The sequence below is a fragment of the Megascapheus bottae genome, unplaced genomic scaffold (assembly GCF_031878675.1).
Source record: "Megascapheus bottae isolate mThoBot1 unplaced genomic scaffold, mThoBot2.hap1 HAP1_SCAFFOLD_138, whole genome shotgun sequence".
In the NCBI taxonomy this organism is placed as follows: domain Eukaryota; kingdom Metazoa; phylum Chordata; class Mammalia; order Rodentia; family Geomyidae; genus Megascapheus; species Megascapheus bottae.
Genome location: NW_028327680.1, coordinates 133,723 through 205,067, shown reverse-complemented (window position 1 = coordinate 205,067; position 71,345 = coordinate 133,723). Strand labels below are relative to the sequence as shown.

Genomic DNA, 71,345 nt, shown 5'->3' with positions numbered 1-71,345 from the left:
ATTTTGTTGACTCTTTCAAAGAACCAACTTTTTCATTGATCAGTTTTGATCTGATATTTCTGATTTTATTTTTGTTATTTCTGTCCTTCTAGTTGTTTTAGAATTAACTTTTTCTTGCTCCTTTAGGTGTTTCAGGGTTTTTTTAGGTTATTTACATGATCTTCTTCTGTCTTTTTAATATGTGCTCCTAGTGTGATAAATTTGCCTCTTAGAACTGCCTTTGCTGTGGCCCATAACTTCCTTTGTGATATCTCTTGATTGTCATTACATCCAAGGTAGTTTTTAATTTCTTTTCTGATCTGACCTGTAACCTAGGAGTTATTCAGAAGTGTGTTGTTCAGCTTCAAGTGATTGAATGTTTTTTGACTTTGACTGCATTGTTCAGAATTAGTCTGACTCCACTGTGGTCTGATAGAATGCATGAGATTATATCAGTCCTCTTTTATCTGCTTAAGTTTTCTGTATGAACTATTATATGATCTATTTTGGAGTGTGTTCCATGTGCTGCTGAGAAAAATGTAAAAGTTTCGCCATTGGGTGGAAGACTCTGTGTATATCTGTTAAGGCCAGCTGGGCTATGGTGACTTTTAAGTTGATGGTGTCTTTGCTTAACTTTTGTTGAGTTGACCTGTCACTTGTTGAGAGTGCTTTACTGAGATCTCCCACTATGATTGTGTTTGAATCTATCTTGTTCTGTAATTCTAAGAGAGTTTGTTTGACGAATTTGGGTGCTCCCGTGTTGGGGGAGTCAATGTTTATAACTGTAATATTGGACCCTTTACTAATATGTAATGGCCATCTCTATCTTTATGTATTGATTTTACTGAGAAGTTAATTTTGTTGGAGTTTAAGATTGTTACTCCTGCTTTTTTGCATGGTGCATTGGAGTGGAAAGTTCGTTTCCATCCTTTCACTTGGAATTTGTTTGGCAGTGAGTTGGGTCTCTTGGAGGCAACATATATATGGGTGGTGTTTCTTAATCCAATCTGCTGCTCTGTGTCTTTTGATTGGATTGTTTAGCCCATTCACATTTAGGGAAATTATGGAGAAGTTGTCAGTGTCCATTGTCATTATTTATTTTTACTTCTAAGTTTCTCTCTTTTTTTCCCTTTTGTGTTTAGTGAATTATAGATATTTGCTTCTTGATGGGGGTTCCTGATTTCTTCAATTTGTTCTCAATTAATTAATATTTTTAATGCTGGTTTAATGTGCACATATTCATAAATCTTCTCTTTGGAGTGAAATATTGTTTCACCCTCAAATGTAAATGTTAGTCCTGCTGGATGTATCAGTCTGGGTTTGCAGTTGTTGGTCTTCAAGACAGGAATGATGTTTTTCCAAGCTTTTCTTGCATTTAGGGTTTGTGTGGGGAGATCTGAGGTAATTCTAATTTTTTTCTCCAATGTAGTATAGCTCTTTCTTTTTTGCAGCATTCAAGATCAATTCCTTGTTATTCGGGTCTAGTGTCTTTACTATGATATGTCTAGATGAGTTCCTTCTAGGAGCTTGCCTGTTTGGAGTCCTGAAACCTTCAATAATGTGAGTATTTTCACTTTTGAGGTTGGGGAAGTTCTCTGCTATGATTTTGAAGAATAAGGGTTGCATTCCTTTGTCCTGGAATTTGGCGCCCTCGTCAATCCCTATTATACAAATATTTAATTTCTTGGCTGCATCTGCCAAATCCTGGAATTCTCTCTGGTGGATTCTGACTAATCTTTCCAGGGTGGTGATTCTCTGTTGCATCTCTTGTGTTTTATCTTCCATTGCTGATGTTCTATTCTCGGTCTCAGTCAATCTACTGCTTAATGCCTGCATTTTTGCTTGAATTGTGGCCACTGAGCTGATCATGTCTGCTGAGAGGGTACTGAACTTTTCTTCCATTTCTCTTTTGAATTCAAAGAGTTCCTTGGAAATTTCTTTTGTTTTTGGAATTCTGCCTTACTTGCATTAGTCATGTCCAAAATCATTTCCTTGATTAGAGTCATATTTCGTGTCTCTTTAGGTGTTATTACCTGGGATGGTGAATCTCTCTTGTCCCTTCGCTCGTGTTTCCTTTTGGGCTTTGTGTGGGATTTTGATTATTTATGAATGTCGTAATTTTTCTTTGCCCTCTCCTAGGCCTCGGAGCTGTTGTTGTAGGTTCGCTTTGTGGTTGGTAGTTGGTGATTTTTACTTGCATTGGGACCGGTGGTTCTGGGAATCTCTGTATACCTGTGATTCTCAGCCAAATTGATTCCGCTACTGACTAGGTCAGAGTTTGCATTTTTTGCATGTGTTCGGCCTGTTCCCAGAGGCTGTGTGCCACTGCACAACTAGCTCTCAGCCCAACCAGTGGCCTCACAGTGGACCATGGGATGGATCGGTGTGCTTCAGTCTCAGTGCACTGGGCAGATGGTTGATTTTCCTACCCTGCTTCCAGGAATATGCGCTGGGCCTCCACGGTGTTAGAGAATCATTCACTCCCCTCTGATCTCAGCCGCCGCCTGTGCTCCGCATCTGGGTTTCACTGTTTGCTGGCCTGGTCTGTGTTGTTTCCTGCGTCTGGATTCTACCACTCCCTAGCCCTGTTATGCTGGTTTTTGTGGGGCTTGAGGCTTCCCAGCCTGGCGCCCTCTGCTGCAGCTTACATGGTTTGGAGCCAGCGGTGAGGGATGGGGTGTGTCCTTGCGCTTGGAATTCTATGAGATACTTGGATGTAAGCTTTATCTGGATATATTTTCCAGTTTGAGTCCTTCTCCATTGCTTCTTGAATTTGTTTTGTAGATTTCTTCAGGTAGTTGGCTCCTGGGATTCCATGGTTCTCTCTTTTTATAGGAGAGAGCTAGGCTGGGTCCCTATTGTTTCAGTGCCATTTTGGAACCTCTCGATATTTTAAATACTTAGAAGTAATTCATATTAGACCACTCTTGTGGTCTTTTCCTTGAAATAGTATCAATGTCTTTCTTAAGCTCTGATCCAAGAATTCTGTGAGAAGTCTGTCTTTATGGCATTAAAATGATCAATTACTTCTGTTTATGACTGAGTTAATAAAAACCAAATACCAATTTAATGAGATCAGTTATTTTTTGTTACTAAGGATTAGGTCTCAAACTAGTACAAATTAGCTTTTGATGTAAAATGGCTTCTTTGGCATGTATTGTGTTCTTTTCCATTGTGAGAGAAACAGCTCTATAGCTGCTACTTTATAATTATGCTATGGTCTACCTCAATATTTTGAGATAGGATCTTGCAACTAAATAACCGATACTGGACTAAACTCTGCAAAAGATATCATTGGGGAAAAGGGGATGATTGGGAGGGGGAAAGAGAGAGAGGGCCAAGAGTTTGGCCTAATGGTAGAGTGCTTGCCTAGGATGCACAAAGACCCAGGTTCGATTCCTCTGTACCACATGCATAGAAAAAAGAAAAAGCCAAAAGTTCTGCTGAGGCTCAAGTGGTGGAGTTCTAGTCTTGAGAAAAAAAACCCAAGGACAGTGCTCAGGCCCTGACATCAAGACCAGGACTGGCAAAAAATTAAATATATATATACACATATATATATATACATACATATGTAGATATCATAAAGTTCAATAGGCCCTGCATATACCAAGCAGTAGTATGGAAAACTGATTTCATACAGTTGCATTAAATCCTTAATATTTATTAACTAATGACAGTTTAAAAAGTCATCAAACTCTGAATTGAAAACAAATTACCTTAATTTAGACTATTTCTCAGAGACTTTTTTTAAGTCAATTCAACCTTGCTAAAAAAGAGCTGTACACACTACAGTTCTCTGCACAGAAATATGAAAAAGAAATATACATCTTAAGCAGCACTAAGACAGAGTCAGAGGAGCAATCTGGTAAACTGATGAATTTTTTGTTTGTAGTCAGGAATTTTCAGATATTAAATTAAAATTTTCCCCCCGGAAGTAACCCAATTAAAAAATCTATATAAATATTACCAATGGCTTAAAGAATTTGATTCAAAATCACTAATTTCTCACCCTTATTAATGTTTCTTCCAGATTTACCACTCTCCAGACAAAATTTTAGAAACGATTGTAAAGAATAATTTTAGTAAAATTTTCACTGCCTAATGATTTTGATAAGACTTGTCTTTCCTCTTAGTGATACAACTATAGAATACTCACTTTGAAAAATACTAATGTTACAATGCAACTCTAACCCCCCTTTACATCACCCTAAGAATAAAATACAATCTAAAAAACGCTAATACTGCAACTTGAGCTCAGGGTCTGGCACTCTCCTTTCGCATTTCTCTCAAGGCAGGCACTGTACCACTAAGTCAGCTCTACTTCCAGATATTTGCTAGTGAATGGACATAAGAATCACACAGGCTGTATTTGAAGCTCAAGCCTCCAATTTTACACCCCAGAGTAGCCAGGACTATAAGCATTAGCTATTGCATCTGGCTTTAATTTATATTTTCAGGATAACTTGGCAGAATAGAAGACGCCTATAGAACTGGAATCTTTTTCTAGATTTGTCATTATGTAAAAATATCATTTTCTAAGCTTCCTCATCTATCACAGAATTCTTGGTTGTTACTGTCATTAGCATAAAATTAAGTACAATGAATTTAGAAAGTGAAGAATTATAAAGTACAAGTTAAGGGTAAAAATCTTGAAAATTTGCACAATTTGTTTATGGTTTTCTCTAAATCACATAAAACTTATGATATGGAAGAGGAAAAACTTAGGTCCAAGCTCTCAATATAAAGTTTTATATTTTAAATACTTAGAACTAGTTCATATCAGACCACTCTTTCTGATCTTTTCCCTCAAATAGTATCAATGTATTTCTTAAACTCTGATCCAAGAATTCTGTGAGAATTCTGTCTTTAAAATGATCAATTACTTCTGTTTATTATTGAGTTAATTGAAAACCCAATTTAATAAGATGAGTTATTTTTTGTTACAAATGATTAGGTCTCAAATTAGTGCAAATTAGCTGTTGATGTAAAATGGCTTCTTTGGCCTGTATTGTTTTCTTTTCCATTGTGAGGAAAACAGTTCTGTAGCTACCACTTTATATTTATGATTTATTCTACCTCAATAATTTGAGTTAGGGTCTTGCAACTAAATAACCCATACTGGTCTAAAAACTGGAAAAGGTATCTGTGGGGAAAATGAGATATTGTGTGGGAGCTATAGAGAGGGAGTAAGAGGGAGAGAGAGGTTCATTGGGACAGGTAGGGTGCAAGAGGCAAGGTGAAATGGCAAGGAAGTGCACAAGAGGCAAGGGGCAATGGGAAAGGCAGGGCTCAAGAGTACATGTGCAAGGGGGAAGGTGGGTTGCAAGAGGCAAGACTAAGGGGCAAGGCGGGGTATAAGACACAAGGTGCAACTAGCAATGCAGATCTCAAGAGGCTAGCCATCAGGGGCATGAGAAGGCACAAGAGGCAAGGCACATGGGGCAAGGCAAGGCTCTAGAAGCAAGGCACAAGGGGCAAGGCAGGGCACAAATGGGAAGGCACAAGGGTCAAGGGTCAAAGGGCAATGCAAGTCGAAAGAGGCGAGGCGAATAGAGCAATGAAGGGTATAAGAGGCATAGGGCAATTGGAAATGCAGGGCACAAGAGGCAAAGTGCAAGGGCAAGGCAAGGTGCAGGAGGCAGGGAACAAGGGGCAAGGCAGGGAGCAAGAGGTATGACACATGGTTCAAGGCCAGGCACAAGAGGCAAGGCGCAAGGGGCCAGGCAAGGCTGAAGAGGAAAGGTACAAGGGCATGGCAGGGCACAAGGGGAAAGGCACAAGGGGAAAGGCAAGGCACAGGAGGCAAGGCACAAGGGGCAAGGCAGGACACAAGAGTCAAGGCGCAAGTCCATGGAGCGAGGCAAGGAACAAGAGACAAGGTGTAAGAGGGGAGGCAGGGCATAAGAGGCAATGCATAAGGGGCAAGGCAGGGTGCAAGAAGCATTACACATGGTTCAAGGCCAGACACAAGAGGCAAGGCGCAAGGGGCCAGGCAAGGCCCAAGAGGCAAGGTGCAAGGGCATGGCAGGGCGCAAGAGGCAAGGCACAAAGGACACAGCAAGTTACAATAGACAAGGTGCAAGGGGCAAGGCAGGGCACAAGAGGCAAGTCGCAAGTGACAAAGCAAGTCACAGGAGGCAAGGCAAAAGTGCAAGGCAGGGCACAAATGGGAAGGCACAAGGGGCAAGGCAGGGCACATTAGGCAAGGGGCAAAGGGCAATGCAAGTTGAAGGAGGCAAGGCGAATGGGGCAATGCAGGGCACAAGAGGTATGGCTCAAGGGGCAATGCGGGGCACAAGAGGCAATGTGCAAGGGCAAGGCAAGGCGCAGGAGACAGGGAACAAGGGGCAAGGCAGGTCACAAGAGGTAAGGCACAAGGGGCAAGGCAGGACTCAAGAGACAAGGCTCAAGTCCATTGTGCGAGGCAAGGAACAAGAGACAAGGCGCAAGAGGGGAGGCAGGCATAAGAGGCAAGGCACAAGGGGCAAGGCAGGGTGCAAGAAGCATGATGCATGGTTCAAGGCCAGGCACAAGAGGAAAGGGGCAAGGGGCAAGGCAGGGCCCAAGAAGCAAGGTGCCAGGGGCAAGGCAAGTTGAAAGTGGCAAAGCTCAAGGGGAAGGTAGGGTGGAAGAGGCAAGGCACAAGGGCCAAGGTGCATGGACAAGGCAGGACACAAGAGGCAAGTCTCAAAGGGAAGGCAGGGTGGAAGATACCAGTTGCAAAGGGCCAGGCAGTGGGCCATAGGCAAGGAGCAAGGGGCAAGGCAGGGAGAGGGAGGCAAGGCACAAGGAGTAAGGCAGGTCACAAGAGGCAAGGCACAAGGGGCAAGGCAGAGTGCAAGAGGTAAGGCACAAGTGGCAAGGCAAGGCACTAGAGCCAAGGCACACTGGCAAGGCAAGACCAAGGATGCTAAGAGCAAAGGGACAGGGCAGGGCACATAAGGCAAGGAGCAAGGGGCCTGGCTTGGCACAAGATTCCAAGTGCAAGGGTCAAGGTCAGGTGCAAGATGCAAGGGACAAGGGGCAAAGCAGGGCATAAGAGACATTGCACAAGGGGCAAGGCATGGAGAAGAGTCAAGGCACAACAAGCAAGGAATGGCAGAAGTGGCAAAGCACAAGGGGCTAAGGTCGGCAAAAGAAGTAAGACGCAAGGGGCCACTTGGTGTGCAATAGACCAGGGGAAAAGGGCAAGGCTAGGCAGGAGAGGCAAGGGGCAAGGGGCAACACAGTGTGCAAGAGTCAAGGCATAAGGGCACAAACGGCAAGGCACAAGGAGCAAGGCAAGGCACAAGAGGCAAAAAGCAAGGAGCAAGGCAGAGCACAAGAAGCAAGGCGAATGAATCAGAGACCTTGAGGTAAAAGCTGACACTGAAAACATTACAAGAAGGAATAGGAGACACACTAGGCCTCCTTGGCACAAGTCGAAACTTTCTCAATAAGGACCAAGAAATACAACAAATCAGAGAAAGGCTGGTAAGTGGGACTGCATTAAACTTCAGAGCTTCTGTAGGGCAAAGGACATAGCTAGTAAATTAATCAGGAAGCCTACAGAATGGGAGAAAATCTTCACTAACCATACAACAGACAAAGGCCTCATATCTAAAATATATCAACAGCTCAAAAAATTGAATCACTCCAAAACTAATCTCCAAACAACCGTCCCATTAAAAGATGGGCCAAAGACTTAGAGTCTTCTCTGAAGAAGAAACAAAAATGGCCTATGGACACATGAAGAAATGCTCGACATCTCTGGTCATAAAAGAAATGCAAATCAAAACAACTCTAAGATTCCACCTCACTCCAGTTAGAATGGCCAGGATCACTTTATGTTACTTGAGCAAGTTACTTGTCTGATCTAAAGCCTCAGTCAAGGTGTTGTTCATGCTTGTTCTCTGTGTTGATGTGCCAGTACACTTGCCAATCTTGTTCCTGGAGGACTGGGTCTGACTTTCTGGAACTCTACCACCTTACTGAGCTGTTGAGGAAACACAGGGAGCCAGAGGATGGTGGACAGCTATCAATCACCCTGTCTTAATTCCTACCACTGCTTTCTGCTGGCTTTTCCCCCTCTCTCCTGAATTGGACCAATCGAAAAATGTCTCATCCCTCCTTTGTTTTTTTTTTTTTGTAGATCTCCAACCTCTACCTATATGACAGCATTCTCATGCTGGCCAACACCTTCCACAGGAAGTTAGAGGACCAGAAGTGGTATAGCATGGCGAGCCTCAATTGCATATGGAAATCCACTGAGCCATGGAATGGAGGGAGGTCCAGGCTAGACACCATCAAAAATGTGTGTACAAAGGAGTATATTTCCAGGGTGGGCCAAGACTGGAGACAGGTCCCTCCTCAAATTCTCACTCTGCCCATGCAGCAACTGGCGTGAAACTGAGCTCTTTATATGCCTCCTTGGTCCTCTCCTCAGGTTCCTATTTTGTCACTCTTCCTGTCCCCACATTTAAAAGCTGGCTGAGCTGTAGCCCATGCATGTGTGTTATTATTGCCTCCATTTTAATTCAAGAAGATCTGGCTTTAGAAAGGTTGGGACCACTACCAATTCTATGTCCTTTCCTATGTGTATCGTCTGTCTGCCAGTTACACCACCGGGAAGACTGCCATTCTTCACGTCAGAGGTAATTTCGGTGGACACTGCTATGTGCCAAACATCTTGAATCTCAGCATGTATATGTGTGTGTACGTGTATGCTCCTGTGCACATACATTGCCCATGTGCCATGTCCCACTTGAAGCCATGGTAGAAGACTGGGTTTGAAACAAGTTGAGTAACAAGTTGTTAGTGTGAATTAGTTTTTAGAGGCTTTCAAAAGAGCATTTAGAGAAATCTATAGTGTTAAAGATTCTTAGTTACCATAAATTGCACATGGCTTAGATAGTAATAAATATGATCCTGTGGTGGCTTGAATTTACTTCAGCCTAGGATAAAGCTGGGCTTCTTCTGGGCTCAGTCTCTGTGTTCTTTTTTTTCTTTTCATGGGGTATGTTTGGAGATTATCAAAAATCTCCAGGATTTTGCTGTAAAATACATTTAAAAAGCATGTGTACTTACACATGCCTTTGTCACTGGTTTTCTTACGGCTCATTTAAATTCTATAGTATTATGTTTTAGTTTATAGAAATATAGGCATATAGTCACTTTTCTTGACTTGAGGCAGAATTCTTCACTTGGTGGGTTGCAGGGGGTGGAGGAGTGGAGGTGGGAGCAGAAAGGCCAGAACTGGGTGAATTAACAGCTTGTTATGTATATGGAAAGCCAGTCCACTAGGCCCCAAGTGAGACCTCCAAAAGGCTCTTTGCAAAATGGAGGCAGGAGTTTCATATTGATGCTGGAGCCCTGGGCTGCTCTGGTCCACATTGTGCACCCTCTGTGTCAGGACAATAGAACCAAGGCACAGAGGGAGGTAGCAAGGCAGAAGGAGCTTGGCAGGCAGGTGTAACAGGGCAGCAGAGTGAAGAGGAGCAAAACCAGCATTCCTAAGGTGGCTGTGTGTGTGTGTGTGTGTGTGTGTGTGTGTGTGTGTGTGTGTGTGTATGTGACTTGAACTCAGGGACTGGGTACTATCCCTGAGCTTTTTTTCCTCAAGATTAGAGCTCTACCACTTTGAGCCACAGTTCCATTTCTGGCTTATTAGGGTAGCTAATTGGAGAAAAGACTCTCACGGACTTTCCTGCCTGGGCTGGCTTTGAACCACAACCCTCAGATCTCAGTCTCTTGAGTAGCTACGATAACAGACTTGAGCCATCAGGATCTGGCTCCTGAGATAGCTTTTCATAAGACTAATTCCTCATTTTTATGAGCAATCTTTGCATGAGTGAACACATTCAATAGACATCTCCCAAGTGGTTTCTGCAGACACCACATGCAGTTTGGTAAAGTTATTCCAGTTAACTATAGAAACAAACAGAAATTGGAACAGGAGAGTATCTCGGTCATTGGAATGACTTTACCCTTGCTTCCCTCCAGCACAGAGCTGCAAGGGCCCTTCTGTGAGAGGAGAAGAGAGGCTGGGGCTCTCATCTGAGGACTTAAGGCTCATTTGTAGAGTCACGTTTGCCACAAAAGGAACCAGCCACTGGTGGCTCACACTGTAATCCTAGTTACTCAGGAGCCTGAGATCTGAGGATTACAGTTCAAAGCCTGCCTTTCATCAATATCTGAAACTCTGTTATCTCTAACTACCAGAAAATGAAATAGCAAGTACACACCATGAGTCACATGTGCAGAATTCACTGTGCTTTCCCTGTTTGTGAAAGTATCCCATTTCACTTAGCTGACTTCCTTTCTCAAGAGCAACTAGGGAATAGACTGTGTAAGCATTGGGTGAAACAGAATTCCTTTGTTCAAGGAAGAACAGAAATCTCATGCTCAGAGCTATCTGGGCTGTCTGGGCGTCACCTAGCATTGTTCCCTGGGGCTGTTACTTTGGGGTGGTATCCTGAACTGAGCAAGCCCAGTGTCAGCTTCCTGGACCCTTTTGCACTGTCCACAGACCTGTGGCTCTCCAGTAACTTGCCACCATATCAGCTCGTGCCTTGATTTTCACTCAGAGGTCCAGGAGCTGATGGTAAAAGCAGGCCAAGATCCGTAAATCTCTGCAGATCAGAAAAGAGATATAGTAGCCTGATACCACCCCCTGTGGAGTCAAAAGGATTGAATCCAGGCACTGGCTTACACCTGTAAGCCTAGCTACTCAAGAGGCTGAGATCTGAGGATTGTGGTTGGAGGCCAGCCGAGTCAGTAAAGTCCCTGAGATTCTGATTTTCTTTACATCTCATTTCAACCCTCTATGAAGTCATTTATCATTTGGCAAAAAGAGGAAGGGATGTCACAAGGCCATGTCACCTCTCTTTTCATTCCCAATAAGCCAATTCTATCATTTTCCCCCAGACATATAAAATGAGAGGCCTTACCAAATGAATCTCTAGTTTCTGAGATTGAAGAATCAAGCTGGCATTTCCTGGTTATCAGTTGGCATTCTTCACACACCTCCATGTCTACCCCCGCCTTTCAGGTGATACATTGAGGCCATTCCTTTCTGTGTTTTGTTTTTCATTTGTTTTGTTATTGTCTTTTTGCAGTACTGAGTTTGAAGGTAGGATCTGTGTGCTTGCTATGCAGGTACTCTACCAGTGAGTCACATCCCTAGCTCTTTTTCACACTGGTTATTTTTGAGATAGCATCTCACTTCTTGGTTACATCCATTATCCATGCTCCCTCTACTAGGGGTTTTCTGTGGTAGTTGGGATGACAGCTGCATGCTTCTATGCTCAGCTTCTTTCCACTGAGATGGAGTCTCATGGACTTTTCCACTCAGGGTTGCTCTGGGTCAACAGTCAGAAGGACTGTGCCAGCTTTGGAGAAAAAAAGTCTTTCCTGTATTAGCCAGGCTGGCCTCCAAGCTGGATCCTCCAGATTTTAGCCTCCCAAAGAGCTCAGCTCCCATACTTAACCTACTGATGTCCCACTGAAGGCATCCTAGAAGGTGCTTTCATAGAAGGAATGTAGTGACCAAAACAAAGGTAAAACTCAGCTACATACTTGAGTGTATTACTCAGGCTGATGAAAGTGAGGCTGATAATGAGTGGGGGGAGTGTTCTGCTGTCACAGAGTCACAGATGGCCACTATGGAGGAGAGGCAGCTGTGTAATGGGGTGTATGGAGACAAGCAAGTGTCTGTAGCATGTCTGTCCAGTGGCACACCAGCACAGCTGGCTCCAATTCTTTCCCATTTCCCTTTCCAGGGAGCTGGTGTGTGTGTGTGTGTGTGTGTGTGTGTGTGTGTGTGTGTGTGTGTGTGTGTGTGTGTGTGTGTGAAAACAACCCAAGCAGGGAAGAATGTCCCTGTAGCTATGGCAGAGATGTTAAATGACCACAATAAGGCTATTAAATGTGAACTGTGCTTTCCAAGGTCGTTGCTAAAAGAAGGGATATTAAGCCTTTCTCCTCTTCCTCCTTCTCTTCCTCTCCTCCTCTCTTCTACCTCTCCTTGTTTCTCCTCCCTCTTTTTTTTTATCAGTGACAGTACTGGGATATGAATCCAGTGGTTTATGTTCTTGCTTGTTTTGTTTCATTTGTTTCACTTAACAATTCAAGTCATAGCTCCACTTACGCCATTTTGGTGATTAATTGGAGAAAGAGTCTCATGGACTTTCCTGTCCTGATTGGCTTCAAACTGCCATCCTCACATGTCAGCCACTTGATCAGTTGGGATTGCAGATACCTGGTGTAAATCGTTTTTTGTTTTTTGGTTTTTTTAAAGAATTTATTAATGTTGATTTTTACATCATACAAGTGTTCAAGGAGGGAATCACTGGGACTTAGTATTTAGGACTTAATCACAATTAGGCTAAGGGTTTGTATGTCATAGAAACATATTAACTTATGAAATAAAACATTATGTTTATAGAGTCATAGGGTTTTCAAGCCTTAGGATCGGCACAAACAGACAAACATACAAAACACTTTTCAATAGACTTAGGAAGGAAACAGATTGCAGAAAATAAGAGGAAAATTCTGTTTTTCCTCTCTTGTATCATTCAGTTGTCTATGAAAATACTTTTATGTTTCATGTGCATGAAACAAATATTGATGTCTTCCACATGGATGTTGAGACCTTGCTCAATTCTGTCTTGGAGCTGCAACTGCAAGAGTCCTTCCTTCCCGTGAACTGGTCTTGGGGCATGGTCTTGCGGTGTGGCTTAGTGGGCATGGCCTTCGGAGCTGCTCTCAGGTAGACTCCAGGCCAGATGGGGAACTGGGCTCGATGCTAATGGGGAGATGGGCAGATCTCTTGCATTTCCCTGATAAGAGGTCCAAGACACCATTTTTGTGTTGTTTTTGCTTGAAAGTGGAGACAACGTCAAGAGAATGTTGCTTCCACACACACAAATCTGCAAATAAGCACAGATGCAGGTGGGGATGGAGTGTGCACAGACTGGCCTCCTAGGGCCGGGAACATGTGTGCTTCTCTCTGAGCCACAGAGAAGGGGCTGGCGGCCTTGACTGGCAGAGCCTGCCTGTCACCTCTCCCACTGTTCCAGCAGTACCTTTAGCTCCCCTCCCTGCAGAGCCTGCCGGCTCCTCTGCCATCAGACATAAATTTTCTCTTGTTAATTCTCACACAAGTACAACTTTGCTTTGTTCAGCTCTGGACTTGTATTCTTACACTGTTCTCGTGTGTGTGTGTGTGTGTGTGTGTGTGTGTGTGTGTGTGTGTGTGTGTGTGCAGGCCAGTATTGGAGCTTGAACTCAAGGCCTGGGCACTGTTCCTTAGCGTTTTCTCTCATAGCTGGCCTTCTACCAACTGAGCTACAGATCCACTGCCAGCATTTTGATGGTTAATTGAACTTTTCTTGCCCTGGCTGGCCTTGAACCATGATCCTCAGATCTCAACCTCCTGAGTAGCATGAGCCACCAGCGCCTGGCTGACAAATGTCTTTGTCACCTGCAGGAGCCCTGCATGGGTCAATAGTGACCCATTGACTGTCTCCTTAAGTCTGGGGTACACTGGTAAAGCAGCCAGGCCTATTTCACCAGCTCTCATTATTCCTTCACTGGGAACTTGACTGGCAGTTCTTAGGGGTAGCACTTATTTATAAAGTGATATATACCTCTCACTGTGAGTGCATTTGGAATGGTAGAGAGCAGGGAAGCTGGGTCAAAACACTTCTGGAAAAAAATCCCAAATTAACTTTTCTCAACCTTCCCAGAAAGGAATATGAGTACAATAAAGGCTTTATGATGAATGGCCCCTAATCTCCTAATTAAACAAATGACTGAAAGGAGGGGACAATGCATTGAGTTTTAATTGAAACTCAAGCACCAAAATAAACACCAAAATCCCATGTCTGTCTGGTGACTAGCCCTTCATGTTACACGCTACCCTCCATGTTACAAGGCCACCTAGTGGCTTTGCTGGCCAAAGCCCAGGGCTGTGGGTCCTGGCTGGGGATGCAGGGTGCTGGGCTGAGCTAGGAAGAGCTGGTATTTGCATATATACTACATAATTGAGATCAAAGTCCTTCTGTCAGTCTTTCCAGAAGATGCCCAATTATGACCACTGTGAATACATGGATAATTGAGTTCAAGGTTTAAGCTTATCTACAAGAGAATAAATCAATTCCACCAGAAGGGGACCTCCCCCCCCCCCCCGCCACTAAAGTGTGGAGAGAGTCTAAGAGGGATTGGAATCCTGAGCACTCCATTCCCACAGAAGAAAAGGAGGATCGACTGCTGTCAACTGATGGAGAGCTGTGCACAGCCTATGTAGAGGCTTAACTTGTCTTAGACCATCCAGCTTATCCTGTGTGAATCACCTCTGGAGCTGTGGAGGCTTCTTCAGGTTCAAGAGAAAGGTGCCCTCCAGGACTGTCCATTAACAGACCAAGGAGCAGGACCCTGAGATGCACCAAAGCCATGTGCAAAAGAATCTGGGTATTTGCTCTGAAATTGCATCCTAGAGGTGAACTGTTCATTTCCTCTGTCTCTGTCCCTGTTTTCCCCTCATCCTCCTCTTTCTTTTTCTTGATAATACTGGTGCTTGAACTTGGGGCCTTGTGCTTTGGTTTTATTGCTCAAGACTGGCATTCTGCCACTTGAAACACAAGTCCATTTTTGGACTTTGGGTGGTTTACTGAAAATATGCATCTCACAGTCTTTTCTGCCCAGGGTTGGCAGGAAACCAGATCCTCTGATCGCAGCCTCCTGAGAAGCTAGGATTACAGGTGTGAGGCACTAGCCTCCAGCCCTTTCTCTGCCTTCTTTTGAACTGGAAATCAAATAATTCCTTTGGCTAACAAGGCTGTTTCTAACACTCCTCGTCCTGATCAGCTCCCAGCCTGAATAAGAATTTGAGTCTCCATTTTCTTTTTTGTGTCAGTACTGAGGCTTAAACTCAAGGCCTGAGTGTCATCCCGTAGCTTTTTGTTATCAAGCCTGGCATTCTACCACTTAATACAAAATTCTACTTCTAGCTTTTTGCTGGTTAATCGAATAGAAGAGTCTCATTAACTTTCCTGTATGGGCTGCATTCAAACTATGAGCTCAGATCTCGGCCTGCTGAGTCACTAGGATTATAGTCAAGAGCCATTGGTACCTGGTACCATTTATTTGAGAGTTTTAATATTCTAACTGGGAGGCTTCATTTTAGCACCATGAGATAGGATCTGAGCAGAACATGACACTGGGGCTCTGTAGGCTCAATAAGAGGTACAAGTAGCATTTTAGGCTTTTTACCTATAAAGCTTGGACAGACATCCCTTCACCTACATTCCTCACAGCCATTGTAATCCAGATGGGCGAGGCACACAGGTGTGTTTTCTAAAGACCCTCCATCTGCCAAGACCTTAGGCCCAAGGGTACACCTGTTTAGGAGTGTTCCTGTGCTGGGGGTCTGAGGATCTTCCTCTCAGTTGCCTTTCTCATGTCCTGTGACTCTAACCAATCTCTAGGACAGGGACAGACTGGGTACTCACCATCCCTGGGTCACCTCACATATCCAAGTCTAACCTTTATCAAGACCCTTTTGTAAGCTGATGCTTTATTTTCCTTCCTTCTGCCATTTAACATGCATCATAACAGACTGCTTATTACATGCTTTCCTTTTTCTCTCTCAGCCCCACTGAACAATAATGCCAGCAAAACTGTCTCGTAGGGATTGGCAGTTGTCACAGGCACACTACTCTGCTGTGGCACCTCCTGGGGTGACAGACCCTCAGGAGAAGCCTTACAGAATCTACTTCTCAGTAAGACCTACTGTTAATGGCTAACCTGCTCTGCTTAATGATCCAGCTTCATGCTGGTCATGGAGATGGAGAGTCTCCCCTGGTATTCTTCACCCCCGGAAACAAGACCAAGTGTGATAGGGTTCCTGTTCTAAGAAAGGCCTGGCTGTGCAACATGTCCATAGGGGAAAACAAAACAATGGAGGGGTTTGAGTCTGAACCTGGCATCTGCACCATAGGGACTGGGGGCCACAGGGCTGGAGCTCCACAGCTGAGTGGGAATGGAATTCAGAGTAGGCCAGGAGAGGGCAGGAAAGCCCAGAACCTCCTCCAGTCCAGTGAATTTGATTCAAAAGACTTGCTTTGCCTTTAAAATAGACATTTAAAAATCATGAGAAGTGTTTATAATCCTAACAAGGAATGCAGTTCAAAGCCAGCCTAGGCAGGTAAGTCCATGAGCCCTCTATCTCTAAGTAACCACCAAAAATATAAAAACAAAAACCCTTGAGGCCTGGGTCAGGCTCAGTCCTAGCGGGGCCTGTGACAGCTGGGCCACTGTTCCATGAAAAGCCATCTCTGCCTTGCCTTGGCAGCCAGGAGGAAACATTGGCTCCAGCTGAGTTCCATGGCCTTGGCCAAGTCATCTCTCTGGAGCTGATCGCACTCTGAGCCACCTTTTGTGTGGTTCCACAATCAATTCTGATCAACTCCAACACAGATCAACCCTGATCAATACCAATCAACACCCATCAACCCATCAACTCTCATCAGTGCTAATCAGACACCAAGGCCTGGTCCTGAGCCATGTCTTAGGAAGCAGAGGCATTGGGTCCATGCAGACAGCCACACAGCAGGTGTTCTGAAGCAGAGGCAAGTTCAAGGGGGAGCCACATTTCCCGCTGAGAGGGTGAGGTCCTGCTGCTGCTGCTGCTGCTGCTGCTGCTGCTGCTGCTGCTGCTGCTGCTGCTGAGAACCAGCCCTGGCCTGTCTCCCCTATCGCCTCCTCTTGCCCTCCCCACCCCATGGCTGCAGAAAGACAAACAGCAAGTCACAGAGAGTATCTGAGAGCCACACATCAGCCAAAACACTGGGGTCTAGAAGATGGAAAGAACTCATGAAACTTAACAGCCAAGAATAAAATCAAATTAGGAAAGGAATCAAAACCATGATTCTCCATTTCACCAAAGATAGATATGTAAGCAGCAAATAAGCCCATGATAAAATACTCGTCATCCATAGTCCATTTGAAGAAATGCTTATACAAGCTAAAATCAACACCAGGAGCCGGTGGCTTATGCCTGTAATCCTAGCTACTTGGGAAACTAAGTTCCGGAGGCTGAAGATTTGAGGCCAGCTCAGATCAGAAATATTCTTGAAACCCACTGTCAATGAGGTACTGGGAGAGACCGTGTGTTCCTGCTGTCCTGTCAAGAATCTAACAGGCGAATCATACCCATAGCTGGAGAAGAAACAGAAATTGTCTTTAAAATGCCCAGCAAAACAACAAGGCTGAAGTGTGATTCTGTGAAATAGCACAGCTGCCTAGCAAGCATAAGACCCAGAGTTCAAGCCCCAGTAATGTCCAAACAGGGAAACCTAAAATGAGAATGCTCTGTCTCTGGCAGAGAGGCTGAAATGAGAAAAACAACATAGCATCATCACCTATGCTGGTGAGGGAGGATATCACTTATCACACCAAAAAACACTTTGCTGTTGTTTGTTTTGTATTTGTGCGCCGGTCCTGAGACTTGAACTCAGGGCCTGGACACTGTCCCTGACCTTCTTTTACTCCCAGGCTAGCACTCTACTAATTGAGTCACAGTTCTACTTCCCACTTTTTTTTCCTGTTAATTGGGTCACAGTTCTACTTCCCACTTTTTTTTCCTGTTAATTGGGTCACAGTTCTACTTCCCACTTTTTTTTCCTGTTAATTGAGTCACAGTTCTACTTCCCACTTTTTTTTCCTGTTAATTGAGTCACAGTTCTACTTCCCACTTTTTTTTCCTGTTAATTGGGTCACAGTTCTACTTCCCACTTTTTTTTCCCTGTTAACAGCCCTGCCTGGGCTGTTGTTTTTGAAGCATGATCCTCAGATTTCAGCCTGCTAAGTAGCTAGGATTACAGGTGAGCCATCATCACCCAGTTCTCCTCCCTCCCCCCCCTCACTTCCTTCCTTTTTGTCTTTTTTTTTTTTCAAATTTTCCACAAGCTAGTAACAAGGCCAGGACTCAGCCTTCAGACTCTGGGCTTTGGCCTGGGAGTGGCATGCCATGGGTGTGACACGACCTGATGGAGATGCTCACCAGGGCTGGCACACCAATGCTGAGATGGCCCACCACTCAGTGGATCAGTGCAGAAACAGGCCACAGAGTTATGACTTCTCAGAGGAATGGAACTAGTAGAAAGAAGAAAGGGAGCTGGGATGGGGATGAGGAGGGAGGTGGGGGGAGTGATGGGAGGGAGATGTGAAGAGGGAAAAGCAGGGATAGTTAGTCCCACATGCCCAAAAGCAGGAGAGCTGAAGGCCAATCTGAAGCCTGGCAGACTCAGCAGCCCAAACTGCAGATGGCTCCATCCAAATTTAAAGGAAAACAAAACAGAACAGAACAGCCAACACTGAAACTTAAGCAGTGTCGCAGTGGGGGTTCCTTCTTCCTCATTTGTGAGGTAGTCAGACTTCTTGTTCCAGGTGGGTCTTCAACTGATTGGATGAGACCCTCTCACTCTGTGGCCAGTATTCCTCTTCTGTATCAATCCCTTCAAATGGTCCCAGTGACTAACGGGACCCTGTCACCCAGACAGGTAAAGCTACTCAGCACCCCCAGACCAGTGTGGAGTGAAAGGAAGTAAATTCCTGACCCCATCATCCAGGGAAATGTCTCAGAGACCTTGCAATTCTGGGCCCATTGCACAGCCCTGTCAGGAGACAAGCTAAGCTGCCATATAGTGGAATCTAACTGATAAGACAACCTGGTGTTTATCTAACTGATAAGAACATCTAGTGGTTGCAAAACCTCATCCATGTAAGATAAGCTTGACTAATATCCTACCTTGTAGAATAATCTTTAACTCTCATCCTTGGTGCATTCCTGGAGAGTAGGAGCAAATAGCGTTGCTTAGTAACCTGTCCTAGGTCAACTACCTTTCCTGAGATATATAAGCAGCCGTGCGAAAATAAAGTTTGAGACCTTGATCAGAATACTCTCTTGGTCTCCTTTCTCTGTCTGGTTTGTCTCTCATTCAGGTCTGCTCCTCCTTGGGCTCTAGTTGACTACCCCGCAGGCCGGGGCACAGCCCTGTATGGGATTGTGGGACAGAGAGCAAATGGCTGGTACTGAGCTTAGGTGGTGCAAGGGACATGGGCATGTTCAGTGTATTGATCAGAGCTGAAACTTAACAAAATGGTATGAATGCCATTCTGTTTTTCTAGGAGTGGAAAATCCTATTGGTTTGGTTAGACAGCACATGTACATGGCAACATATGGTATCTGCTCTACTCTGGCTTGTTCCCTTTAGCATCATGCTCTCAAGATTTCCCAGGTCTGGGAATTGTCCCTTAGCTTTGTGCTCAAGGCTAATGCTCTACCACTTGAGCCTCAGCTTTACGTGTTACATTTTATTCTATTATTGGTAGTTAGTTGGGGATAAGAGTTTGGCAGATGAACTTTTCTTTCAGGCTGACTTTGAACTGCATCCTTTGATCTCAGCATCTTGAGTAGTCAGGATTACAGGTGTGTCCCGGCAGCCTGCCAGAAAATTCTCGTGAAGAATGCTTTCCAGGCTTTCCATTTGTATATAATACATCAGTGAATTCTGCCCTGGCATAGAGGGAACATCTGAATTTTACATTAACTTCTCTTCAGATTTCTAGAATGCGAGAGTTAGAATAGAATAGAAATTTGAATAAAAAGAAAAGCCCTGGTGTTACATTTTCATGTCAGCCATAGTCCTACTTTGTTTCTCTTTCTAGGAATCACTTAGAGAGCTTTAAATATATTGTTATTAATAAAAGTACTGTTATCTCAGATTGATGGTGGTAGTCATACCTATAATCTTAGCTTCTTTGGAGGTTGAGCTCTGAGCATCACAGTTTAATCCAACCTGGGTAGGAAAGTTCATGAGACTCTTATCTCTAAGTAACTGGCAAAAATCTAAACTGGAGGCATGGTTCAAATGGTATAGCACCAGCCATAAGCAGAAAAAGTCCAATGAGTGCATTCAATTCCTCAGTTCAAGCCACAGGATAGACATCAAAAAGAAAAAAAATACTGATATCCTGTCCAGCCAGAAGTCCTTTCTGATTTAACTGACCTCACAGACACTGTAATGTATAAAAGCCCTCCAGTTGATTTCTGCATGGATTTAGATGCATTGGCTTAAAACTGTCTAGTTTATCTGCCCAACATCTAGCTCTGGAGATAGCGCATTTCAGAGAGCAGTGAGTCCATAAACCTCACCTAAATGAGATGAAAAGTGAAGTTCACCACAGTGCAGTGGTTGGAGGGCTGGCAGCTTGGCCTGCAGGAGCTGGGCAATACTCTTCCTCCCCATGCTTTGACCTGAAGAAGTCCAATCCCAGGCAGAGGCCCCAGTGTGCTGGCCGGGCTCTCAGCCTTCTCATGTGCCCTGAAGTTTTGTAGTCCAAGCCTGCAGAGCTTGGTTTTGGTAGAGTTACTTATTTCCCTTCAGAGTAAGAGCCAGGTATGAAATTGGTGGATTATGAAGGAATCTGTGTATCCCAATGCCAGCACATGTCACCCATTGCTTAGCTACTGGGCTGCCACAGGCTGGACATATAAGGCTGCAGAACAAGCATCCAGGAGGATGGGGTCACCACGATGGAGAAATGTAAACTGTGTGCCAATGGCTTACATCTGTAATTCTGGCTACTAATGAGGCTGAGATCTGAGGATTATTGTTCAAACTCAGCCAGGGCATGAAAATCTATGAGACCCTTCTCTCCAACTAACTTCCAAAAATCTGGAAGTGGAGCTGTGGCTCAAAGTGATAGAGAACTCTCCTTGAACATAAAAGCTCTGAGACAGCAGCGCAGAGAGAGAGGGGGTGGGGAGGGAAAGTCCAAATTAACTCCTCTCAAAATACTAGCTAGGATGTGTTCTGGATGGACAGAGCTGAGATCTTCTGACATGGAGCATAGAAATTTCGCATGAACTCATTCTCTAGCAACTAGTCCACAATTGCAGGAAAAGGTTTAGGGCTCAGGGTCAAATGTCTCATGCCTGGCAGAAGCAGGAACACAACTTGTAACAAACACACCAGCATTTGAAAAGCAGCTCTGAGGTCTTAGCACATTTAGACAAATAAATAACCTCCATTCTCCCATCAACAGTATTTATTAAATACCTACTACAAACAACATAATGCCCCAGAGACCTACAGCTGCAGAGTGGGCTTTAAGGAAGCGTAGAAATCAAAACAGAAAATCAAACTGAAAAAGCCATGTGTGAAGATGAGAGGCTGGAGCATGGAAAGAGGGAGCCAGAAATCTGAACTGAGGTGACAAGCAAAGGTGACACACACAAAATATGGAGTGGGCAAAATATTTTGACTAGTCTAATTTTCCAGAAGCAACATGAAGAACGATTAACAATCTGGCCACATAAACTTTCCAAAGAGGCTCTAGGGCCGGGTGTGGTGTTTCACATCTAGAATTCCAGCTACTCAGGAAGTGGACATCAGAGGATCACAGTTCAAAGCCAGTCCAGACAAAAAGTGAACAGCTAGATTTGGTAGTATAGTGTGCTCCCATCATCCCTGTAGAAATAGAACCACAGTCCATGGGGCTTATCCAGAAACACTTGAAAAATAACTGAAGCCAAGAGACCTTGGGATCTGCTCAGCAAGTTGAAGTCCCTGAGTTCAAACTCAGTCAAGAGGAAGGCTGCAGCAGCCACCAGCCACTGAAGTCGAGAATGCGAGTCCTTGGAGGAATGTCATTCTCAGTTACGGTCCATGTGACCCAGAGACCCAGGAGAGAGGACTAGCAAACCAAAGTTCAGCGAGGTCATTTCACAGCAAGAGGGAGGTGGGGGGGCCCTTCTCACCTGCTGGAGACCTGCCTTGCTTTGGTCCCCAATTTTCCACCCACGTTCCTCCTGAAGAGGATTTATGAAAGATATTTTTTCTCTTTGAATATAAAGCATCAATAGGTTTTGCTCTGGGGTGGAGGGAACATCTACTTTTCCATTCCAGTGTGTGTGTGTGTGTGTGTGTGTGTGTGTGTGTGTGTGTGTGTGTGTATGTGCAAGGACTGAGGCTTGAATTCAGGGCCTTACACCCTTGCTTGGTTTTTCCACTCAAGGCTGGTACTCTACCACTTGAGCCACATATCTACTTTCAGCTTTTTGCTGGCTATTTAAAGTTTAGAGTCTCACCATTTTCCTGCCCAGGCTGGCTTCAAACCATGATCCTCAGATCTCTGCCTCCTCAGTAGCTGGGATAACACGTGGGAGCCGCCAGCGCCCAACCTGTCTGCTGTTATTGCATTTCAATCAAGTATTGCGCCTTCATAGGTGCCTTCTAGGAAAGTTTCCCCTGCCCCCTGTCCAACCATAAATCCATGCTAGATCCACCCCCTCCCCTGACTACCCAGTCTCTCCACCTGGACCCCACATTTCCATCAGTCTAGTCATGGCTGCAAGCAGGAAGCAGGAATAAAAAGGAGGTGTTAAATTTTAAGACAAGACTAAAATCATTTAAAATTCAGCAGTTTTAACAGCTTATTTCTTTCCCCAGGAAAGAGCAGGAGACAGTGGTGCTAGCAGAGAGCCCGGGGAGAGATCTCAGTGCCAAAGCTTCTCCGTTGCCTGATCTGATGTGGAAAGGGGTCTCCATCGCTTTAGGTAGCCTCCATCTTTCTCTTTTTTGGTTTTATTTTTTTTGTGCCAGTACTAGTTTAAACTCAGTACCTAGGTGCTATCCCTTACCGTTGTCTTTCATGGTTGGTGTTCTACCACTTAAATGACAGCTCCACTTCTGGCTTTTTGCTGTTTCATTGGAGCTCACAGTCTTATAGACTTTCCTTTCTTGGCTGGCTTCAAACCATGATCCTCAGATCCCAGTCTCCTGAGTAGCAAAGATTATAGACGTGAGCCACAGGTGCGTGGCAGCATCTGATAGTCTTGATTTCAATTTCTGCCCTTGGATTGATGGTTCTTTCTCTCTTGGCTTCTGCTCCTCCCAGTGTGGACAAAAAGGCATTTTCTGTGGAGGGTGAGCAGCACCACAGCCCCCTGCCCTGGCTCTGGGAGGGGAGAGCCATGGAAGTCAGCTGAGCTGTTTTGAGCATTTGCAATAACAAAAAGTAAAACTCAGCCTCTCAAGGATGTGGTTATTCTACTGTGAATTTTCAGGATTGCAAATCATCATTAAACATATGGATGTATTTAACACAAATAAGATATCTGCCTTTAGAGGGAGCCACTGAGTTCCAACAAGGACAAATGCTCATACGTGAATAATGAGTGGGTCCTGGCTGGGTCCTGGCCAGTGTGTCAAAATCGCCCTTATTCTGGACATGGAATAAATAAATTTTTAAAAATGCCTGAATGTCAAAACTGGATGCGAAGTCAGACATTTAACAAAGAAAAGATTGGGTGTTTTGATTTCTTCCACTTCAGAGACGTTCTTTTTTTTTTCTCCAATATTTCTCTGCTTTATTAAGGTTGCCCATATAGTATTTTTGTATCTAAACACTGAAAGTTTTCAGTGATGTTTAGGGGATTACGAGTTATTTTTCCATAATTAATATAGGCACATTGGTTTGTATTGCAAAGAATATAATTATCTTTAGGACACAGATAGGAACAAGTATACAATTTGCAAATGTTACAAAGATGGTTCCAAATCTCAGCTGCCTCTTTTCTGAACTGCAACCACTCATTTAGTGCCCAATGACAAGATATTAGAAGCAGCTGTTTAACATATCTGTGTGATATTCTGGTTACTTAGAAATCCCTGAAAAAACAGTAAGCTGTGATTACTGAAAAGCTCAGAACACTGGCAAGTCTTAATTGCAAAGTATTTAACAGAAGGCCACAAATATCATTTTCCTATGAGGAGCTAGGAATGCATTGAAATGGCATTGCCCAGTATAAGTGCTGCACAGACAGAAACCAGGTCTTCTCTTCTAAATCAATCACTTCGGATATGCTTCTACTATCAGCATGGCTCTGCTCTCCAGCTCCACAGGCAGCCACTAAGCCGTACTAGCCTCCATTCTTCTGTAACCTGTTGGCGGCTGCCATGACCAACCGGCAGCCAGTGGCTCCAAATGGATGACCCAGAGACAACGATCCTCCCCAGATATTAAACTTCTCCATAGGAAGCAAGCCAACCTTGGTTTTCCTACCCAAGTACTTTTGCGCAAACCAGTCAGAATCCATGGCTTTAAAATTCACCAAAATCTGACCTGAGAAGGCTTCATGAAATTCAAATGCATCGATATCATTCATGGTTAATCTTGCCTTTTCTAGAACTTTTGAAGTAGCATATGTTGGTCCAAGTAAGGATCTTTTGGATCTGGGGCTTGATGAATACAGGTTTCAGTTTGGCCATCGGTTCCAGTGAGGAAGGACGAATGCCATTATCTTTGGTAACCGTGTCCTTTCCTGGTACTTTGAAGGGTACAACATCAGAAAGGTATCCTTCATCTTGAGCCTTCTTGGCCAGACTATGAGAGCACAATGCGTACTCATCCTGTTCCATTCAAGAAACACCAGAGGTAGCGCTAGTCAGTCTGCAAAGTGGCCCATGGTCTCACTGGTTGAGAACTCAGCCACTGCAGGGAGCTCAGGTGCCAGAAAATTCAACCTGAACTTAGAGAGTAAAGACAGTCGCTGACCCATTGTCTTGGCTTTATTGAGATCGAGCATCATTTTCCTCATTTTCCTTGAATGACGTATAGGGACATTGGACATTAATTCAACACCACCAGCCACAACCACATAACACTGGCCAGATGCAATCAGGCCAACAGCTGTGGTCATGGCTTGGCTGGAAGCCATGGAATGCAAGCCATGGAAACAGTGTGAGCAGAGGTCTTGTCAGAGAAGCCAGCTCCGAGGGCAGCCTCTCTATCCACATTGCTTGTTTTCACTTCCTGAATAACCGTGAATAACTGTGCCAAAGATAATATAATCCACAATGTCCTTTGGAACATTGGTCTGATGCAACAATCCCAATCATGTGGCATCAGGTCTTTATATGAAGTGCCTGACAGCAAAATCGGTATGCGGACACCCTCCACCACCACAATATTTCTCACGTTGGGTTTAGCCAAGGTCTTCTTTGATTGGTTTGGACAGCTGGGGCAGCTTGTAATGGTGAAGAACAGCTCAAAGATCTCACAGAAAATTTGAGAGCCCATTTTGATGTACTAAGAAGGGTCTTAAAGGTGTAAGTCAAGATGGAAGCCATTCTGAAACCTTTTCACCTCAGGTTATAGATGCAGAGAACCAAATCCCTCAAAGGTCCCATCTAGAGTGACAAGACTCCCCTGGCAATGGGGGGAGCCTGTCCAGAAAGGACCCTTCAGAGACATTCTTAATAAAATAAAAAATAAAAATGAAAAAGCATTATGGACAGGAGAGCAGAGGAAATGCTAGCTGCTAGAATCTGGTAAATTCTACCAGTTTGTTTTCAATCCACGTGGAGGGAGGGTACGCGGTAGGGGCACCTGGTTGCAATCCACCAAGGGGATCTTCTCTTCTGACAGGCCATTGTCATAAAGCAGAGAGTCAGATGGCTTTGACACAGTCAGGTTCAAGTAATGCTGTAAGAGAGGAAAAGATGGCTGCTTCCCATGGCCCTTGGCTGCTATTATTATTATTATTATTATTATTATTATTATTACTATTATTATATTTTTGCCAGTCCTGGGGCTTGAACTCAGGACCTGGACACTGCCCTTGAGCTTTCTCGAGGCTAGAGCTCTACCACTTGAGCCACAGCACCACTTCCAGCTTCTTCTGTGTATGTGGTACTGAGGAATTGAACCCAGGGCTTTTTGCATGGTAGGCAAGCACTTTACCACTATTCGTGTGTGTGTGTGTGTGTGTGTGTGTGTGTGTGTGTGTGTGTGTGTGTGTGTGTGTGTGTGTGTCTTGAGGGCTTGAACTCAGGACCTGGGTGCAGTTTGTGTGTGTGTGTGTGTGTGTCTTGAGGGCTTGAACTCAGGGCCTGGGTACAGTTCCTAAGCTTTTGTGCCCAAGGCTTTTGTGCTCTACCATTTGAGCTACAGCTCCACTTGCAGTTGCAGGTGGTGGTTACTTGAAGATAAAAGTCTCACAGACTAGCTTTGGAGTGTGGCCTAGTGGGAGAATGCTTACCTAGCATGCATGAAACCCTAGGTTCAATTCCTAGGTACCACATATACAGAAAAAGCTGGAAGTGGTGCTGTGGCTCAAGTGGTAGAGTACTAGCCTTGAGAAAGCTCAAAGACAGTGCCCAGACTCTGGGTTCAAGCCCCAGGACCAGCAAAATCAATCAATCTCACAGGCTGGCTGTAAACAGCCATTCTCAGATCTCAGCCTCCTGAGTAGCTGGGACACAGGCGTGGGCTATAAGCTCCCTTTTGAAGTCATTCTGAGCTTCAAGACATCAGCTCTTCAACCTGCTCTTGGCCTTTAAGCAAGACCAAAGCCCCTCTCCCAGCATGCTGACATTGAGGCCTGCCACACCCAGCCATGTCTAGAGCCCCAAGGCCTGTTTGTTAGTTTATTTTTGTACCAGTACTAGGGCTTAAACTCCAGGACTGAGCACTGTCCCTGAGCTTTTTCTCTCAAGCCTGGCACTCTAGCACTTGAGCCACAGCCCAATTCCCAACATTTTGGTGGTTAATTGGAGTTAAGAGTTTCACAGGCTCTTCTTCCTGGGTTAGCTTTGAACCTCATAAAATAGCTAAATTTACAGGTGTGAGCTACTGTTGCCTGGCTACTTACAGGTTTGTAAGTTGGAAGTGTATGGGCTGACAGATACTCAGACAAGTTTGGTGACAGCAAGAGGATATTTCGAAGGGCTGAATGCTACTGGGCACCTCAGTTCCCCCGTTCACTTCCCACAGGACACATATATTCAGGACACCCATTATGCAACATTCTAACATTCCAGTAGTGCAAGTGATCCCTTTGGGGCTTGGAATTCCTCTCCCCTTGGGTGACAGATTCAAACTAGGAATTGATGGGTTTTTATTGTTGGTTGTTCTCTTCTTGCATTGCAAAGAAGTCCAAAGAGACTGTTCAAGGCCTTCTCTGAGAAGGACACATGCACCTCTCCTTGTAGCCAGCCTCCCTGCTCCCCACACTGGGACATCAGGGCTGAAAGCCTCTGGGCAGCCGCTCTGTGACTTACTCTGCTCTTCACCATCATCTTCTCCAGGTCTTTGCTGATGTCGGCAAAGACTGGCCTCTTGTCTGGTTCCTGCTTCCAGCACTGCAGCATCAGGGAATACCTGCAAGGAAGAGCATAGTTGCCGTGATGAGCCGGCAGGGCCAGGCCTCCGGCACTCTCCCCAGCGTAGTGAACCCCTGCTCCAATGCCAGCCCCAATGCTGTGAGTGTATCGCTAACCATCCAAGACTGACTTGCTAGGAATGAGCATGGCCTCAGCTCCAGACCTTAGTGCTCCTCCTCCTCTTTCTTTTTTTGGTGCTGGTACTAGAACTTGACCACAAGGCCGGGCTACTGTCCCTTAGCTTTTGCATTCAAGGCTGGTGCTCTACTACTTGAACCATACCTCCATTTCCAGTTTATTGCTGGTTTACTGGATATAAAAGTCTTATGGATGTTCCTTTCAAGGCGGCTTTGAACCGTGATCCTCAGAGCTCAGCCTCCTACTGGGTAGCTAAGATTATAGGTATGAGCCTATGTTGGGTTTTGTTTTCCTTTTTTAATAACATTTTTGTTTTGGTATTGATACTGCTATTTGAACTGAAGACCTCAGGCTTGGTCTACTTGCTCACTCAGCTAGCATTCTACCACTTGAGCCAGACCTCAATGCTCCAGCTTGCCTTTTTGCTACCTATTGTGGAGACACAAATCTCAAGGACTTTTCTGTCCTGTCTGGCTTCAAATAGCGATCCTTCAGATTCCAGCAACCGGAGTTACTAGGCTGTTGAGCTGAAGTCTACACTGCTCTGCCTGCCCCTGGCACCTCCACTTGAGTGTTCCCCAACGTAGGTCCTCCCCAAGGCCTTCCATTCATATCAACTGGATTCCTGTGCCCATCTGTTCTCAGAAGAACTCCACCCCACCCACACTTCCCTATGCCACTCAAGTCCCCAGCATCTGCCTCATAGCTGAGGGAGGATTCTGTTATAACTGTGGCCTTCTGCTCCCCCACCCCCACCTGCCCCCAGTGGCCCTAGCCTGGGATCTCAGGGATGGAGACATCTGGGTAATTCAACCCCTTCTCACATTTCCTCGTTGCAGTTGTCTGGCCTTTCCATTCGGTGGCCAGTCTTGAGAAAGGTGAAGAGCCGCTCATGGGGAATCCCAGGATAGGGGTTTCCCCCCAGGGTCACAATTTCCCACAGCAGAATCCCAAAAGACCACCTGCAGGGAGAAGCAGAGATGCGAATGACCCTCTCTCACCCTCTGGCTCAGAGGTCTCCTCAGTGAGACCCAGTGAGACAGCTGCTTCAACGCCGTCATCCTGGGAATGGTGATGGGGCTTAAGGGGTCCTCAGCAATTCTTTCACCTTTCCTGTGGCCACAAGACTTCCATTAAAACTCAAAACAGCCATACCTGTAATCCTCGCTCCTCAAGAGACAGAGCTCTGAGGATCATGGTTCAAAGCCAGATCAGGCAGGAAGGTGTAGGAAACTTATCTCCAATTAAATGGCAATAATAATAATTTCAAAAGCCAGAAGTGGAGCTGTAGCTTAAGTGCTAGAGTGCTAATCTTGAGTAAAAATGCTTAGGGACTGCACCTAGGCCCAGAACTGGCAAAAAAAAAAAAAAAAGGAAAAGTCTAGAAAAAAATTTACTGTGAGTGAAAGTGTACACGTGAAGTGGGAATAAATGACAATAGAACAAAATCTAGAGACATAAGGCCATATAGTATGATACTAAATGTAAGGACCTCCAGGATAAGGAAACAAAAGCCATATAATGATTGACTGTTGTTCTTAATGTACTATGTTATCTCTCATCTCTTTTGCTGTCCCTTGGTTATCTCATATTGTTACAATTTTTCACCTTGCTTTCTGATATATTTTATATGTGCTTAATTGGTTATTTGAAATTGGATAGGGCAGGGGGGAAATCAAGATGAGTGGGAGGGTGTGGGGAGGGGGGGATGGAAATGGGGACCATGTCATGAGAAAGGGTATCAATGTTTGTGAAGTAATGCATCTTCTATCTGGTGAATATAATGTAACCCTTCTATTAATTACAATAAAAAAATGATCATAAAATGGCACAGGTCACTTGAGCCCACTTGTGAAGATAAGAAGGCTGTTTGTGTATATCACAGAAAGCTCTAGAAGATTCCATGCCTGAAAAGAGGCCAACAGGAGAGGCTGGGCTACAGCGGCCTTAGGGGTTCCTAAGTGTGCTCCTGGCAGTTTTCTTTTGCATTTTCAATTCTTCTACAATCATCTCTCTGTACTCAGCAGACTACTGCTTATTTTTAGCTATTTATTAATTTTTGTGCATGTACTGAGGCCTGAAGTCAGGGCTTAGGTGCTGTCTCTTAGCTTTTTCACTCAAGACTGGTGTACTACCACTTGATCCAGAGCTTCCACTTCTGGCTATATGACCGCTAATGGGAGATTAGAGTCCTGTGGGCTTTCCTGCCTGGGTTGACTTTGAAGTGGGATCTTCAAATCTCAGCCTCCTGAGAAGTTAGGATTACAGGTATGAGCCACTGGCATCCAGCTTAGAGTTCTGTTTAAAACTGCTTAGCAATTGAGTCTTCCCATCCTATGCTACTGAAAATCCATGTCTGTGGATTACTGAACATTCTAGAAGTCAGTGTAAAACAGAAATGATTGCATCTTGTCATCTGACCTGGAAGAGTGAGTTTTGGCTCCTACCTTCCCACCTTGGAGCAATTTGGAAGCTATCTGTCTGCCAACTCATACCACATCTGGGTAGAGTCCCCAAGCTCCATCCGTGGGAATGAAGACATTGTAGGGCAGCCTGCCGGAGCCAAACCTGCCCCCAGGACTCCAGCAAAGGAATGATTTGGCTGAGCCTGTCCATGGATGGGGAGAGAGGTGTGGAAGAGGAAAGGGAGGAGAGAGGGAGGCTGTGGCCTCTGCACCCTCTCCCACCCATCCTTGGCTTGTGGAACTGCTGCAGGAATATCATTAGATGAATCCATGAGGGCCCCTCGAGCTCAGTCTGGAAGAAATGGTCATCGCTGTTCCCTGGCCAGCTTCACTGGGGGCTTCTTGTAACCCCCACCCCAAGACAACAACATCCACACTTACACATCACTTTGGGTGGTATAGATATGATCAAAAAGGGACTCAATTGCCATCCATTTGATAGGAATCAGGCCCTACAGATGGTACAGAAAGAAAGGAATTAATGTTAACAAGAAGTCTTGGAACCAGAGCAGAAAAGGTCTGCTTTGTCCTGTGTGTGTGCGTGTGTATGTGTGTGCACATCTGCCAGTCTTGGGACTTGAACTTGAGACCTGGGAACTATCTGTGAGCTTTTTTGTTCAAGGCTAGCACTCTACCACTTGAACCACAGCTCCATTCTGCCTTTTGCTGGTTAACTGGAGATAAGAGTCTCATGGACTTCTCTGCTCAGGCTGGCTTTGAACTGCAATCCTTGAATCTCAGCCTCCTGAGTAGCAAGGATTACAGACTGGAGCCACCAGTGCCCCACTTGAGTTTGCCTCTGCAGATAGTGTGGAATTCCAAATCCTGAGGCCAGAACCAGCTGAGCAGAGCTTGAAGAGGCTGAGCTCCAGCCGGAACCTCCAGGCTTTGCTGAGATGTTAGTGGGGTGATGGGAAGCCCAAGGCCACACAGGGAAATTTATCAGTTTTCAGTGTCTCCTTCTCTGTGTCCTTTCTTCCCTTTCTTTTCTTGTTGTTGAGATGGGGTCTGATTATGTTGCTCATACCAGGCCTAGATTTCTAGGCTCAAGTGATCATTCTACCTCAGATCTGAGTAAAGCGGAGACGGTAGACACGTGCCAACACTCGGATCCCTGGACAAGTCTGATGCGTATCAGTTTTAAAAAATGTATTTCAGACAATGAAGAATGCATTTGTATTAATCATATCAGTTACTGAAAGGATATTTCTTATCATGAATGTTCTTATAAAATGTTGTGCAAACAAGAGCTTTATAATGTATGATTGTTGTTTATAATGTATGATTGTTATTTCTCATCTCTTTTGTTGCCCCTTGATTATTCGTATATTGTAATAGTAGCTGACCTTGTTATCTGGTATACTATATATACATTTATTTGTTTATTTGAAATAGGAAAGGGAAGGGGAAAAACAAGATGAGGGGAGGGGGTGGGGGAGGGAAATGGGGACAAAAACATGATAAGGGGTATCACTGTGTGTGAAGTAATGTATCTACTATCTGGCAAATATAACTGTAACCCCTCTATTAATTACAATTTTAAAAAACTTTATGGTATTTTAAAACAAAAAAAATGTATTTCAGGGGCCAGGATTTTGGCCTAGTGGTAAAGTGCTTGCTTGCCTTGCATGCACGAAGAACTGGGTTCAATTCCTCGGTACCACATACATAGGAAAAAAAAGCCGAAAGTGGTGCTGGGACTCAAGTGGTAGAGGTCTAGCTTTGAGAAAGCCCAAGGACGGTGCTTAGGCCCTGAGTTCAAAGCCTAAGACTGGCAAAAAAAATGTATTTCAGAGCCTAACATTGACTGCACTTTCTCCAAAGGTTTGTTTTTTGTTTTTAATGGGTCATGGTTCTTGAACTCTGGGCCTGAACATTGTCCTTGAGCTCTTCAGCTCAAGGCTCTACCACTTGAGCCATAGCACCACTTCCGGTTTTCTGGTGGTTCAGGGGAAATGAGTCTCTCAGACTTTAGTGCCCAGGCTAGGCACTAAAAATCACAGCCTCCTGCACAGGCAGACTTACATGCCTTACAGGCATGAGTCACTGGTGATTGGCTCTCCAAAGAGTTCTTCAGGGCCTTTATAAAGAATAAAATGTGGCCATTTTCCTAACAAAGCTGGCTGTGGTGTAGCAGTCTGTACAGGGCTAAGTGGGGGGTGTGGGCAATGCTTTGTGCCTCTACAGCTTCCTACAGAGTGTGTGTATGTGTGCGACACAGAGAGAGAGAGAGAGAGAGAGAGAGAGAGAGAGAGAGAGAGAGAGAGAGAGAGAGAGAGAGAGAGAGAGAGAGAGAGAGAGAGAGAGAACACAGTACTATACCCTCACCAGAGCAGGAAATACCCACTTCCATTTCTCTTTCAGTAGTGTTGAAATCTGTGGTCTCACAGAAACCTCAGAAGAAACAAATATGAACCTTGTAACCTGTGGCAACACAAACAGCTAAACCCTTACAGACCACTGGAGCGGGAAAACTTTTTTTGGTCAAGGGCCATTGGGACATTAATATCCTTTGTCCCTACTACAAAACTATTGGTACAAACAGACAGTGAAAAGCATATGAGGCTGTCCAATCCTGTAGCAAATGATTTTACAGATCATGGTGAAATAATCTCAACCTCTGCAAGATGTATATACTGTTCTCTTCTCTTTTCCCTCCCTCTCTTTCCATTCCTTCCTTCCTCTTTCTTTCCTTCCTTCCTTCCTTCTCTTCTCCCCTCTTTCTTCTTTCCTTTCTTATGTGCCTGTCCTAGGGCTTGAACTCAGGGACTCAGGGCTCAAGGCTAGTGTTCTACTACTTGAGCCACAGCTCTACTTCCAGCTTTTTGCTGGTTAATTGGACATACAAATCTCACAGACTTTCCTGCCTAGGGTTTCTTTGAGCTGTGATCCACAGCCTGCTGACTAGCTAAGATTATAAGAATGTGCCACAATGCCCGGCAAAATGGTGGCTCTTGTTTCTGTAGAATAGTTTCAGGTGGGGTTTTTGAGATCAGGTGTCACTTTGAAATGGACAATGAGTCAAGAGGGGACCTGTGAAGCCTTGGGGAAGGAAGGATCAAATGCAGAAAGAACCTGAGTGGGGTAGCTGGGGACCCACGGGTAGGGTAGGTATTGGAAGTGATGGCCAGAAAATCGCTTTCAAAATCTGCTTCACCCACCTGTGTTGAAATGAACCACGCAACTTGTGGGTAGGAGCAGGAGAGGACAACCGGGAAAGAGTAAGGGAAAGAGTGACACTGTCCAAAAAGAAAGGTACTGATGATCCATCTTAAATAACTGTCACCCCTCTGTATAACACCTTTATATTAACAATAAAAAGCTTATGAACGATCTGCTTCAGTTTCTAGCTGTTCCTAGGGTATCAGACAGCTGTGGGTGAAGCCAGGAGCCTCTCCATCCCATCCAGGAGCTCCCACACACACCCTAGTATATCTTGGGGACAAGCTACCTTGCTTCTCTTCACATAGGTATCTCCTTCGTACACATCTCGAGATAGACCAAAATCAGAAATCTTCATCTTCCTCCCCTCAGCCACCAGGATGTTCCTGGCTGCTAAGTCCCGATGGACAAACTATAAGGAAAACAAAATAGAACAAAGGACAAGACTGTAGGAGACCCTCCATAAGGGCCACACGGCAGCCAGAGCTGAGCCCATGCTCTGGGGACACATACCTTCATTTCCGCCAGGTACTGCATTCCCCTGGAGATCTGCCAAGCAAAGGAGATAAGGTCGTCCATGGCCAGTGTCTGCTTGTTGGGGTGGTCCAGGGAACTAGAGTTCCAGCTGCCTCCACTGCCCACATAGCTGGGCCCCACCGTGCGACTGTCCCGCAGGAAACTCCGCAGAGAGCCATACTTGGCATACTCCACAATGAGGAGAAGAGGCCCTGGGCACAGGAAGGAGGCGCTCAGGGCATGGGGCATCCTGCCAGCTCTGGGCCAGAGGGATTTTAGGAAAGGGGAGGCTGTGGGCACTGTCACTCGAGCTAATAGGTCCAGCTCAGTCTTGAATTATTGCACACACACACACACACACACACACACACACACGCATTGGTGTCACCAATGACAATGTATCATGTGCTTCTGGAAGTGCCTAGAATATACCTTCCCCTCAAATCTTGGGATGGTCTTGGGAGAGAATGAATGAAGGGGTGACATTGTCCAAAAAGAAATGTACTCATGGGCTAGGAGTTTGGTCTAGTGGTAGAGTCTCCAGGACTGGCAAAAAAAAAAAAAAAAGAAATGTACTCATTACCTGACTTATAAAACTATAACCCCTCCATACACACATCAATTGTAAAATAGCACTATTTTAATAAAATATTTTAATGTTTTCTAGTAGTATTCAACTTGAAGATTACTTAGAAATGGCGGCTTTAATTCTTTTTTTTTTTTTTTTGGCCAGTCTGGGGGCTTGAACTTAGGGCCTGAGCACTGTCCTTGGGCTTTTTCCTCAATGCTAGCACTCTGCCACTTGAGCCACAGCACTACTTCTGGCTTTTCTCTGTATGTGGTACCAAGGAATCAAACCTAGGTCTTTGTGCATGCTAGGCAAGCACTTTACCACTAGGCCAAACTCCCAGCCCTGCTCCTTGAATTCTTAAAAAACTATTTTGTTTTCTTTGGATTACTAATCATTAGCTTAATTCCATATATGTACAGAATATACTTTGTATAGCTAAAATTCCTTTAAATAGCCAGGTGTTGATGGTTCGTATCTGTAATCCTAGCTTACTCGGAAGGCTGTGAACTGAGGAGCACAGTTCAAAGCCAGTCAGGACAGGAAAGACTGTGAGACTCATAGCTCCCCTGAAAAGTGGGAATAGAGTTATGGCTCAAAGTGATAAAGCACTAGCCTTAAGCAAAAAAAAAAAAAAGCTCAGGGAACAAAACCTAGATACATAAAGCCATGCTAAATGAAAGAACCTCCAAGATATAGAAACAAAAGCCATATAATGAATGATTGTTGCCCTTAATGTACTATGTTATCTCTCATCTCTTTTGCTGTCTCTTGGTTATTTCATATTGTTACAGTATCTCACCTTGTTATCTGATATATTATATATATATACATATTTGGTTATTTGAAATTGAATAAGGAAGAGGGGAAAACAAGATGAGGGGCAGGGTAGGGGGAGGGAAATAGAGACCAAGACATGAGAAAGGGTATCAATGTTTGTGAAGTAATGCACCTTCTACCTGGTGAATATAATGTAACCCTTCTATTAATTACAATAAAAATATATGGAAAGGGGCCAGGAGATTGGCCTAGTGGTGGAGTGCTTGCCTAGCATGCATGAAGACCCAGGTTCGATTCCTCAGTACCACATACATAGAAAAAAGCTGGAAGTGGTGCTGAGGCTCAAGTGGTAGAGCTCTAGCCTTGAGAAAGTCCAAGAACAGTGCTCAGACCCTGAGCTCAAACCCAGGACTGGCAAAAAAAATAAAAATATATATATATTTTTTTTATTTTTATATATATAGGAAAAAAGCTCAGGGACAGTGCTAAGGGTGAGGGCCAGAGTTCAAGCCCCATAACTGCCAAAAGAAGGAAAGAAAAAGAAGAGAGAGAGAGAGAGAGAGAGAGAGAGAGAGAGAGAGAGAGAGAGGGGGGGGGGGGGAGGGAGGGAGGGAGGAAGGAAGGGGGACCTTAAATGGACTTTAAATGTGCAATAGTTTTATTTATAAGCCACAATACAGTCATCTACCAAACATGAATGACTTATTTACATTCGAACAGAATGTACGCTCGACTGTTGTTTGTTAGGTGTTCAATAAATGTCAATTGTATCCAGAAGAAAAGAAAAAGCCATCTTGGGAATCTCTGCCATGGCTGCTTGCCTTAAGAAGGATGATGGCACACTGAACGTGGAGCTGAGCAGGGCGAGCTGATGGGAGGGCTGTAGGCCAAAGCTCCTTCTGTAGCCCATGCTCACCTGCCTGAGGACACAGTCACATCAGCTTGGGGATGGGGCCGGGAGCTCAGGCCTCCAGAAGGAAGGAGAGCAGTCATGGAGACCCAGAAGGACAGAAGAGAGCATGGAGGCCCTGAGCCCAGGCACAGCTGATGACACCTGGAAACAACCTTACCATCCTGACTGCAGGCACCATATAGCTTGATGACGTGAGGGTGGTTGACTTGCTTCAGAAGACTGAACTCAGACAGCAGGTCCCTCAGCTCACTGGGGGAAGCATCCTCTGAAATACAGCAAACACACAACTGGCTCCACACAGGCCCTTCTATAAAGCTAAGGAACAAACAGACTACACCCTCCCTACCAGCACCCAGCTCAGGTCCCTAGGAAATATGAGGCACTCAGCTATTCCAGGATCCTCCCAGGGCCAGAGAGCAGTCATGGGAGACTTTGTATGCTCCATACCAGGAGCAAACTTCCATGTGAGCAGGAGTTTTCCATTGCTGGCAGTTCATGCCCGTTATCCTAGCTACTCAAGAGGCTGAGATCTGAAGATCATGGTTCTAGATAAGCCTGGAAAGTCCTGGGAGACTCTCATCTCTAATTATCCACCAAAAAAACAGAGGTATCATTTACATGGTACCATCCTTGAGTGCAAAAAACTAAGGGCCAGCACTCAAGCCTTGAGTTCAAGCCTCGCTACCAGCAGAAGAAACCTCCTCTCCAAAAAAAGCAAATGACAAGAAAATCTAAGTGGGCTACGAATGTGGCTTAGTGTAAGAGTGCTTGCCTAGCATGCATGAAACCCTGGGTTTGATTCCTCCATATCACATACACAGAAAAAGGAGGAAGTGGTACTGAGGCTCAAGTGGTAGAGTGCTAGCCTTGAGCAAAATGCTCACGGACAACACCCAGGCCCTGAGTTCCACACGGGCTGCGAATGTGGCTTAGTGGTAGAGTGCTTGCCTAGCATGCATGAAGCTCTGGGTTCGATTCCTAAGTATCACATAAACAGAAAAAGTTGGAACTGGTGCTGTGGTTCAAATGGTAGTGCTGAGATACACAAATGGTAGCCATGAGATACAGAAGTGTGGGGACAGTGCTCAGGCCCCGAGTTCAAGGCCCAGGACTGGAAAAAAAAAACAAACAAACACACACACACAAACAAAAACCTAAACAATAAAAATTAATTAAGGTTTCAGAAGTCCAGAGTTCTTCACTGATATAATGACACAGTGCAGCCCCATACCAGCACGCTCTAAGGTGGAGGCAAGGGCAGGCCAGCCCAGGTGCCGTATAACATCTGGAAAGTACCCGCACAACTAGACAGTACCTTTGAGCATCTTCACAGCCACTGTAGTGTACCCCACTCTGCCTTTCAGGCGGAAGGCAGATGCCTTGACCACTTTTCCAAACTCGCCTTCTCCCAGAGTTTTCCCAAGAATTAAGTTCTTCCGAGGAAACTCCCACTTTGGGTCTTCCTGTATTGGTGGGGAGGAAAGGGGAAAAGGGATGATGGGTACAGTTGAGAAGATCTTGGCTACAAGTACAAGTATACAGAAAGTCTCCAGCATCTGATTGATGACCAGCTCACCAGTACCAGCCCCTGCTCAGGCCACTGCCTAGTGCACAGGCCAGGCATGGTAGCTCACACCTGTAATACTAACTACTCAGGAGGCTGGGCAGGCACGTGCACGCAACTCCCTGACAGTATACCTACAAAGAAAGATGTCACTGAGCCCTTTGGGTCGCCCCACCTTGAAGGGTGTGGATGGCTATGCCTGCCTCAGTCTACCCTGCATATCTGGCTCCCCAGGTTGTGGTTCAGGCTCTTGCTAGCATTCACCCCCATGGCCCTTCCAGCCAGGCCCCACACATGTCAGGTCATCATTACATGCTCTGCATGTCGCCCTTGTATGTGAATTCTGGATGCCAAAGACTACAAGAGCACTCCCTCTCCCCTCTGCTCTCACTCCCCAGTCTCCTCAAAGCTGGGTGTGGCCAAGGGTCCTGCTCTTGATGTCTCTTTCCAGGCTGCCCTATCCACAGAGCTAGTCCATTAGGGATTCATGACCCAAGTCAGGGGCACCCTGTGTCACATGCAAGGGTCTGAGGACAGCCTCCTCTTAGACAAAGTGGTGCCATCACACAGATTCCTGGATCACTCATAGTCTTGTCTCACACTCCCTCAGAACCAGTAACACAAGTCAACATGGACATGGTAATACCACCATACTGGGCCTCAGAACCTCACCAAGCACACACAAATGCCATCTACTTGCGCCTCTTAAAAACATGAGACAAAGCCGGGTGCCAGTGGCTCACGCCCGTAAACCTAGCTACTCAGGAGGCTGAGATCTAAGGATCATAGTTCAAAGCCAGTCAGGTACAAAAATCTGTGAGAGCCTTATCTCCAATGAACCACCAGAAAACTGGAAGTGACACTGTGGTTCAAGTGGTAGAGCACTAGCTTTGAGCTAAAGAACTGAGGGACAGTGCCTAGACCCAGAGTTCAAGCCCCATAATCAATCAATAAACAAACAAACCATGAGGCAAGTCACAGGTGTAATCCCAGCTACTCAGCAGGCTGAGATCTGAAGATCGTGGTTCAAAGCCAGCCAAGTAGGAAAATCCATGAGACTCATATCAAGAAAACTAACAACAAGCCACAAGTGGAGCCATGGCTCAAGTGGTAATCATCCTTGAATAAAAAAGCTAAGGGACTGAACCTAGGTTCAGAGTTCAGGCCCCTGCACTGGAGTGCGCATTCACATGAACACACACAAACACACATATACACACGCGCGCACACACACACACACTGGCCCTCAACTCTAAATCCTCTCACCTCTTCTTCCCCACAGGTATGATTATAGACCAGTCTGGCTATCCCCCGCCCCCACCTTTTTTTTGTGGGTCATGGGGCTTGAACTCAGCCTGGGCACTATTCTTGAGCTCTTCAGCTCAAGGCTACCACCCTACCCTTGAGCCAAGCCCCACTTCCCATTTTCTAGAGATTAATTGGAGGTAAGAATTTCAGGTCCTTTTGTGCCTGATCCTCAGATCTCAGCCTCTTGACACACTAGGATTACAGGTGTGAGCCACCGTGCCCAGCTGGCTTTCTCATTTAAGAGGAAATGGGGAGAAAGATGGAAGGGTGAGCTGATGATGACACAGTATATTCATAAATTAACATGTTGAATTGAGTCCCCTTTGCACAACTACTTGAAGCTAACAAAATAAAAAATAAAGCCTGATGTTGGTGGTGGAAGCCGAATTCTAAGAATCCTAGTTCAAAGCCATACCAGGCAGGAAAGCCCAGGAAATTCCTATCTCCAATTAACCAGCCAAAAGTTGAAAGTAGAGGTGTGGCTCAAGTGGTAGAGCCCCAGTCTTGCGGGGGAAAAAAAAGGCTAAGGGATGGTACCCAGGCCTTGAGTTCAAGCCCCAGTACTGGTGGTGGTGGTGGTGGTAGTGGTGGTGGTGTGTGTGTGGGTGGGTGTGTGTGCATGGAGACAAGAATCTCACCAGCTTTCCTGCCCAGACTGTGTTTGAATTTTGATCCTCAGATCTCAGCCTCCAGAGCAGCTAGGATGACAGGTATGAGCCTTCTTCGCCTAGTTCAGAGATCTATTCTTTCTATTTCTATGCCCCAGGCTCCTCTCACATCCTGCTTATCCCCTGCCTCTTCAGCAGGACACTAAAAGGCCCAGCCTATCTGGCAGAGGAGAGAAACGGAGAATGTCTAAGGAGGTTCAGAAGGCCTCTCCAGGACTGACAAGCTCCATGGCAGTCTGCTCTAGCAGCAGAGCCCCACAGTGGAGAGGACACCCTCAAATGGCTGGGGTGCTAGATGAGACTTCTCTCCATGCCCATGGTCTTGCTTGGCCCAGAGCTGCCAACACCAAAGCCAAGGGCAAGCCTTTGGGACAGCATCACATCCCGGGCCTTTGTAGACCCCTCTGCCTCCACTGTTCCCAAGAGATTATGGGAATGACCACAAAACACAGGTCTCTTCTGCTCAGTTCTTGCCCCAGGGGCTATGGCCTCTGAGAAACAATGTGCAGGGGTTTGGGGGGGGGGGCTCCTCACTGCTCAGCTACCCCAACCTAGGGCTCTCTGCTCCCAACTATCCTGCCAAGTGCTGTCTAAAATCATTTCCTCCACTTTCACCCTGGACAGCCCAATTCCCCAATCTTCTCTCTGCCTTGAAGGCCCCTTGGCAAGGCCTGCATACTGTAGCCCAGGTGGTGACAAATACCCCAACTAGGGAAAAAAACCTTATCAGCCCACCATCCACCCCCACTTCCTCTCTTTGTGTAAGTCCTAGGGCTTGAACTCAGGGACTGGGTATGGTCCCCGAGCTTCTTTTGCTCAAGGCTGGTGCTCTGTCACTTTCACTTCCTTAGCTGGAGATGACTGTCACAGATTTCCCTGCTTGGGCTGGCTTTACACCAAGATCATCAGATCTCTGCCTCCTTAATAGCTAGGATTACAGGTGTAAGCCACCAGTACCTAGCTCAACTCTCCTTTCTATGGCTCTCCCTGTCTTGGGTTTTTTTTTGGGGGGGGGAGTGGAGGGGGACCCTTACCGGGATTTTGAAGGTGTCCAGAGACACCTGGTTCTCCATGGAGTCCAGTGAGGGTCGGCGGGCACCAGATGAGGAGTAGCTGACTGGGAAGGCCTGAGCAGGCCGGCAAAAAGTCATCTCGGCAGAGGCGATGACCGGCTTGTAGGCATGCTTGTGGTAGCAGTGGATGCAGAAGGTGGACAGCAAAATGAAGACAATGGAGGAGAACAGGACTGTGGTGGCAATCACTATGCGGCACAGCTCATCACACAGTCGGCCTGCAACAGGAACATGTGGTGAGCCTCAAGAGCCTGGCACACGCCCACCGAGGGCCCACCACGTTCCACCTACTGGGTGTAGATGCTGTGTGCATTCTACCCTACACAGCTCGCTTAGTGCCCTCTAGTGATGGAAACAAGTCCAGCAAGGTTGGGGAGCCCAGAGGGGTCCCACAGCAAAGCAGGGTACCATCAGCTGCTTCTAGAGGGCTGGCAGTGGGGCTGGGGGAGGAGGGCAGGGCTTTCCTCTGTCTCAAATATCTAGAAATGTCTCCATAAGCAGGTAGGAGGAGAGGAATAAAGGATCTAATGGATAACTCAGATACCAAGAGAGGGCCCCTGGACATGGGCCAGAAAGTACCCCCTAGTGTGGCACCTTTGCTTCCTACCCCATACACTGTTGGTGCTCTGGCAGAAAAGATGGGGTCCCCAGATGATGTACTGGGATCAGCAAGGTCCTGGCACAAGGACAGTCTGACTAACGACATGTTTTCTGAAGGAAAGAACACTTTCCTAGCCAATTCTTTATCTTTTAAAATTTTTAGTTTCACATAGTTGTCCCATAAGCAATTCTTGTGTGTGTGTGGGGTGTGTGTGTGTGTGTGTGTGTGTGTGTGTGTGTGTGTGTGTGTTTCTGTGTGTTTCTCCATGTGCATATGTGGTTTGAACTCATAATCTTGGGCTCTTGCTTGGTTTATGTTGCTCAAGGGTGGAGTTCTACCACTTGAGCCATACCTCCATTCCCCACATTTTGCTGGCTATTTGGCAATAAGTCCCATCTTGGCAAATGTCTTCCAAACTGTCTTTGAATCATGATCCTCCTATCTCACTCAGTCTCCTGAGTAGCTAGGGTTACAGGTGTAAGCCACCAGTGCCTGGCTCTTGGCCTCTTCAACTTTGAGAATTTAGATCAGAAGTTACTCTGTAGGCTCCACCCCTCTCCTGGGGCTGCACCAATGGGGAAATGGGATCTGGAGGAAGAGAACCTCCTCCTTGCTGCTCCCTTCCTGGGCCTTTACCTATAGCTGCACACCTCCCTGGCACCTGGGGAGGGCCAGAGCTGGTACCTGCCACCACTCCCCACTCACCTTGGCGGTCCTCGGGCTCACAGAAGCATTTTTTCTCTTCTGGGAAGCAGTTGCAGATGCCATAGCCAGCTTTAATCCCTCGCCTCTTACCTGGCTCGTGTCCCCCAACAATACTGCCCCCTGAAAACAGATAAGAGCATGCTCAGCAGCTGACGACCCAGGACCCCTAGACTGCAAGGGCCATGGTGCCAGGAGGTGAGCGCCCACCTCACCTGGCACTGGCCACTGGACCCAGGGAAGGCAGCCATGTCCACAGCCCTGCCCAGAGGTCATTGCAATTCCCCCCACGCTGGTTCCTCAGCTGGAGAGGGGATTGTCCAGAAGAGAGTACAAGTGGTTTAGGGGGGGCAGAGAGGGGTGATGGGACAGGGAGGGGGCTCAGTTCAGGGCATGCCAGTGGACACAGGCCCTGCAGACACTGCAGAGGGCAGGCTACCAGGCAATACCATTGCAGGCACAGACCCACTTTCCAATAAACTCAGGGAACTGCCATAGTGAGAGAGAGAGAGAGAGAGAGAGAGAGAGAGAGAGAGAGAGAGAGAGAGAGAGAGAGAGAGAGAGAGCGCGCGCGCGCGCGCGCTATACTGGGGCTTGAACTCAGGGTGAGGCACTGTCTCTTAACTTAGCTTTTTTTTTTTTTTAACCACTTGAGCCACACCACCACTTTTGGCTTTTTTGTTGGTTAGCTGGAGATAAGAGTCCCATGGATTTTCCTTCCGAGGTTGGTTTCAAACTATGAAACTCAGATATCAGCCTTCTAAGTAACCAAGATTTAGAGGTCCCACTGGGTATCAGTGGCTCACATCTATAATGCTAGCTACTTAGTAGGCTGAGATCTGAAGGAGGCTGGGTCAAAGCCGGTCTGGGTAAGAAAGTCCATGAGACTCTTATCTCTTAATTACCAGAAAACAGAAAGTGGAGCTGTGGTTCAAAGTAGCAGAACACTAGCCTTGAGCACAAAAGCTCAGGGACAGCGCCCAGGCTCAGAGTTCAAGCCCCACAACCAGCAAAATAACAAAAATGAAAAATAAAGACGATAGGCCTAGCTCATCATGCACTCTCAGTCTTCTGCCTCTGAGTCAGACCCAAGCCTCATTTATGCCATACAACAATGTATGCGGCTCCTCTGGCTATGTCCAGGCACGGTGGTCATGACTGCCATGTCTGGCCCCGCTCACAGATGGCACACAGTGTGGGGCGGGATGCTTACGGAGGCAGTCCTGGGGGCAGATGTTCAGGTCCTTGATCTCCACAGCATCGCAGTGGCCGTCAGGGCAGGTCCTAGTGTTGGGGGAGCAGGTAGAGAAATTCCTGGTGATCCCTATGGGACAAAACACATGAGGCTGTTCCCCCCCCACATGGACCTGCCTTGATCTGGTCACGCTGGCCCTCTGCTGCCAGCCCTGCTCCCCTGAGGGAAAACATGGAAGCAGGGACTTAACACATAAATCCTGGCCAGCAGGGGATGATGAATCTTCGAGGAATGTTGGGGACATGGGTCCCCAGAGCTGGAGGGACTGCCGGTGCTAAGGATACCAACAGTCTTCCATCAGGGAAGCCAGGGGAGGCTGGAACTGTCAAAGCTAAACCTCCGGCCAGGCACTGGCAGCTCACGCCTGTCATCCTAACTACTCAGGAGGCTGAGATCTCAAGATCGTGCTTTGAAGCCAACCCTGGGCAAGAAAGTCCATGAGCTAAGGGACAATACTTAGGCCCAGAGTTCAATTCCCAGCACTGGTACTGAAACATAAACAAATAAATCCACAACCAAAGCTGCACGTGGACCCTGGCCTAGAAACTTCTGGAAAAACCACTTGGTCTTCCATATATTCCAACTTTGGCCTGGACCTTTGAAAGCCCGCAGTGAATCCAGCCAAGGGTACCTCTAGTTCCAAAGATAGCATTGGCCCCCTGGACCCTGCACGTTCCCCCTTTGTTGGTATTAGAGCCCCAGGACCGATAAAGTCCTAGGGAACAGGATAGGAAGGGGTGTCACAGGGGCCAGGGGGGTCCACTGGCCATTCCCCTCCCCCCACTACTGGCCACCAGCGATGGCCTCCCTGGGGTCCCTGGGCCTTACCTTTCCCATCTCCCTGCCTCCATTCACATCTGCCTGTTGGAGAACCCAGGCCACCACACTCCTCACACTCAGATCGCCTCTTGCTGACAGCACAGGACAGTGGACACCCCACCTCCTCAGTTACATCTGGGGAGAACAGACAAACAGAGGTCACAGTTACAAGATGCCACTCTGGGCTCAGCATCCAGAGATGGAGATGCTGCAGCCACATTACCCCTAAAAGGCTAAGCCCAGGGAAGTTTAGGGGTGATGAGAATATTGGCTTCAGGATGGGGTGTCAGGGGCATAGGAAAAGACAGGGATAGTGACCAGGTTCAGGGAAAGACATATAATAGGGTCTTTTGCACCCCGAGTTTTAGATATGTAATGAACACCTGTTCTGTGCACATTTGAACATCTGTATGTTTGTCCTTAACATTAAGTATTCTTTTTTCTTTCTTTCTTTCTTTGGTCAGTTCTGGGGCTTGAACTCAGGGACCGGGTACTGTCTTTGAGCTTTATCATTCAAAGTTAGCACTCTAGCATTTGAGCCACAGCCCCACTTCTAGTGTTTTGCTGGTTAGCTGGAGATAAGAGTCTCTCAGATTTGTCAGTAGGAGCTGGCTTTAAACCTCCATCCTCAGATCTCGGCCTCCTGCGCAGCCAGGATTCTGGGTGTGAACTGTCCTTGCCCAAATTCCTGCATTTGCATTTTGACTGTGACTTGCTGCAAAGGCTGGAATTTTCCACTTAGGTGTCATCTGGAAAATTTCAGGGTTTGGAAGATCTCAAAGAGTTTGGATTTGCTGATTTAAAAATACTCAGCAAAGAGTACAAGAGTGAGGACTCAATATCTGCATATCCAATGCTACAGACATGGTAATAGAAATATAAACATAACTGTATAGATATAAAAACCTATGACTCTATAGACATAATGTTTTATTTTCTTTTTCTTTTTTTTTTTTTTTTGCCAGTCCTGGGCTTGAGCTCAGGGCCTGAGCACTGTCCTTGGACTTTCTCAAGGCTAGAGCTCTACCACTTGAGCCTCAGCACCACTTCTAGCTTTTCTCTATGTATGTGGTACCGAGGAATCGAACCTGGGTCTTCGTGCATGCTAGGCAAGCACTTTAACCACTAGGCCAAACTTCCGGCCCGATAATGTTTTATTTTCTAAAATTAATATGTTTCTTTGACATACAAACCCTTAGCCTAACTTTGATTAAGTTCTAAATACTAAGTCCCAGTGATTTTAAATAGAGATTCCCTTCTTGAACACTCATTTGTTAAACCTGTCATTTAAAATATGATGTAAAAATCAACGTTAATAAAGAAAAAAAAGTGCCCCCCCAAAAGAATACTCAGCCTATGCCAACAAGCTGCTTCTCTTTTATTTGAAATTCAAATTGAGCCAGAGGCCCTCGATTGTGTGTGTTTGTATGTTTGTGTTTGTGTGTGTGTGTGTATATACTCACCTTGGATCTTGAACTTAGGGCTTGGGCACTGCCCTGAGCTTTCTCACGCAAGGCCAGTGCACTATCACACATCTCCATGTCTGACCGGGTGGTGGGTTTTTTGTTTTTTCTTGTTTTTGCCAGTCCTGGGGCTTGAGCTCAGGGCCTGAGCACCGTTCTTGGGATTTCTCAAGGCTAGTGCTCTACCACTTAAGCCACAGCACCACTTCTGGCTTTTTCTGTGTATGTGGTCTGAGGAGTTGAACCTGGATCTTTGTGCATGCTAGGCAAGCACTCTACCACTAGGCCAAACTCCCAGCCTGGTTGATGGTTAAATGGAAATAAGTCTCAGTTTTTCCTATCCAGACTGGCTTCAGACCTCTTCAGTTCTCAACCTCCTGAGCAGCTAGAATTACAGACATGAATCACCACAGTGCAGCTAGAGGCTCCAGTTTCAGGTGGCAGCCTCCAGAGCCGATGTGTGTAAGGACCATTGCCTGCACTAATAAGGAGTGGGGCTGTCTGGCAAAGGGCTCCCTCATGCTGCCATCTTTCCAACAGGGCCGTGTTGTAGGCACTGCTCTTCCCACTTGTGGAAGCAGCCAGGCTTTGGGTGGATGTGGTGGGGGGTGGGGGGCAGAATGCCTCTGTGACACCCAGAACTCACAGGTCCCCTGTACCGCAACGATGAGCAAAGCCTGTGCCTGCTTGCGGGTGTGGCGGTCAGTGGCCACCACGGTGTACTGGAGCTCCCCACACTCAGGCAGTCTCAGTGCCTCGGTGTCATTCACAAACAGCATCCCCAAGGCGCCCTCAGTGGAGGTGATCATGTCCAGGCCACTGCAGTTGGTGTTGGAGGCCTGGAGCCTGTACTGGACCTGGATACCGCTGAACTCCTGGCAGTTTTCCACGCAGACTTTCCCGATCTGAGGTGGAAAGGGGGGTACCGACCAACCATTTCTTAGCCAGTGGTTGGAGAAGCTCCCCAACAGCTGTTGGGCTGTCCCCACCCACACCCCAACTTGGTCTGGAGATGGCAGCTCTTTTGGGGCTCCACCCCACCCCCTTGCCCAGTCCTGCTGACCAGAGTTGCCTAGGCCACTGTCTCCAACCACCTGTGCCTCAGCCAGGGGCTGTGTGTGTGTGTGTGTGTGCATGCATATGTGCTGGGACTTGAACTCAGAGCCTGGGCTCTGTCCCTTAGCTTTTTCTTCTAAGTTAGAGCCACAGCTCCACTTCCCCAGGGGCTTTTTAGAGGGGCACTTGGGGATCAAAACACCTCTTCCTCTGGCAATGTCCTGTCCTCAAGCTGGTCTTGTTGGACTTCCAGTCCACTTGCTCACTAGAGTTAAGAGTTGCCATTCCATAGTTAAAAGCCAATTGCTTGCCAAACACTTGTGACTCATGTCTGTGTTCAGTTACTCAGGAAATCTGAGGATAGTGGTTTAATGTCAGCCCAGACAATAAAGTCTGTGAGGCTCTCAACCCAAGTTAGAAAGCTTGATGTGGAGCTGTGGCTCAAGTGGGAGAGTACTAGCCTTGAGCAAATACTCAGAAACAGAGCCAGTGGCTTGTAATCCTAGCTACTCAGGAGTCTGAGATCTGAGGATTGAAAGTTGAAGCCAAGCAGGGAAGGACCAGCTGTTAAGACTCTTATCTCCAATAAGAATTATATCCCCATGACTCAATCTGTAAAGTTATACCTGTTGAAATTGCAAAGAAATTCAGAAAGCAAAGTAAGGAAAACAATCAAGAAGAGTAATGGTGGAATGCTCAACATTAATGAATTCTTACCCTTTCCTCACTTTCTTTTGGGGCTTTGTTTGCTCATTCCTGGCACTTTACCACTTGAATAACACCTCCAGCCTTGTTTTTTTTGCTGGTTAATTAGACTGGGACTCTCAAGGAATTTATTTCTTTATATTTATGTGGTTGATTTCAAATTACAAACCTCCGGATCTCAGTCTCCTGAGTAGCTAGGATTATAGGCATGAGCCATCGGTGCACAGCATTAATACATTAGTGTTGCTGTGGTCAAACTCTTTGGTGGTGCTGGGACATAAACTCAAGACCTTGTACATACTATGCCAATGTTCTGCCACTGAGCTATATCCTTTCATTATCTTTTATGAGTTGTTTCTCCACTTGTTTATTTAATATAGCAGCACAGGGGATGAAGCCAAGGGTTTAGCCGGGCACCAGTGGCTCACACCTGTAATCCTAGTGAAACAGGGGGGTGAGATCTGAGGACTTGTAAGTCCATGAGATTTTTATCTCCAATGAACCACCAGAAAAATGGAGCTGGAGCAGTGGCTCAAGTGGTAGAGTGCTAGTCTTGATCTCAAGAGCTCAAGGACAGCACTCAGGCCCAGAGTTCAAGCCCCACAAGCAACAGAAAAAAAAGAAAGAAAAAGAAAAAGAAACTAAGGGTTTAATTACTTAGGTAAGCGCTACCACTGAGCTATATCCCCAACCCTTTGTTTCATTTTTAAGCACTATATTATAAAGACAAATAAAAAGACATTAATCAGGCGCTGGTGTCTCATGCCTGTATCTTATCAGGAGACTAAGAGCTAAGGATTACAGTTCAAAGCCAGTCTGGGCAGGAAAGTCCCTGAGACTTATCTCTAACCACCAACAAATGAATAAACAAGTTCTCAAGCAAATAAATTTAAAACTGTAAAACTGGGAGAGCTCACATTCTCCACTAGAGGGAGCCACAGTTACCCATGATGTGTTATATACCCACAAATTCTTATCAGTGAAGATTTACTTTTATCCAAATTAAGAGTCACCCAAGAACAATGGCTCTGAGAATAAACTTTTTCACCTAAAAATCTAAACAAGAATATATGTCTAAGTAGGAATTTGTTGATTCACCCAGCGTTATTTTTGCTTTTGTATCAGTCGTGGGGCTTGAACTCAGAGCCCAAGCCTGGGTACTGTCGAGCTCTTCTGCTCAAGGCTAGTGCTCCATTACTTTGAACCACAGCTTCACTTCTAGTTCTTGAGTGGTATATGGATCTATGAGTCTCGTGGACTTTCCTACCTGGGGTTGGCTTTGAATGGTGGTCCTCAGATCTCAGCTCCTAGTATTATAGGTGGGAGCCACGGATGCCCAGCCCCACATTTCTCTTACCTAAGAAAAAAAAAAGTCTTGTAAAGAATCCAGTGGGAAGGCCAAGGAGCTCAGAGGGGCTGGTTGCTCTCCCAAGGGAGAGTGTACCCTTTGTAGGAGTGGCCCGCTGGCCACGCCTCCCTGTCCCTGTGTCCTTGGCTATGCCTGGGCTGTTCTGTATGTTGTGGGCTAATACAGGAGCATCGGCTCACCTCCCACTACAAGCTCTGCCTGCAATCTGCCAAATGGAGGGGTCCTCCACTGGAGGCCTTGGGGCCCAGGCATGCAGCAGGATCAGGACTCACCTGAGCAAAACGATGAGCCCTCCTGCTCATGGAGAAGGAGTAGGAGCTGGGCAGGTGCAGGCTGACGGGCAGCACAGAGACATTGAAATGGAGGATGACGACCCCTGAGCCGGGGCCCAGGAAGTCAGAGTCATTGACCAGCACAGCCAATTGCAGGACTCGGCTCTCTGACATGGGGAGGGTCCGCTTAAGAACTAGCTCTGTGGGGACAGGACAACAGATGCTCACCAAGTCCCTGTGGTCCAGGATTGACCTCTTCCCCCGCCCATGCCACAGCCCCAGACACACAACCCCACAGACACATGTGCCGACATTAACAGCACTCAGCCCGCTGTAAGAATGAATGATGTGTGTGTGTGTGTGTGTGTGTGTGTGTGATCACACAGGACATTGTCGGAAGACACCACCCCAACGGTGCATACTGTAGTCGTGTAGGGTTGCCCTCACAAAGCTGTTGTTGGTCTGGGCCAAGGTCTCGTTGGGTGAGTGCTCCACATGGAAGGTCTGCTGGACCCAGGGGTCCCCGGTAAGCAGAAGGCTTGTGTATCGCCACACCATTTCCCCGGATGCTGGCACCACATCAGCGTCAAACACACGCAGGGTGGCCAGCACGGTGCCCTGTGAACGCAAGGATGTGGGTCAGGCTCACGTGACCTCAAAGCTGGCATTCTACCACTGGAGCCCAACGGCTCTCTTAATTGGAAATTAAGAGATTCATGAACTTCCCTGGCCTCGACCCATGATCCTCAGATCTGAGCCTCCTGAGAAGCTAGGATAACAGGTGTGAGCCACCAGTGACAGCAAAAAGGACTTCTGAGCAAAGCCAAAAGAGTGTTTGTCCCCCGATGACTTCCGACCCAGACTGTCTTTTCCCCCAGCTGTGATTTCCTCCAGCCCCCACCCTCCACCCTCCAGCAAATCCACAGCTAGGATCACCAGGGAGGTAGGCGACCACCCCCCCACACACACACACACACACTGCTCTCCATTCCCATTTTGCCCACCAGCTGCAGTATAGCCTCACTCCCAGCAGGTGGCAGTCTCACCCCATCTGTACAGACTTCCTGTTCTTTGCATCTCCCTCTAAGCCCCTCCTTGGTGCACCTCAAAGGCCTTCCAATGGAAGCTTGTGGTGTCCTTCTTCATAGGCCTGCAGCAGCACAGGCGAGCAAAGATTCTGTGCCCAGCCATGATCACTGCAGCCACAGGCTGGGCCCAATGGCTGCTGACAGGTAGAGGCGAATGAACTGACCAGGGCACAGCCATAGGGTCAAATACACTGGGGAGTAAAGGTGCAGGCAAAGCCTGTTCACATCTGCAATCTTGGCTACTCGGGAGTCTGAGATCTGAGGATCTCAATTCAAAGCCAGGAGGAAGAAAAGTCTATGGTATGCTTATCCCCAGTGAACCAGCAAAATGCTGGGAGCTGTGGTTCAAGTGGTATGGCACCAGCCTTGAGTAGAAAAGTTCCAGGAGAACACTCAGGCTTTGAGTTTGAGACCCACACACAGAGTCGAGACAGGCAGGCAAGCAGGCAGGCACCTCTTTCCGCTTGAACTCGACCACAGCACTGGTGGCATCCACACCCGTGGGGAAGGTGGGGGGCGAGTCGTCCTCGTCATAGACGGTCACAGGGAAGGGCACCATGACCTTCTCCTCCCACGTGTCGTTGTGTACCACACACTCGGCCACCAGCTCGTACTTCTCCTGCTGCTCACGGTCCAGGCTCCAGCGTGTGCTCACCTCCATGCTATCGGGCGTGCACTGGAAGGGCAGATTCTCACCTGCCACGAGCAGAGCAGACCCCTCAGTACTCAGTACATAGGGACAAGCCACACTGCCTTCCACACCCCCATCCTGGCTTCCATGGGGAAGAGGAAAGGGGCCTCACAGCCAAATCAGGTGTGTGTGTTTTTGTCTGTTGTGGGATTTGAACTCAGGTCATGGGTGCTATCCCTGAGCTTTTGTGCTCAAGGCTAGTACTTGACCATTTTGAGCCACATTTGAGCCATTTTCTGGGTGGTTCATTGGAGATAGGAGTCTCATAGACTTTCCTGCCCAGAGCTGGCTTCGAACCACGATCCTCAACTCTCAGCCTCCTGAGTAGCTAGGGTTATATTAAAGGTGTGAGCACCAGTGCTCTGCTCCATGCCAGATCTGCGGCTTGTTTTCCTCTTGCTTTTTGCTGGCTGTAGCTTCTACTCATGTCCATGAGGCAGTCAGAAGATTCTAGTCCATCTCCCTCCCCTCTGACACTTCCTCTCTCTACTTCTAACCTCCACCCTCCATCAGGGAGGGGACATGGTTTGTGTAGACTGGTGTCTCTGCTGGACATTGGTTAGCTACAATAATAATAATAATAATAATAATAGCAAAATTTTAAACTACAGCAGTAAGATTTGCTCATTTTAGAAAAATGTGGCAGGGACAGGGAATGTGGCCTAGTGATAGACTGCTTGCCTAGCATGCACGAAGACCCGGGTTTGATTCCTCGATACCACATATATAGTAGAACCGGAAATGGTGTTATAGCTCAAGTGGTAGAGTGTTAGCCTTGAGAAAAGGTCAAGGACAGTACTCAAGTTCCAGGACTGGCCAAAGAGAAAAAAAATAAGAAAAATGTGACAAAGGCATGGTTTAGCTAGGTGCTGTGGCTCACACCTGTAATCTTAGCTACTCTGCAAGCTCAGATAGAAGGATCACAGTTCAAAGCCAGTGAAGACAGGAAATGTTTGTGAGATTTTTTTTTTTGGTTGGCCGTGGGGCTTGAACTCTGGGCCTGGGCGCTGTTCCTGAGCTCTTCAGCTCAAGGCTGTCACCCTCCCTTGGAGCCAAGTCCCCATTTTCTAGAGGTTAATTGGAGATCAGAGTCTCAGGTCCTTTTGTGCTTGGGCTGGCTTTGAACCTTGATCCTCAGATCTCAGCCTCCTGAGTAGCAAGGACTACAAGTGTGAGCCACAGCACCCAGCTGAGATTTATTATTATTATTATTATTATTGTTATTGTTATTGCCAGCCCCAAGGCTTGAACACAGGACCTGCGCACTGTCCTTGGACACTTTTTTTTTCTCAAGGTGAGCACTCTGCCACTTGAGTCCCAGCTCCACTTCTAGCTTTGTGTATGTGGTACCAAGGAATTGAACCCAGGGCTAGGTGAGCACTCTATCACTAGGCCATGCTCCCTGTCTTTGAGACTTTTATCTCCAATTACGCACTAAAAAGCTGTGGCTCATGAAGTAGAGCATTAGCCTTGAGCAAAAAAGCTAAGGGACAATGCTCAGATCCTGAGTTCAAGTCCCTGTACTGGCACACAGAAACAATTATTTAAAAGAGAATTTGTGTTAGCTGAGGGGGCAGTCCTCCCCCTCCCCACATGCCCAGTATCAGACTCATTGTCACCTACCCAGTACCCGGGAAGGAGAATGCCATGGCGACTCATCCCAGCATGAGATCGGGAATGCATCATCATGTTTTGTGCATTGTCTTGCATCCTCAAGGACTCCACTGAGCCCCGGGTTTTAGGCTGGCCACCCGTCAGAGTACCCTGAGCTTCTGCCCCTTGTGCCTCTTGGCCTCTAGTCTCACCTCAGCTCACTCAGGGCTCTCTGGAAGCTTCTGGCTATTTCCCTGTTTTTAGTCTACATTTCTGATCGCAGCTCACTGCTGTCTAGCCACACAGGATCCTACATCAGTGCCCCCTAAAGGGCTGCCTAAGCCCACTTGGCCCCAATTTACCTGCCCTACCATCCAACCCGAGACAAGTCTTTACCACTCCCCAGGCCCCATCCTCCTGTATTTTCTTCCCACTTCACTCCTTCTAGAAGCTACTTGATTTCCTTGACATGTTAGTGAGCTCTAACCCCCCAGAGCAATGGAAGTCAAGTAGGGGAGATACCAGCCTGTCGGTTCACATTTGCATTCTTAGTTCCTACAACCATACTTGGTCTGTGAAAGGCCCTCAGAGAGGCATGTGGAATATTACACAGCAGGGAAAAATAAAGTGGATGTCTCCCACTTAAATGCTGTACTAGGCAGGCAGCAGGCACACGTAGGGCCAACACTCACCTTGCAGGAGCCTGTAGGCCACGCTGATGTTGGGACACAGGAACTGGACAGGCAGCAGGCGGAACTGGTGGAAGGTTCCAGAAGGCCTGTTCTCCCGGATGCGGAAGGAGAGGCCTGTCTCTGGGAAGCAGAGCTCCCGGGCTGTGAGGGAACTACAAGGCGGGAAGGAGGCATTGATGAAGGAGAAGTACACGCGGGCACAGGTTGGCCACTGGCACTCACCTTCACGCACCGGTAGGGATGACAGAAAGATCTTGATGAAGACTGTAAGCAGAGGGAAGCCGCCATCTGCACAGACGGAAGGGAGAGAAGAAGGCAGACCCCTGGGGGTGGCACCCACACCTGTCTGGGGCTGGGGCCTGGGGAGAAGATGTGAGCACTCCCATCCTTCCAGCTCCCTGTGCTCCCTTTGTGCACCTCTTCTCAGCCAGGTCTCAGCACATGTGCCCCCCAGTGGTGAGGTGTCACAGCACTGCACCCAGAGTCCCTGTCACATCCTGCTGAGTGGCCAGCTTCTCTGGTGGGTTCACAGTCTGTTCTGTGCCCACCAGCAGCTCTCCCAGGTGAGCTGGTCACACACCTAAGCATTCAGGGGAGTGATTTCTAGTAAGTTCTGCCACAGGGATAAACCTCCGCAACTTCAGTAAGTTGGGGGGCTGGGGAGTCTCCCTGGCCACATGGGGCCTCCAGTGCCTCATGGTGCCATTGGGAAGACTTTTTTTTCTTATTGCCAGTCCCCTAGGGCTTGAACGCAGGGCCGGGCCTCTGTCCCTGAGCCTCTTTTGCTCTATCACTTGAGCCACAACTCCACTTGCAGCTTTTTTGGGTGATTATTTGGAGAACAGAATCTCATAGACTTTCCTATGCAATCCCCAGATCTCAGCCTCCTGAGCAGCTGGGATTGCACGTGACAGCCACTGTGGTGACAAAGCCATGATGGAAGCTAGACTCGGAGGAGCTGCCCTGGGATCCTCTGCACTCCAGAGCCCTGGATGCATTTGGCAGACACATTTGTCCATCATTATGCCCCATCTTGGGCAATAGGGGCACATGCCGGTTTCTTGCCTGTGAGCAGGGACTGAAGGCTGAAGGACAGCATGTGTGGCAAGGACAGAGCCAGCAGGGCTCCAGCTCCGTCTGCAACCCTGGTTGTGCTGAGCTGGCTCTTCCTCTGCTTCACTTCCTTGTGGCACTGCTTGGCCAGGCCCATGTGCCCACCCTGCTCTCGCAACCTGGCAACTTCACCACACATGGCCTCTGCTGCAGAATGCACAGGCCATCCCCAACTCACAGCAGCTCCAGCTGGCTCCCAAGCTGCCAGCACCCCAAAACTCCCGGCTCCCTGCATTAGGCTGGACACAGAAGCAGTCAGTGCCCTGGCCTCTGACTCTCATGCCCACTGGCTGCAGATAAGGGTGGGGTGTGGTGGTGGGCCTGGTCACCCCCTTACTTCGGACGCTGAGTTTCTCCCAGAAGCTGTGGTCCAGGCTCTGGTTGAGGTACACAAGGCCAGTGTCTTCCTGGATCCGAATCCAGTCATTCTCATGCAGCCGTGCGTGGTAGGCCCCGTAGAGATGCTTGCCCAGGTGATAGCTGGGCACCTCATCCGGTGTGTCCCGAAGGGCTTGCACATAGAGCAGGGGTGTGCCGGCCTGCTGGTCCAGGTACAGCCGCTCCCAGTAAGCATCTTTGGAGAAGTAGAGGCCTAGAGGGGCTGGGGAGGCAGGGAAGGAGGGCGAGACAAGGGCTTTTTTGAATACCAAATCATCATGAACTGAAAATTCTGAGCTCGGTGTAGAGGACTCATGCCTGTTATTCTAGTTACTCAGAAGGCTGACATCTGAGGATTTTAATTCGAGGCCAGCCCAGGCAGCAAAGTCCATGAGATTCTTATCTCCCATGAACCACCAGAAAACCAGAAGAAGTGCTGTGGCTCAAAGTGGTAGAGAGTACTAGCCTAGAGCAAAAGAGCTTGGGGACAGTGCTCAGGTGCTGAGTTCAAGCCCCACAACAGAGTTCCACAGACTTTCCTGCCCAAGATGGCTTCGAACTGCAATCCTCAGCTTCTTGAATAGCTAGGATTACAGATGGGAGCCACTAATTTAAGAAAGGGGGTATATGTAAATAGTTGAAAATCATTAAAAAAAAAAACTGCCAGGTAGCCCTGAGGCATGGCCTAATTCCCTTAGGCTCAGTCAGTTCCCTCCCTGCCAAGAGCTGCATACGAGCTGCCAGGGCTTGGGGTGGGGGTGGGGGATGGTGAAGGTAGTGGTGGAAAATAAGCAGGTGCTTATTTGATGGAGGTGAAGAAAGTAAACAGATCTTTGGGGTTCCAAGCATGGGGTGTCTCTCCAGGGAAACTGCACAGACAGCTGGACTGGAAAGCCATGTTGGAGAGGGGACCAGAGGTCGATGGGTAGAAGGTAGCCTGGGTGGAGCCCAAGGATGGGGAAATGACATCCATGGAAAGCCCCTTCCCTAGAAGAACCCTCTATGGAAGGATCTAGAAGCATCTAGAAAAGTCCGAGAGAGTTTGAGAATGGAGGGACAGAGCCAGGACCTCTGATTTAGAAGCACCTTGAGTATCACATTGGGACAGACAGCTACAGGGAGCTCAGAAGCTGTGAAGCCTGGGGGGCCTCTGGGGAGGGAGGACCAGGCCAGGCCTGTCTCCTGTGACACCCACCTGAGGGTCCCAGATGGCCAGGATGGGAACCATCCACCCTCAGGTGGCACTCAGTCATGCCATCTTTGGGCATTGAGTTGCTGGACCTGGGAAGGCCACCGGGTACCTCCCAGGGCTGTGCCAATCTCTGAGGGCCATGGGATCAACCTGTCCCTGGCTGTTCCCAGGGGGTAACAGCTGATGGCATTGGGCTATTTGACATAAGGTGTCCCAGCTGGGACTTTTTCTCCTAGGAGACCCCCTAGGAGTCCACACACACACACAAACTGGGGTCCAGAGATAGTCTTTGTGAAGTGACTTGGGATCCTTTGGGGGAGGTGGACACTGTGCCATCATGGGCCCTGATGGCCATGTCCCCTCCCATGATGTACTGCTGCAGGGAGACCAGGGACCTGCCCTGGCCACACACCTTATACCAGTATTCGTCTTGGGGTCACCTTGCTTAGGACCTACTTTGAGTCAGGACCCCATGCTCCATGCCCCCTGTGGTATAAGGCAGTGGCTAAGAGCTCTCTGTCCCACGGAGAAGCAGTGGCCCCTGGGAGAGCACAGGTAGGGATGCCAGGCCAAGTACCATGTCAGGTAAGGAGGGACCTGCCCAGCCAATTCCTCACCACACACTGTCTTCACAATAAATCCATACCACCACCCTCCACAGAGAAGTGACAATCACAGGTTTGTCCCTAGGGGGGATCTTGCTTGTCAATGATAGCTCTGCCATCTTTTGTCACTTGGGTCCTTTGCCCTTAACCCTGGTCCTCTCGGATGGAATCAGCTTCCCCTGGCTGGGGGCCCAGCAATGGCACCTGTGCAAGGGATGCCAGCTCAGTGTGGGAACTGTTCCAGGTGGGGAACTGGTGGCTCACTCCAGCTACACAGGAGGCTGCAAGTTCAACACCAACCCAGGCAGGAAATTCCTTGAGACTCTTATCTCCAATAAGTCATCCAAAAGCTGGAAGTGGAGCTGTGGTTCAAGGAGGGTAAAGCAGTGCTAGTGGTTCATACCTGGAGTCGTAGCTACTCAGGAGGCTGAGATCTGAGGATCATGGGTTGGAAGCTAGCCTAGGCAGGAAAGTCCAGGAGACTGTTATCTCCTGTTAACCACTTAGAAAAGCCAGATGTGGAGCTCACATAGTGGAGAGCTAGCCTTAAAGCACAAAAGCAGAGGGACAGCACAGTAAATATTTCTAGCCTTGAAAAGAAGCTCAGGGACAGTGTCTAGCCCCTGAGTTCAAGCACCAGGACAGGGACAAAAACAAAAAGTAGAGAATAACAACAAAAAATCAAAAGGCAAAACCAAGGGTCACGTTGGCCATAGCACAAAGACCCCCTTCTCCCCCGTGGAGAGTGTTTCTCTTGCTTTGCCCACCTACCCACACCTTGCAGCAGCCCAGGCCCTTACAGGATTGCATGAGCCCCAGAAGGAATTTATGGGCAAGGTAATTGTCAACCCAGAGTCTTAAATACACTTACAATACGTCCCAGGTGGTCCCAGCAGGCACTATCATTGGAAAGCTCCTCCTTTATGTCCCAGACACCTCTAGTTAAAAACATATGCCTCCATGGTAGGGGGGTAAAAGAGGAGAGCACAAAGGCCTGCTACCACTGATTTGAAATTCTGCATCACAGTGCACTCAAGGACTGTAAGAGTTAGATGCCATCCAGAGCAAGGTGAGAGGCAGGCCTGCCTGTATATCACTCATGGGGTCGGCCCCACTTCTCCCTCGATGAGTGGCCAGTGATGGAGATGACAGTTTTATTATGACCCAGAAGGAAGTCCTTAACAGATGATTCTGTGTGTGTGTGTGTGTGTGTGTGTGTGTGTGTGTGTGTGTGTGTGTGTACATGCATGCACCAGCATGGGAGCTAGAATTCAAGGCTTCATGCTCTTGCTTGTTTTTTTTTTTGTTTTTCTCACTCTGCTACTGAAACCATAGCTCCTCTTCCAGCTTTTTTGCTGGTTAACTGCAGATAAGAGTCTCAAGGCCTTTCCTGCTCAGGCTGACTTTGAATCCAGATCCTCAGATTTCAGTCTTCTGAGAAGCTAGGCATCCAGATGTGAGCGTGTTTTCTCTCCTGATGAAGCCAGCAGCCTGCACTAAGCTCACAGGCCCCAGGTTTAGAGCAAAACTACTCACTTCTAGCTCAGAAAAAGATTTCCTAGCAATGGAGCAGTGGCCAGCTGCCACCCAGGCCCCACCATACTCCTTCCTCACGCTCACCTGGCCCAGGCTGTTTTTGCACCAGATTGCAGTCTAATTTTTACTTGAGGAAAATAACACACCAAAAGCAACAATAACAAAACGAAACGAAAAACTCAAAACAGTATGGATCATGGTAAGACTCTGTTACAAATCACAAATTTTTATCAGTCCTGGAGCTTGAACTCAGGGCCTGAGTGCTGTCCCGATGCTTTTGTGCTCAAGGCTAGCACTCCACCACTTGAGCCACAGCTCCACTTTGGGCTTTCTGGAGTTTCCTGGACTTTCCTGCCCAGGCTGGCTTTGAATCATAAACCTCAGATCTCCGCCTCCTGAGTAGCTAGGATTCCAGGGCTGTGCCTGATCACAGTATGTGAATATCCACATACTGTAGAACCACTATGACCACCCACCCCCAAGACACCCTATATCCTGTAAAACAGAAACTCTGCCTCCAGTAAATGTCAGATTCAGCGGGTACCAGTGGTCATGCCTGGAATCCTAGCTACCTCAGCACCTGCTTTACCACATTATTTTAAGTATCTCACACTCATCAAACCACTAATTGAACATAACCTTCAGCAGTAGAGATGGCATGATTTCACAGAGAGGTAAACCAAGGCAGAGAAAGGCTAACATACGTTGTGCTGCGCCAAACACAGTGCACCAGGACCTAGAGCAGAATCAAACCTGGCTTCTTTGCTCTGTAATAATCACAGAGAAGTCAGGATATGGAGATTTGGGTCCCAGAATCAGTTCTAATGTCACCACTCACAGCATCTTTCACTTCCGGTAAAAAGGCCCATGAGGCCAGATGTTTCCTAGCAGTTTATAAACAGGCTTTAAAGATGGCATTGGGTAGGCCAGGTGCTATAATCCTAGCTACTCAGGAGGCTAAGTTCTGAGGATTGCAGTTCCAAGCCACTCTGGACACGAAAGTCTGTTAGACTCTTATCTCCAATTAACCACCAGAAAACCAAAAGTGACAGTGTGGTACAAGTAGCAGAGTGCTGGCCTTGAGCTGAAGAGTTCATGGACAGCATCCAGGCCCAGAGATGGCTGCCCAGTCTAGAGGCAGAAGCCAATGACACCTTGGTTCTGTTGTACTGAGGTGCCCCGTGCAGCAGGCCATGACCCCAAAGAGAGAGCCCCAAAGCCAAGGGGGTCGGTGGCCCTGCATGTGGCCACACGAAGGCTGTGTGGGTGGCCACTCCTTTCCCAGCAAGGTCTTAATCCCCTTGGGGAAGAAATGAATTGTAATCAATTAGGCAGTTGCCTCTGCCTAGAAATGGGAAGGAAGAGTAGGTCAGGCAAGTGATTAAACTGGTAGCAGCTGGGCAATCACAGTTGGGTGGGTGTATAGGTGTACCCCTTATTTCTGGGAGCCCCTGAAGCTGGGGCTTGGCAAAGGGAGGCGTCCTTGGTCAAGTCCTGGGTACCATGCCTCTCCGAGCAGGAGGCGGGTTTGGGTGCACAGGACACAGATTTGAGTGCCAGCTCCACCAATGCCCAGTCACTCCCCCAAACTTAGATATGCCCCTCTGACCCCTAGCCCCGCCTCAAAGGGCTACACGGTGACACAGTGACACAGGACATTAGGAAGACAGGCCCTGAGTGTGCAAGATCAACTCTGGGACTCAGTTTCCCAGTTTCATAATAGAAGGTGATCTCTGTCATGAAGACTCGTGTGTGTGTGTGTGTGTGTGTGTGTGTGTGTGTGTGTGTGTGTTGGTTTTGGGACCTAAAACCCAGGTCAGGGTCTAGGTGCTGTCCCTGAGCTTATTTTGCTAACAACAAAAAGCCAAGCAAGAGCATGAGGTCCTGAGATGAGTCTCTGCATGTCCACCCTGCCTGGCACAGCCAGGCCACCCAGGGATCTGGGACAGCTCTTGGGAGCAGTCAGATTCCCAGGGCAAACAGAATGGCAGCCTGAGCCTCTAGGAGTTGAGGGGGGCAGCCTCTTAGAGCTTCAGGCCACCCTTCCCTGGGGTGGGGAGTGGGGGCAGGGAGGGAAGGCCAGGAAGCCCTTTGCTCTTGTAGGAGGAGGGGAAAAGGAAGGGAAGAAAAGGGAGAAGGGAGAGGAAGGGAGAGTGAAAAGAGGAGGGGAAGGAAAAGGTTGACAGGGAGGGGGAAAGGGAGGGATAGGGGAGGAAAAGGGAGAGAGGGAAGGAGAGGGGAGCAGGGAAGGGGAGAGGAAGAGTGGAGAGGGTGAAAGAAAAGGGAGAAGAGATAGTAAGAGGAAAGGGGAAAGGGAAGCAAGAGGGGAAGGGGAGGAGGAGGGAAAGGGGGAGAGGGGAAGGGAAAGGAGCTAGCAGTTTCCAAGAGAACAAGTTCTGGTCTCACACAAGCCTGCAGCCAGGCCAGCTAGTCCAGGGAGCCAGAAAGGATAATAACCGAAGTGCCCCCCCCCCCAGGCCAGTGCCAACATGGAGAGAGCCTGGAGCCAGAATCCTCAAGCGCCATTCCCACCAGGCAGCAGGGAGGAATGACTGAGCTGCATCCTTGGATGCTCAGCCTTGGTGTTTTGACTTCTCTGATTCTGCTGTCCCCAGCTGCTGAGGGAGCTACATTCCTCCCCAGCTCATCCCTTGGTCAGGCCTGGGAACACTACTTGTCAAAGGCAGCCACCCCTAAGTCCCATCTGCTAGGGTCCCACAGAGCCCTCCTGCCCCACTTCAGTCCAGGCCTCTCCACCTTGACAGCCTGCATCCATCCTGGGGGCAGCCTCAGGTGTGGGACACCACAGCTGCAATTACAGTAATCAACTGGCACCAGACATACCTGGTTATTTAGAGACCAGACTGAGGGTGAGGGAAGGGGGCAGGCCCTGTGGCCAGGCTGCTCTACAGGTGGGGGCCTCGCTGGTTCCTAGCACCTTCAGGCCTCCCTCTGTACCAGCTGTGGTGTCATTGTCTCTGGGGCATTTGTATTCGATGGGCCCTCAGAGTCCAGATCTGAAAGCTGCAGGATCTGAGGTGGGGTGGTAGAGCCTGGTCCCACATAAAGCTGTCCTAGCTGGCTAAATATGGCAAAAGACATGGGAAAATAACTTTTTTGTTTTGGGTGCCAGTCCTGGAGCTTGAACCCAGGGCCTAGGTGCTATTCCTGAGTTTTTGGACTCATGGTTGGTGCTCTACTACTTGGGCCACAGCTCCACAGATATACTTTGGTGCTGTCTGTCTGTCTGTCTCTCTCCTTCCTCCTCTCTCTGTAGTTAATAAATCTCAAGGACTGGTGGAGCTCAGTGGCTCACTCCTGTAATCCTAGCTACTCAGGAGGCTGAAATCTAAGGATCAAGGTTCAAAGCCAGCCAAGGCACAAAAGGACCTGAGATTCTTATCTCCAATTAACCACTAGAAAATGGGAAGTGGGGCTTCAGTCAAGGTTATGTCAGTAGCCTTGAGCTAAAGAGCTCAGGGACAGCGCCCAGGCCAAGATCAAGCCCCAAGACCCACAAAAAAGGTAAATACATAAAGTCTCAAGGACTTACCTAAGTGGTGGAATGGTTCAAGTGGCAGAGCGCCAGTCTTAAATAAAAGAAGATCAAGGACAGTGCCCAGGCCCTGAGTTCAGCATCAGGACTGGCACATTAAAAAAAAAAAAAGAGCTAGTCACAGTATCTTACGCCTATAATCCTAGCTACTCAGGAGGCTGAGATCTGAGGATTTCAGTTTAAAACCAGCCCAGACACTAAAGTCTGTGAGACTCTTATCTCCAATTAACCACCGGAAAACCGGAAGTGTCCCTGTGACTCCAGGGGTAGGGCAATAGCCTTGAGCTGAAGAGCTCAGGGACAATGCTAAAGACCAGAGTTCAAGTCCGGCAACTGACAAAAAAAAAAAAGAAAGAGAAAAAGAAAAAAACTTTTCTGCTCAAGCTAGCTTCAAATTTCAATCTTCAGATCTCAGACTCCTGAGTAGCTAAGATTGTAGGTATGAGCTATAGGTGCTGGACTGAAAACCCCAAAGATGGATGTGGAAAAGGTTCTCAGTTAACTCTATACTAAAAATGCAAACCAAAACATCTACTAGATTTTTTAACACCCGCCCCTGCAGCAGAAAATAACTTCCTGTGAGACAGAAAGTGGATAAATCGTAACCTTTGCACATATCTGAAGGAAATGTAAGATCCTGTCGCTTATTGTGATCAGTTAGTTGCTCAAAAGCCAAAATAGAACACTTTTAGCAATTTTATTCCTAGGTATTTATGTCTGAAGGAACCAGAAGCAGGATTTGAAAACAATAGCAACATTGTTCCTAATAGTAACTAAAAGTAGCAAAAATCCACCCCTTCCACTAACAAATGAGTAGATTAAAGATGTCCTAGGATCCACATAAAGGTATATTACTTACCCCCAAAAAAGAATGTCATGCAAAGCCAAAGAATTTTCAAGATGATATTGAATGAAAGAAAACAGACAGGTGTGGTCTAGTCAAAAGAAATGGTGCCTATAGGCAAATTCATAGAGACAGAAATAGACTGGTTGTTAGTCCGCCTGGAAGAAATGACTTCTTCCCTTGGCTCTCTCCCACTGCACCCTGGAAATCCCAGCCCAGCACCTGTAACCCTGGCAACTAGCAGGTGTTACATTTGTTGCCTGACATGGCAGGAGTTGGCAGAGGTCAATCCGCCTTCTGCCCCCACCTCCAAACCACAGAAAGCAAACTCTACTCCCGGATCTCTGAGGTGCATTTGTTACAATGTTTCCTGTCTGCACCTGGTGAGTGACTCCTGCCTGCAGGCCTGTTTTTCTGTCTCCTTTAACCGACCCTGCCTAGGGCTCTCTCTGTGAGTCTAGTTTAAGGCCCCGCACCCCCCAATCTGTTCAGGTGAGATAGGCTTCCCCCTCAACCCCCAAACTCTACTTTCCAACTCTACATCCTTATTGACTCTGCTCAATGATGTCCTCACTGACTCCATCCCTGATGGTTCTGTTCTCACTGACTGCCCCATGTTCAGTGACTCCACACCCTCCCTGATGTCCTCACCCACTGGGCCCCCCCCCAGGTCCTCACTAACTCTTCCCCTACCTCCTCACTGACCACCACCCCCATCCTCACCAGACTTCACTTCCTCTTAAGTGTTTCTTACTACAATGGGGTCTCATCAGTCTCACCCAAGCCGGGACACCCCCTTGGGGTATCTTTTATACTCTTTAGATGTTGTTCTACTCAGGGACTCCATAAAGCCAAAACGGCTCATCTTTCATTGCGATCGTGTCTGGCCAAAGTATAGGCTACACAATTGGTCTCAATAAGCACTGGGCTTATTTTTCTTTCAAATGTGTTGAAATTTGGGGTTGAAATTCGGGTTTTAGGGAGATTTCACCCCTTTGTTTATAGCTATGAGAACTTTGGCTGTGTGGAGTGAAAGCCTTCTAAGCAGGCAGCTGGACTGTCCTAATGCTAATAATGCCTTAGCACAGACCATGGCATATCATACTCAAAACACTCTAGCCCCGAACTTGGCAAATTCTCTGTGCTCCTATGGCCATTTCCAACCCAGAGCACACAGGAAGCATTTCTGGTCTGAAAGCCTTGAGACTGTCCTGACTGGTGATATGAGGGGCTTCCACGATCGACAGACACCTTTGTCACACTTCCTGGCAGTTTAAGCAAAGCGGCTCAGGTCAGTTTTTGAGCAGTCCTCCTCTGCTGCCCCTGGCGCTGGGAGGGCAGCTCCCAGGAAAGGCTTCTTCAGTTGTCTGCCTTGCCTACATTCGGTTTTTATCATTAGTACAGCTGCTGAGTCCCAGGACACAAAAGAAGTGGAGCACAGAAATAAGAGCAGCTGTGGGGATGCAGAAGCTCCACAAGTAGAAGGGCCATTATTGGGAGGGGCCTCAGGATGATGGTAGCCAATCAGGGCCCTCCATCCAGTGACAGAGAAAGTGAGACAGACATCAGGCAATTAGCAAGGACTTTTTTACTACCTGGGAAAGCCTGCCTGAGACTTCAAAGTACCACTTCCCACCTGGGCCTAGATCTCAAGATCTAGATTGACAGCTGTCAATCATCCCTGCCCAACCCACACCACAACTAAGGCACAGGAATGGAGACACTAGAGGATGCCACTTGCTGCTGCAGGCTGTCACCTGCTGCCACAGCTGCTGCTCACCTACCCAGCATGCATGGAGGAGGACCCCAGCCAGCCTGTTTGTGACAGGAAGGCTGGGGACAAAAGGATTAGGAGAGTTTCTCGGTGTAGACTTCTCAAGGCTCTGTGAATCATGTTTGTGGACCTACTGCCTGAGTTGCTGGCAAAGGTGAATGACAGCTGTGGGCTTATGGGCAAGGCCATAAGCCAGGCAGAGCCCTTATGGAGAGGCAAAGTCCATTATCCTGTCATGAAGAATATGTTAACCCCATTTTCTCAGGTAAGGAGGATTATATCTGAAGTCAGTCCTCCCTCCCTCCCTCCCTCCTTTCTTTCTTTCGGTCATGGGGCTTGAACTCAGGGCCTGGGTGCTGTCCCTGAGCTTTTTCAACTCAAGGCTAGCACTCTTCCACTTTGAGCCACAGCTCCACTTCCAGTTTTCAGATGGTTCACTGATGATATAAGTCTCATGGACTTTCTTGTCTGAGTTGGCTTTGAACTGCAATCCTCAGAACTCAGCCTGAGGTGCTAGGATTGCAGACTTGAGCCACCAGCGCCTGGCAGATCCCTGATTTCTGAGACACAGGAAATGTCTACAGGCAATCGTGGAGGGCTAAGACAGGGATGTGGGCAATAGCCCCTGAATCACCCAGGATCAGTCCCCCAGTTGTGGTTTTGCTGGCTTCATTGCTAATAAAAGTTTGGGAATCAGCTGGAATTCTAGCTACACCATAGGCTGAGATCTGAGGATCACAACTCAAAGTCAGCCTGACCAGGAAAAGTCCTTGAGACTTGTATCTTTAATTACCAACCCAAAAAGGCAGAAGTAGAGCAGTAGCTCAAAGTGGTAGAATGTTAGTCATGAGAAAAAAGAGCTCAGGGACCATGCCCAGGCTCTGAGTTCAAGACTCCTGACAGACTATTTATGTATTTTTTGAAACTGCTGGAACAGCTGAGTTTTGGTGGCTATTCCTATATTCTTAGCTATTCAGGAGGTTGAAATATGAGGACCCTGCCTCAAAGCCAGCCCTTGCAGGAAAGTCTGTAAGACTCTTTTCTCCAGTGAATAACCCAAATATTGGAAGTGCCAATGGTAGAGTGCCAAGTGGTAGAGTGCCAGCCTTGAGTGAAAAGGCTAAGTGACAACACCAGGCCCTGAGTTTAAGGCACAGTACCAGCACACACACACACACACACACACACACACACACACACATCCGAGCCAGCTTACAAGGAAGCACAAGCCACTCCAGGTGTGCAGATGGCCTTTTTTTTTTCATTATGTGCCTAGGGGCTCACAGCAGACAGTTTGGGGATCCACTGGAATCTCCTGGCCTCACAGCCTGGCAAGGAAAGGGCAGGGGTCCTCCAGGGGACCACCCTTCCTGCAGTCTGCAAGGCTGGAGCTCCCTGGAGATGGATGGAGGAGGCTGGAAGGGTGCTCAGTCCACAGGACTTTGCAGTGTCCCCAGGCCACCATGGAAAGAAGGCGTGCCCTCAGAGGACTGCTGAGGGGAGTGGGCATCCTGCTTCAGGTCATACATTCTAGACCTCCCTGGGATCAGGGGAGTGGGAGGTGGGGTTGCCAGTCCTAGAACCTGCTCACTCCTTCCAGTCCATTCACACTCAGTATCATGACCCCAGAGACACGTATGCATCTGTCTATCTGTCCATCCGTCTGTTCATCTGTCCATCCATCAGTCCTCCCGTCCCAGACGCCTGGCCAGAGTCCCACTGGGGCCGGGGATCCACCCAGCCCGGTGGCCACAGTCACCTTGCCCCCCACCGGGACTCAGCCATGGTTCATGGAGACCCCGCTGCCCCTCCTGCGCCTGCGGGACGCCATTGGTGAGCGCATCTCAGTGATCATCGGATCTTCACCCCGACCCCAAGGCCCACGCGCCCCACAAGGCTCACCTTTGGCCAGCAGCGGCAGCAGCAGGAGCAGCCAGGTGGCGCAGGACGTTGCGTTCTTCATCGCCTGTGGCACCCGCGGGGGACGAGGGTCTTGGTGATGGCGGGGTGCGGCTCTCAGCCCGGTCGCCCCAAGCCCATCCCGGGTTGCGGACACTGCGGGTGTGGTGTGTCCAGGCGGGACTTGTAGGCGCGGATTCCCGCTGCGAGCCCGGCTCAGACTGGGGTGGAGCGGGGCGAGGCGGGAGCGGGCAGGGGCGGGGCGGGGAGGGGCCCAGGATGCGGCCACGCTGTGCCCTCCCTCCATTCCCTCCTGTCTCTCTCCTCCCCTTCTCCTCTCTCTCCTCTCCCTAACCTCTCTCTCATCTCCTTCTCTCATATCTCACTCCACTCTTTCTCCTCTCTCTTCTCCCTGTCCTGCCTCTCCTCTCTCTTCTGTCTCTCCCTCTCCTCTCCCACCTCTCAGCTCTCTCCTCTCTCTCTCACTCTCACCTCTCCCTCCTCTCCCCCTCTCTCTTCTCTAGATCCTCTGTATCCTCTCCCTCATCGCTCTACTCACTCTCTCTTCTCTCTGTCCTCTCTCTCCTCTCCCTCTCTCCTCTCTCAGGTCTTTCTCTTCTATCTCTCTCCCCTCTCTCTCCTCTCTCCTCTCCTCTCCCTCATCGCTCTACTCCCTCTCTCCACTTTCTCTCTCACCTCTCCTCTCTTCTTTCTCTCCCCTCTCTCTCCCTCGTCTCTTTCTCATCTTCCTCCTGTCTGTCCTCTCTCTGTACACTCTCTCCTCTCTCTCCCCTTTCTCTCCACTCTCTTCTCTGTCTCCAGTCTCTGCTCTCCCTCTCTCCTCTCCTCTCTCCCTCCTCTCTCTCCTCTCTCTTGAACATCTCTGAATCTTCCCTCCCTCCTCTCTCTCCTCTCTAATTTCTCTCTCTACTCATTCCTCTCTCCTCTCGTGTCTCTCCTCTCTCTCCTCTCCCTCTCTCTGTCTACTCTTATTCTCTCCTCGCTGTCCTGTCTCCTCTCTCTCTCTTCTCTCTCTCCTCTCTCTCTTCACCATCTCCTCTCTTTCCTCCCTGTCTCCTCTGTCTCTTTTTCTCTCCTCTCTCACCTCTCTCTCCTCCCTCTTCCTCTCTCCTCTCTCTTCTCTCTGTACTATCTCTCTACTCTCTCTGTACCCTCTCTCCTCTCATTTTCCTATGTCTGTCCTCAATCTGTCCTCTATGTCTCCTCTCTCACTCCTCTCTCTCCACTCTTCTCCCTCTCTCCCATCTCTCTCCTCTTTCTTTGTCTCTTCCCTTTCTCTCTCCTCTCTCCTCCCTCTCTCCACTCTTTATCTTCTCTCTCTCATCTCTCCTCTTTTCTTTCTCTTCTCTCTCTCCCCTCTTTTTCCTCTCTCACTCCTGTCTGTCCTCTCTCTAGTCTCTGTCCCCTCTTTTTCTCTCTCTGCTCTCTCTGACCTTTCTCCACTCTCTCTACTCTCTTGTTGCTCCCTTTCCTTGCTCTCTTATCGCTCTCCTCTCTCTCTCCTCTCCCTGCTACTTTCTCTCTTCTCTTTAAACTCGTATCTGTCCTATCTCTTTCCTCTCTCTCTCTCCCTCTCTCCTCTTTCTCTGCTCTGTCTTCTCTCACATCTCTCTCCTCGATCTCTCTGCACTCTGGCTGCACCCTCTCTCCTCTCCTCTCTCCCCCCTCTCTCTCCTCTCTCCTTTCTCCTCTCTCACTCTAATACATGATATTTTAAATAGCATTATAGGATGTACTCCCTGTAATTACATATAAAATGTTTCCTGTGGAGCAGAATAGTATGTTATACCTGTGAAAGTTTTCTAGCCTGGAGCCTATGGACCACATCTGTAATCATAGCTACTCAGGTGGCTCAGATCTGAAGATCCGAGTTCAATGTCAGCCTGAGCATAAGAGTCCATAGACTCTTGTATCTGGTTAACCACCAGGAAACTGGAAGTATCCCTGTGACTTAAAGAAGTAGAGCTCTAGCGTTGAGATGAAGAGCTTAGGGAAAGCACCCAGGCTCAGAGTTAAGCCTCATGATTGACAAAAAGAAAAAAAAAAGAAAGAAAAGAAAAAAGGAAATAAAGTATATGTCCTGTTTATCTCCAATGTCTTGATTTTGCCAAGGTGCCATGTAGATTGACCTGCATGGTTCAGATCTGTGTTAACAGAGGCTTTGAAGTCCCCACAATGCAGAAATACAATAGCAACGTGTTTCTCAGTTTGAAATCCTAATGATTAACAATCTAAAGCTGCCCATTGCTATACAAATAAAAGGAGGACTGGTTTTTTAAAATGCATGCTTTTTACTTCTTTATCTATTTTCTTTTTTTGTGTGCAACTCAGTAGCTACTATGTAGTGAACCTGTCTTCTATCACTTAAGTGAGGTCACCAGTCCTTTTTTAAATACAATATCACATTTGGATCATCCTACCTATTTGCATATTTGAGTTGTATGAATGTGCAAAAATGTCATGCAATCAGAAAAGATTATTATTAATGATATTTTTTCCTGATTACCTAGATTTGAAATCAGGTCTTGAAGTCAGACTATTACTTGGCTAGAACTCTGGTACTCGAGCCATCCCTCAGTCTTTTTTTTTGCTGGAAATTTTGGCAAATACATCAGATGTTTTTTCTCAATCTGTCTGCAAACCCAAGCCTCCAGCTGTTAGTCCCCTGAGTAACTAATTACAGAGTTGAGCCATCAGTATTCAGTTCAAAATACATTTCTTTTTTTGGTAGCAAATTGTAGTTTATTTTATTTTATTTTCAAAATGCATTCTTAAATGCTTTGACTTATTTGTTAAATTTTCAGAAAAAAAATATACATTCTTTCCCATTGCCAAAGATGTTTGCAGTTGTTCTAAGGAATTAATACTTCTTTCTTTTGTAGGTTGGGAGAGCCCTTAGTTCAAGGCTAGTACTACAGCAACAAACAGAAAAAGGTGAGCTGAAATTAAAATAACTGAAAACATTGGGAAGATAGGTAGAGCAAATTAAATTATTATATATTTCTAGTGGGACTGTAAAATGAGAAATGAGGTGGCATCAGGCAAAACTGTGATCCTATCCCTCCAAATTATTAAAACAGAAACAAAAATATGAAATAAGATGTACTGTTTCACAATAGTACAGCTATTCGTATGGGAAACCCAATGTTAGTCAAAATACAAATACAAGTTTCTTTTTTAAAAATCAACCTTCATTCTGAACGAATAAATGTGTAAAGATGGTTAGAAAGCATTATGAGAAAGAGGAAAATGAGGGTGACTTGCCCTAATAGCTAAAACATCTTTAATTGTTCTTTTATATTAATCCATATGGAATCCTTTTGTTATTAAATATTTTTGTGGAAAAATCATTGGTAATTCTTAAAATGCAAAAAGAAGTAATACTAAATAATTTATTTATAATGTGTGGTTAGTTCAATTATGGAAAACAGATATTAAAGATGGGGGGATATATTCAAATGATTACTGTGGTCTTATTAAAATAGTCTGATCTAATATTATGTTATCTTTAACAATGAATCCCTATATATTTAGTAATTTTTTGTTTTGTTCATGTGTGTGTATGTGTGTGCCTCTGTGTGTCTGTGTATGTCCCTGAAATACTGAAGAACATACTTTAGATTGTAATCTATTCATTCTGTATGTCATTGTTCAGGGCATATGACTCCATGTTAATTTCTTTTTAAAAGTATTCCTAACCTCCCCCATTGCAGAAAAGAATTTTTTATTCCTGAAACTTATGTGAAAATTTTAAGAGAACAGCTGTCTGTGAGTTTAGATTTCCAGTTGTAAAACATTTTAGAATACACCCTAGCTAAGTGATAATAGGAAAAAGTAAAATTTAAAAAAAGAAATGGGGACTGGGAGTTTGGCCTAGTGGTAGAGTGCTTGTCTAGCATGCACAAAGACCCGGGTTCGATTCCTCAGTACCACATACATAGAAAAAGCCAGAAGTGGTGCTGAGGCTCAAGTGGTAGAGCTCTAGTCTTGAGAAAGCCTAAGGATAGTGCTCAGGCCCTGAGCCCAAGCCCAGGACTGGCCAAAAAAAAAAAAAAGAAAGAAATGAATGAATGATTACAGAAGAATAGAATAGTCCTATCCATGGTATGGTCTTAGACTATATAAAAGATGCTTTTGATAAAAAATTTTAATTAGGCTATTAATATACTGTAAAATATATTTAAACATTGTATCAATATCAGTTCCTTCCCTTTTTCTCCTTCTAAGGGCAAGGGCTAAACCTATGCAACCTAGCTAGCTCAGTGTTAATCACTTTTCTGGCTGGTAAATGCACTTATTGAGTACAGAGGTAAGTCTCACATTATTGGAAGAAGTCCACCACTGTACCCATTAAGAAGTAATCTCTGGGGGCTGGGAGTTTGGCCTAGTGGTAGAGTGCTTGCCTAGCATGCATGAAGATCTGGGTTCGATTCCTCAGTACCACATATATAGAAAAAAGCCGTAAGTGGTGCTGAGGCTCAAGTGGTAGAACTCTAGCCTTGAGAAAGTCCAAGGACAGTGCTCAGGCCCTGAGCTCAAGCCCAGGACTGGCAAAAAAAAAAAAAAGAAGTAATCTCTGGCTGGGCACTGGTGGCTCACACCAGTAATCTAGCTACTCAGGAGGCTGAGATCTAAGGATTCCGGTTCAAAGCCAGCCCATGCATGAAAATCCATGAGATTCTTATCTCCAAGTAACCACCAGAAAACTAGAAGTGGCACTGTGGCTCAAAAGGTAGAGCTCTAACTTGAGCTGAAGAGCTCAAGCCCAGGCCTTGAGTACAAGCCCCACAACTAACCCAAAAAAAAAGTATTTTTGCATCTTTATTAAAATTTTATCTAAAATGTTCTATTTGAAACCAAATACAGTATAGTCCTTATGATAAGTCAAAAAATAAACCTGGTATAACAGTGAATATGGAAAATGAAACTCTTCTTTTAAATAAGAGTTTCATTGAGTCTTAGAAGCATCACCTGCACTGTCAGTTGTGCAGTCATACTGATAGGTATTAAATTAATTATTTCTTTTTGAGATTTTGCTAGCAGATATTTAAATAAAGTGAGGTACATTTGGAAGAAAAAAATGAAGAAAGGAGGAGGTATTAACTAGTACCTCTTAAGAACATGTATAGGAGTATAGCCTAATGGTAGAGTGCTCATCTAGCATGCATGAAGCCCTGAGTTAGATTCCTTGGTACCAACCACATATTCAGAAAAAGCTCGAAGTGGGGCTGTGGCAGAGCAACTAGCCTTCAACAAAAAGTATCCAAAGATAGTGCCCCGGGCCCTGAGTTCTAGCTCCAGGACTGGCAAAACAACATGTATTTTTTTTTCTTTCTTTGTGTGTGTCGGGGAGGGGGGCGGGTCATGGGGCTTAAACTTGGCCTCGGTGCTGTCCCTGAGCTCTTCATTCAGCTCAAGGTTACCACCCTATTTCTGTGCCTGGGCATTGTCCCAGAGCTCTTCAGTTCAAGTCTACCACCCTACCCCAGAGCCAAGCCCCACTTCTTGTTTTGTAGAGGTTAATTGGAGATAAGAATCTCAGGTCCTTTTGTGCCTGGGATGACTTTGAACCTTGATCCTCAGATCTCAGCCTCCCAAGTAGCTAGGATTATAGGTCTGAGTCTCGGGCAAAAACTATTTTTTAATCCCTTTTTGGGGGGGGAGGGGAACACAGGTGGTCATTATTGAGGTTTGACCTTAGAATTCCAGACCTGGGAAATAGGCATACTCTTATTTTGAATTTAGATTTAGTGAGATACTGTGAAAGGTATA

General features: G+C 47.0%; 1 protein-coding gene and 1 pseudogene across 1 annotated transcript; both read right to left on the bottom strand.

Annotated features, from left to right (window-relative positions):
* Nucleotides 1–23,856: 23,856 nt before the first annotated feature.
* On the bottom strand, nt 23,857–25,160 carry LOC150039532 (trifunctional enzyme subunit beta, mitochondrial-like; annotated as a pseudogene).
* Nucleotides 25,161–25,351: 191 nt separating this feature from the next.
* LOC150039531 (proto-oncogene tyrosine-protein kinase receptor Ret-like) lies at nt 25,352–55,414 on the bottom strand. The gene is given in 20 exon segments (XM_090327772.1): nt 25,352–25,401; nt 25,404–25,515; nt 27,093–27,192; nt 28,157–28,294; nt 30,179–30,249; nt 33,249–33,371; nt 33,473–33,687; nt 35,894–36,001; nt 37,052–37,199; nt 40,311–40,567; nt 41,656–41,775; nt 42,866–42,976; nt 43,736–43,861; nt 45,836–46,094; nt 48,592–48,791; nt 49,014–49,209; nt 50,134–50,375; nt 52,656–52,943; nt 54,106–54,369; nt 55,342–55,414. Coding segments are annotated over 20 exon segments (3,201 nt in total).
* Nucleotides 55,415–71,345: the final 15,931 nt, after the last annotated feature.